Source organism: Zea mays, chromosome 1 (assembly GCF_902167145.1).
Source record: "Zea mays cultivar B73 chromosome 1, Zm-B73-REFERENCE-NAM-5.0, whole genome shotgun sequence".
In the NCBI taxonomy this organism is placed as follows: Eukaryota; Viridiplantae; Streptophyta; class Magnoliopsida; order Poales; family Poaceae; genus Zea; species Zea mays.
In genome coordinates, this window is record NC_050096.1 from 14,532,152 (window position 1) to 14,602,313 (window position 70,162).

The following is a 70,162-nucleotide window of genomic DNA, read 5'->3' on the forward strand; positions in this document are numbered from 1 at the left end:
TCAAAAGGTATACCGGTCGATGATAGGTTCATTGCTTTATTTATGTGCATCTCGACCGGACATTATGCTTTCTGTTTGCATGTGTGCAAGATTCCAAGCCGACCCTAAGGAATCACACCTTACGGCCGTAAAACGAATCTTGAGATATTTAGCTTATACTCCTAAGTTTGGGCTTTGGTACCCTCGGGGATCCACATTTGATTTGATTGGTTATTCGGATGCCGATTGGGCGGGGTGTAAAATTAATAGGAAGAGCACATCGGGGACTTGCCAGTTCTTGGGAAGATCCTTGGTGTCATGGGCTTCAAAGAAGCAAAATTCGGTCGCTCTTTCTACCGCCGAAGCCGAGTACATTGCCGCAGGCCATTGTTGCGCGCAATTGCTTTGGATGAGGCAAACCCTGCGGGACTACGGTTACAAATTAACCAAAGTCCCTTTGCTATGTGATAATGAGAGTGCAATCAAGATGGCCGACAATCCCGTCGAGCACAGCCGCACTAAACACATAGCCATTCGGTATCATTTTCTTCGGGATCACCAACAAAAGGGGGATATCGAGATTTCATACATTAACACTAAAGATCAATTAGCCGATATCTTTACCAAGCCACTCGATGAACAATCTTTTACCAGACTTAGGCATGAGCTTAATATTCTTGATTCTAGAAATTTCTTTTGCTAAACTTGCATATATTGCTCATAAATGTACCTTTGATCATATCTCTTTTATATGCTATGACTAATGTGTTTTCAAGAGTATTTCAAACCAAGTCATAGGTATATTGAAAGGGAATTGGAGTCTTCGGCGAAGACCAAGGCTTCCACTCCGTAACTCATACTTCGCCATCACTCCAAGCAACTCTCTATTCCTTGGGGAGAAATGAGCATCAAAGAAAAGGACTTCGTCTTTGGGAGAAAGTAAGAGCCCAAAGCTAAAGGACCGGACTTCGCCTTTGGTATAATCTTAACTCATTTATTTATGACCAAAGGGGAAGATAGCACTTCGAGGGCTCTAATGATTCCGTTTTTGGCGATTCATGCCAAAAAGGGGGAGAACTAAGCCCAAAGCAAAAGGACCGCACCACCACCAATTTCAAAAACTTAGTGTTGAATATTTTCAATTGGTTTTCCTATTGTGTTCAAAAGGGGGAGAAAGTAGTATTTTAAAATGATATATCAAAACCCTCTTGAACACTAAGAGGAGGATCTCATTTAGGGGGAGTTTTGTTTAGTCAAAGGAGAAGCATTTGAAACAGGGGAGAAAATTTCAAAACTTGAAAATGCTTTGCAAAATCGTATTCATTACCTTTGACTATTTGCAAAAGAACTTTGAAAAGAATTTACAAAAGAATTTTGCAAAAACAAAACATGTGGTGCAAACGTGGTCCAAAATGCTATATAAGAAAGAAACAATCCATGCATATCTTGTAAGTATTTATATTGGCTCAATTCCAAGCAACCTTTGCACTTACATTGTACAAACTAGTTCAATTATGCATCTCTATACTTGCTTTGGTTTGTGTTGGCATCAATCACCAAAAAGGGGGAGATTGAAAGGGAATTAGGCTTACACCTAGTTCCTATATAATTTTGGTGGTTGAATTGCCCAACACAAATAATTGGACTAACTAGTTTGCTCAAGTGTATAGATTATACAGGTGTAAAAGGTTCACACTCAGCCAATAAAAAGACCAAGTTTTGGATTCAACAAAGGAGCATAGGGGCAACCGAAGGCACCCCTGAACTGGCGCACCGGACTGTCCGGTGCGCCACCGGACATGTCCGGTGCACCAGGGGAACTCAGACTCAAACTCTCCACCTTCGGGAATTCCCAGAGGTGACTCGGCTATAATTCACCGGACTGTCCGGTGTACACCGGACAGTGTCCGGTGCGCCAAGGGAGGTCGGCCTCAGGAACTCGCCAGCTTCGGGAAACTCCAACGGCTAGTCCACTATAATTCACCGGACTGTCCGGTGTGCACCGGACTGTCCGGTGCGACTCCGGGGCAACGGCTATCTCCGCGCCAACGGCTCTCTGCAGAGCAATAAATGCGCGCGCAGCGCGCACAGGAGTCAGAATCGCCCATGCTGGCACACCGGACAGCAAACAGTACATGTCCGGTGTGCACCGGACACCCTGGAGGGCCCACAAGTCAGAAGCTCCAACGGTCAGAATCCAACAGCAGTGATGACGTGGCAGGGGGCACCGGACTGTCCGGTGTGCACCGGACTGTCCGGTGCGCCATCGAACAGACAGCCTTCCAACGGCCACTTTTGGTGGTTGGGGCTATAAATACCCCAACCACCCCACCATTCATTGCATCCAAGTTTTCCACTTCCCAACTACTACAAGAGCTCTAGCATTCAATTCAAGACACACCAAAGAGATCAAATCCTCTCCAAACTCCACACAACGCCATAGTGATTAGAGAGAGTGATTTGCTTGTGTTCTTTCGAGCTCTTGCGCTTGGATTGCTTTCTTCTTTCTTGATCCTTTCTTTGCAATCAAACTCACTTGTAATTGAGGCAAGAGACACCAATCTTGTGGTGGTCCTTGCGGGAACTTTGTGGTCCAAGTGATTGAGAAGAGAAAGCTCACTCGATCCGTGGATCGTTTGAGAGAGGGAAGGGTTGAAAGAGACCCGGCCTTTGTGGCCTCCTCAACGGGGAGTAGGTTTGCAAGAACCGAACCTCGGTAAAACAAATCTCCGTGTCTTACTTGCTTATTCGCTTGGGATTTGTTTTGCGCCCTCTCTCGCGGATCTGTTTATATTTCTAACGCTAACCCGGCTTGTAGTTGTGTTTATATTTGTAAATTTCAGTTTCGCCCTATTCACCCCCCCCTCTAGGCGACTATCAGTTACCATTTTTGTTTGCCTGAACCAATTTTCAGTTATTCACCCCATTGCCTTCTTTCTGACAGGGGTAGTTTAGGCGCCTGTATCTCCTAAATCTTCATAACACCAGGCCAAAGTTCCTTATTAAACTCGCTCATGAATACAAGACTTCCTTAGATATCATTATGTCGCCCATTTCACTGGATACAGACATAGATACAGGCATAAATGGATAGATTGTCTTTAATTTTTCAGATTAGGTGCACTATGCAGGATTTTTGTGCAGGTGATATTTCAGGGATGCACCAATCTGAATACCCCTGCCAGCACTTCATCCCAATCTTCATTCGATCCCAGGTTGGTCATGGCAAGGAGAGTAAATATCAAGGGTAGATATTTCAGCCTTTTCTGAATCTTCAACAGATAATTGCTCCCCCTTTCTTCAGTCAGCCCTTTCTCCATAGTTTGATTAAGAACTGGACAATCACCAGTAACAGAGCTTGTCATTAGTCCAAGGTCTATCAAGTCTCTATAGAATTCATAGACCCAAACCTCCTAGATTAGAGTTTATGACATCCAAAAGTTGACTGCAAAAGCTGGTTACCATTTCTGTTTGCCTGAACCAATTTTCAGTTATTCACCCCATTGCCTTCTTTCTGACAGGGGTAGTAGACTGAATCCGACGCTCCAAAATGTTTGGAGGATCAGACACTCCAAAATGAATCATAGACTGAATCCGACACTCCAAAATGTTTGGAGGTATTAACATGCAATACCTGGGAACTCATATTATAAGACATTGGTGCATACTTCTGTTCTCAGGCTCTGTATACGCTTTAGAGTCAGTGTGCTTGCAGCTTTCTCATAGGTTCTATTGCCGCTCTTGCTGCCTTCTTTCTCTTAGAGACATAGCTGCATTACCTTCCCTTCCATATGATCCTGTTGTGGTCATGTGTCACTTCCTTAGATATCATTATGTCGCACATCCGTTTCTTGGAACTATACTTTTTTGGGGAGAAACAGAGTTATCTAGGCTATCCCCAAGCCTAGGATTTGGTTCATCACAGAAAATATGGCTTAACCAACATGTTAGAATACAAATTAACTTGACTTCTCAAATATGTCTTTCTCAACTGTATCACCAATGTCGTGAACAAATGATGGACCATAGACTGAATCCGACACTCCAAAATGTTTGGAGGATCAGAGTGACTAACATGCATTACCTATGATATCTTCCCTTCCAGTGCCCAACGTTCTGCGTTTTCGCAAAGTTGGCACTAATATTGTGCGCTCTTTTGGTTGAATATAGCCTTTATTTAAGGCAATCTGTCTCTTTCCCTTTCGCATAAACAACCAGGCATTCATTATGTCTTTGAACAGCTACTATCGAACCCATGAACACACTTGATCAGCCATCCGCTTCAGCGCCGGCACATGTGTCGCGTTATGCGATTTCGTTGTCCTCTCAGCAGGTTCGTCAAAAGCGGCCAGGTTAGTGGCTGTCACTTTTGCATGTATGCCATGGGACCAAACTTTTCATAGGGCTCGGACATCACCTTCCAACAAGGTTGCCAAGAAACTTTTTAGAGATGAAGACACAGGAGATGACGATGTTGCTGGTTCTGGAGACGTTGATGCTGAGTAGCGGTATGTCCAATTCTGCCCTACAACTTCATAACATATATGCTTCCAGGTGTTCCAATTGCATGTAATATAAGGCAGTTGGTACTACGCAAATCAAAAGCCCAATGATCAGTAATAACTACTTTTAGCTAACTAAAACACTGTGATGCATAGGAACGACATTCAAAGCAAGCTGACAGGTCATCATATATCTCAAACAAGCATTCTAAAGCTAACAACAGGTCCATATGCGGTTGATTGAACTAATATATAAATAAAAGAGAAAATGGTGTAACCTTCTACCGATATAGGTGAAAATAGAAATTAGCAAGTTTTCGAAAAAGAGGTCAATAGGCTAAAACATCAGCAAGTCAAAAAAACGATAGTCAAGTGGTTTCGAATGGATTACCTTCATAGACCTCTTCAGTCGAGATCTACGAGAAAAAAGTAGACATTATATTTGAGATTGCAATGTTTGCCAAAACTTGTTAATTGATTGATACCCTTTTTTAGTTGCAGTGCTTTTGGACATGAGCGCCACCAGCTATGGAGACCCGCTTTTGGGAACTGAAGATCGCTTTTGGGAACTAGCCCAGTTCAGCTAGGTTACTCTTAGAAATTGCCCCCCTGTTGTGCAGGGAGTATGGTTTTATGCTTGTAAGATATGAGCAGCGCTATGCTGTGTGCTTGACTGTAAGTTATGTCTTTTGGTGCTTCTAGGGTAGTAGCTGGTCGTAGCTATGATATGTGTGCAATCTTGCGAGGACCATACTCGCGATATGTAAAGCATGCCTATATAGTCTAGGCCTAAACAAGACATCGCTTCCCTTGGTACTTCTACTATTTCTCTTTGTCGTTCTGTGCTACTACCAGCCATCTATTTGTCGTTCTACTCCCTTTAACATGTAACTATTAGGTGGTAACCAATCAGACGCGTCCATTTCAAGGTTTTCCTTAGTTTCCATTGAAATTTATCTATTACCCCGGTTATCTGCTAACCAAACAATGAAGTTCTGCATATAATGGTCAGAGGCTATGGTATTTATCTTATAGTACAGGAAATACACAGCGAAGCGGCTCCTATGTTCCATTGAAGAAAGGAGGCAATTCAATTCTGAATGATAAGAAAAATACCAAGGTATGTCGTGTAACCCATCCTTGAATTTCAGATTGCCTTTATTTGTCATGAATATTATTTTCCTTGTTTTCATGTTTGAGCCAGATTCAGCAATGCCGTAGCATAGGTAGGTGTGACTCTTCTGTTGAGGTGGAACTTTGATCGAGATGTGGCATGGTCTCGCTCTTATCTTGTCTGCCCAGTTTATGAATTGACAGACATGGATACGTTTGTTTGCCATGCCATGTCGTTCCTCTTCCACTTCCACATTCTACATGTTTCTTTAGCTAATTAGGTCAGCTTAGGAGATGTTCATTACCGAACCTCCTTCAACCCACATTGCTTGGCTCACACTTTCTGTGGGTACCATATGGTAGTAGGGTAGTGCAGTTTCCATTTTGCCACCTTGTTTATGCATCTGTCTATTCAAGCTTTGGTAAAAGTTGTGTTCATTGCCTTTTTGCCTTTTCTTCGGGGATTTACCGGGAGATATGCCTGTATGATTGTCCACATGATTAGACTGTGGTGCCCCTGGCCTGATCAATCGATTTGCCTCTTGATGTTGTGCATCTCAGGGCAGCACACAGCAACGACTGTATCCATTGTGCTCGGGGGAGTCGTAGGCCTGAGATTCGTGGTCATCTGCTTGTTTTTCGCCAGGAGCCTGGTCAAGAAAAAGGATGGTGGTGGGTTAGTGGAAACACGAGCACGAGCAGCACCATGGCTCTCTTCTTTGGGCTGCCACCATTCTGCAGCTCCCACTGCTGTTTGTTCCACCAGCTGTGGACAAAGACATTGTGGGGGCATGGTATGGCATTTTGATGGTATGGTTGTGTATTTTGTTTCTTCAAGGTGGTGAGTGGAATACAGAGGGGGTGTTTTTGGCTCTTCTTCCTCTGGCCATGTGAGGGTGCCATCCCCCCCATGATGGCAGAGAGAGAAAAAGAGGTGGCAAGCTGCTGTTCAGGAAAGAAGCTGTCCACTTCTGGGGCTATTTTGATTCTCAGCTGAAATTGGTAGACGAGCTCGGGGCTGTCTTCTTAGCCTCTCCTGCTTAGGGTTCTAGGAGTACATTGATTCTCTTGTATTTTTTTGACCCCCGCCAAATGAAAAATACTTGTTCGGTCTAGGTTGAACGTACTTAGTCTCTTGTTTAAGGTTGCAGGAGCGGGTTGGGTGTCTATTTGGTTGGTCTGTTATGCAAAACGAACCACCAGATGCTCTGGAACCAGATTTTAACTCTAGGGTTTGGTAGTAGCTGGTGCTACCACCACTGGTTAACTGGTCGCTAGCCTTTCTGTATGGACATTGCTGACCTGGTAACCGCACAGCTGTGCTGTGCAGCTATTCTCTTCGTTTGACCTGTTGTGGCTATTCGTCGTACGTTCCTGAATGCTTGCCTGAAAACTGTCTGCTCTAGCGACCAGCGGGAACGTGTCAAACTTTTGTGATGGCTACGACATGCTGCATTGTCGGATACACCTCTTCTGACAGGGCAGGTTTGTCTATAAATTGCCTTAACTTGGTTGTCTATAATTGTCAGTTCAGCATGTCAAAATCAAAGGAACATTGTCTGCTGGATATGTTCGTTGGAATTTCTGTGTTCAATGCCTTTGTGTTGCTTACACTATCAATTTCTGTGTCAGAGCATTGGCTGAGGTTAAAATCAGGTACAATTTCTCGGATCACTCATTTACAGTATCATATTCTGCACTGGAATATTCTCCGCTCGATATTCTCACTAATTCTTGTGTTGCTTTGGTGCTGGAACAGACTGTACACCCAGTTAGATAGACTGAGCAGGGTCTTGGTCCTGGAGCACTGCACGAGGATCACATCAGCACGGTTAGTGAAATCCACATCTCCTAAATGATTCCAGTTTACGCTTATTATTATTAAAGGTTCAATTTGGCGTGCAACTGTCTTTGATTTGGTGCTCTGATTTCTTCTACGTTGTATGAAAATGTTTGTGTTGCCATAAGCTTTCTTTTATACGAGTCATGTACCATTGATTCAGATTATCTATAACTGTTCCAAAAATTCAGTTATTAAGAGACAGACTAGGAAAAGGTAAAAATATTTGTACTTTAGGGTGATAGAATGCAATTACTGATTGTAGTTTGACTGCTCATGAACTGTGTTGTTTTACCAAACAAATTGAAAGATAAACCAAATCTTATATTGCAAGCCATGTCCTACAAAAAGATGAAAACAATGGTACATAATTTACTAGAGTATATTTTCTTGGTCCTTCCTCCTTTTGTCGGTTCATATGGAGTACACCCAGAAATAAGTATACATAGTCTTTTTGATACATCAATGTTAGTCTTTTTAAATTCTTAAATTATGAAACTACTAAATACTGAACGCTTTAAGTTTTCCAAAAGTTTGAACAGGATATACATATAGTGTTATCGGTGAGAACCACCAAATCTTTGATCTAGAAGGTGACAGTGGAAGGCTCATTATTCTGACTGACCAAGACAGCGAGAAGCAGTTCTGACAGTGGTTCTGACGAGGATGAACCAGAAGATGTAATTTATTTGTGGATTCATATGTTGCACTTGTTTCTTGATTCATGCACCTTTGATAGCTGTTCTTTCTCAAACATAATTTGTTCGTAAAAATAGGAAGAATCCAGTGGCAGTTCTGATTCTGAGTCCGAGGATGAGGTAGCCACCTTAGTACCTTACTACAATCAAACTCCATTGCTTCCCCCGATCATTGCTTTGTTGCTCTGCTGTTTTGTGAGAGATTGAATCCTTGAAGCACTAATTATGCTGAATGATTTATCAAATCCTCTACTGAATTTTAATATGGCATGACCAAATATTCATCCCTTTTTACCTCACGGATAGGGCGCCCGAAGGGGCGCCATCTGTTCTAGTAATATTTAAATGTTATTGACATGCAGGCTTAGGGCTCAATAGCCATTGCCAAACCCAGTGGTATGTTATTATAAGGCACCCAACTTTCCTCAAGGTGTAAATAGATGTCTATTTTTTCCTTAAAGCGGGCACAAACAAGTATGTAGAAAGGACATACAAGATCAGTGAGCTTGGAGAGAGTTGCAACCTTCCACGTGCATATCAATCTAGTTCCAAGGCGAGGTGTACCCTCACCATTTCAAAGCAGTTTTCATTTTGACATTATCAAATTAGAGTTTGGAAGAGGAAGCAATGTTACGCCTACACTTGATGAGATAACCTTTAGCTATACACAAATAAGCTTTTTTCATCATATTGGTCGTCGCGCCATGAAACTTCAGTGAGTAAGGCCGAGGATAAAATGTTAGTGCCCAACAATTATATAAAAACGAACAACATAGACATTCTCGTCGATGTCAATATGTCACAAATTTACCTTGCATTGCAGGTTCATTTATTTTGCTATTATTCTCATGTTTGTAGCATGAAACTATTTGTAATATGACGAAATATAACAAATTTCCATTTTGTAAAAGAAAGAGAAGCAAATTAATGGCATACAGTTTCAAGTAACTACGTTAAGGAACTAAAACATTATGTTGGGTTTATTCGTGGATCAAAAGAGTGAAATGCAGATATATGAACATACCATTCCCAGCACATAAATTACATATAAGTGCTATAACAATAACTGATGAGGTTCTCCATAATAGAGACATGACAAAAGTTATAGTAGCAGCATAATATAGTGGGCCCTCAAGAAGTTTCATGTATTCAAAAGAAAATTCAGTTACTAGAGTGTCATGACCCGAAGCATGGAAATAAGAACATGAAAGTTGAGCATAGGTAATATCAAATGACAAATAATGGTATATGTAAGTGAATCTGTAATCTCCGGAGCGTCTCATTGGTTTAACCATAGCCTCATTTTTCATAAGTCTCAACCTCATTAGAAGCATCCGTATAATGTTTACCCCTGGTGCTAGCACAACAAGGAAAGGAGCCTATTATCTAGAGCTTAAAAGCAGTTAGCTTTAGGTAGCCGAGTGTTTTTAGTATTGAACATTGTCAGATTGGCATGACACAGACTTCAGAAATAGCTACCATTTGGTAGTTTCAGACATAAAAACAACGCACCATTCGAATGTCTGCCAACAAAATCCCACCATAATAGCACCATTTGGAAGAGGAAAGTTTTTTTTTCTATAGAACAAATCAGAATCTAACTTACAAAGAACTCGCATATGTAGATTAAATATCCAATCATTTTCATTTACTTTTAGCTATATGAACAAACTCACGTGCCGAATTTTTTGCATTTTGACCCTTCCTCGGAAAAAAAATCACGTTTAGACCCTAGAAAATTTTAATGTCATTTTTGGACCCTTTGCTCGGCGCCATAGACTATGGCGCTGAGGTAACATAGCTCGGCGCCATAGGCTATGGCGCCGAGGTACGTGTTGCGCTGGCACAACTCGGACGTCGTGGCGCCGACGTGGTACCAAGCTCGGCGCCATAGACCTTGGCGCCGAGCTCAATTATAACCAAAAAACTCATTTAGCTCAGTTGGTAGAGAGCAAGGCTCATAAACTTGTGGTTGTGGGTTCGAGCCCCACGTTGGATGTGGTAATACTTTTTGTCTTTATTTTGTCTAGATTTTTTTCTTTTTCAGATTTTTTTATTATGACTTATTTATTTGTCCAGATATTTTTTGTTTATCCGGTGAGCACAACCTCTTCCTCTGTCTACCTTCATTATACTATTATCAAAAATTGATTTATTTACCCTCCTGGCGCGTCAAACAGAGGCTTGCGTATTGGGATCATACCAATACCATACACATATAGGACAGGTCCAGCCTCCAACGAAATGGCAGCCAGCTAACAGCATCCACTGTGTGCCAAATCTTTTTGACTTGAATTCATAACAGAGGTAGGTATGTGTAATAAAGGAGTAAAGGATGCTTCAGAGCCAGCCGTTCATCCATATGCATCATGTTCTTCTATCTCTTTTTTATATATTATTTATGTTATAAAAATTATTCTTATTTTTGTTTTCTATCTTTAGTTAAAGAAAATTTTAATAGAATATATATATATATATCATTAATCAATGTAAAAAACCATTGAAGAAAACTTTGCTACAAAGAATACAGAGAGTTTGCTCTGATATGTGGCCAACGTTAGACGCTTCAAAAGTGTGCATACGCAACGGCTAGCTAGCTGCTCCATGCGTTCTGCTGTTTTGTGCCGGCGTCGACTGCGCTGATTTGTCGATGTACAGGCTAGCAAAGCATGCATGTACGTGTACGTACGTATGTGTCTCGACAAAGCAGTGATATACCCAAAAAAAATCATTTGCGATCTTGGATTCTAGCGAGCATGCAACTGCACTGAGTTACATTCTTCTTGGACGGAGAGAATAATACAATAATTTTATTTAGTTTTTTTATGTATATTATTTTTATATTAATTATAATTTAAAATAAAGAGGGTGAATATTATTTAGGACTTCTTTGAATGCACTATAGCAACATAAACGAAAAAAATCTAGACAACAAAAAAAAAATCAGTGACAAAAAAAAGTATTGAACATCCACTGTGAGACTTGAACCCACAACCATAAGATTTAGAGCGTTGCACTCTACCAACTGAGCTAGAAAGACTTTGTGGATTTACAACTGAGCTCGGCGCCATAGATCTTGGCGCCGAGCTCGGTGCCACGTCGGCGCCACGGTGTCCGGGTTGTGCCAGCGCAGCACGTACCTCGGCGCCATAGCCTATGGCGCCGAGCTGTGTTACCTCGGCGCCATAGCCTATGGCGCCGAGCAAAGGGTCCAAAGATGACATTAAATTTTTTTAGGGTCTAAACGTGATTTTCTTTCCGAGAAAGGGTCAAAATGCAAAAAATTCGGACTCACGTGGCAGTTGTTTCTACGCTGAACATGTTTTTTTCCCAAAAAGGGGTCACAAACACAAAATTGTTTGGTCGAATGGAATTGGCAGACATGGAGTTGTAGTAGTTAGAGTTAGCGTATTCATCGCTACCCTCTTCGCCTGTTGTCACATGTCTAACAATGAAGTTGCTTCCGTTTGGTGATTCATATTCACCTAACAAGATCTACATTATAAAATAACCATGAATTCTTTGATTACTCTATAATGTTACTTGTTTTTTCCTAACGTTAATGTGTCATGAGTGCTCGGCAAATACCAACCATAGAGCCAAAAAATAAAGAAATATAATTGTACAACAGATTTCTAATAAGCATATCCCTGGTGAATTGTAGTAAATGACTACTACATCTGGCATGCATCGGTTAGATAAATTTGCATCTATGTTTTCTTCATCTTAAGACTATCTCTAGCAGTTTACGTTTACACATATCGATATTCAAATTTCATTCTGTGAACAGTGCAGTCTACAGTATATAACAATGTTGTTGATTACTTGTTCTCAAGTGATGTGAATAAAGAATAAAGCAACACAATTGTTAAAGATTAAGGACATTCGCCATTAGAAACATTATTTCCTTTCGGATATAATAATTTTTAGACGAATGTCATGAAGGACGCACATTCATTATTCGCAAGAATAATAATTCATATATCTATTCATATATTTATTTCGTGATAAACATATGAGTATTAATGGGATTTAAATTACATTGATACCTTCATCTTGTTCGAAGGCGTTGACGCGAGAGCGATTATAATTTCGCGTCAACAGTACGAGGTGTTGTTCACCTATTTATAGGCACGGGATGTAGCCCGGGTAAAATTATATTTATAACCTCAATATATACACATAATCATAACATAAACTATCAGGGATTAACTAATCTTTTCCTCTTTGGCTCGGCATCATGCTTTGACCTTCGTCGCCACCTTAAGCCGAAGTTATCGTCCTTCGGCGGTAGCTTAGGCATTCGTCGTTATAACTCTCAGATAATATCTTCGTCTCGAGGACCTTCGGCGGAGGATCCTCAACATCATTTTGCCAGTGATACCTTTGTCTTGAGGACCTTCGGCGGAGAAGAAGACCACCCACAAGTGCAAAATAGTGCTTATGGATAAACTTTAAATGAACTGCTGGAGTTGGCCTAACAGTACGATAAATCCAAGGTTTTCTAGTGCTGGATGATGATGATCAAGTACAACAAATTATTTATACTTAAATCCAACATATTTACCTTGCATCTATGTTTCCTTCATCTCAACAATACGATAAATCCAAGTTTTTTAGTGTTGGACGATGATGATCAAGTACAACGAATTCTTTATACTTAAATCCAATATATTTACCTTTTCCCAATCCTTGTCCTGATTGTGTGCCATCCATAACAAATTCTAAAATGTTTTGTTCGTGGTGCGTGATCTATCTTCACCTCGATCACCCAATTCTATGAGTTATAAATAACAAGTGTATCATCGATCAGCTCCTAAGCCATAGCATCTATAAGTCATCAGTGTTTTGAACCAACGAACATACACGCAAATCTGATCTGAGTACATACAGCTTGGACAAGGTTACCTCACGGTCATCGGTGACCTTGAGCACAGCTTCCCCTTACAGTGCCAATACTTCATCATGTAGCGGGTTTACAGAGACATGCGCACAAACAAGTTAGGTAGGGTCAAACACACTGAATGAAATATGAAGGAATTTGGAGAGAAAGAGAGGGGATTGGGCGGCGGTGGCATATAGTGTTGGGGTCGGCGCAGAAGAGCTACACGGACTGCTCCACGAACTCCATCGCACGCACAGCTCCTGCTCGAACCGCCTCTGGAAGGCGATGTTCCCGAAGAGCGGTCCGGCGAACACTTTAAGGCTATCTCCAACCAGACCCGCTAAATCAACATATACGCTAAATTTAGAGGACATGGTGCTCCTTTATGCCTCCAGCAAGGAACGCGACGCTATAGAGTGCGCTAAAATTTAGAGTCTGTGTTGGAGCCGCTACATCTAGAGAATCACTATTCATCCGCTATTGGCGTGTTGCTACACATCCGACGAATACGACACCGGCCATGGCCGCATCACGGCAACCTCCAAACGAGCCTGCTTGCACGGAGCTCGCGCCGCGGAGAAGATAGCAGCAACGCTGGGGAAGATGACCAGCACGTCGCGGTAGCCACCCTCGAGCTAGCGGCGGCCGCCATGGGGCCTCGGCTGTGACGGCTTGGAGAAGCTGGGCTGCATGGAGGAGCTCCGCCGTAGAGTATGATCCTGCTGCGGTGCGTGGAGTCGCTTGAGAGCGTTGGCGGCGAGAAGTCCGCCAACGGCACTGTGGATCTCGGCCACGGAAGAGAAAAAGAAAAGGCAAAAATTGCATTGTCGAATACGTGAACAGGAAAATCCAATTTTCGTATCATGACCTCTGTATATGTATCCATATATATAAAAAAAATTCTAATATATAAACAGACTCAATATTTTGTAAAAAATGCCATTTTAAATTTGTATTAATATATGTTGGAAAATGTAAAGAATGAGATATAGAGAACGAAATTTAGAGAAGGTTGCTGAAGATATAAAAGATTAAATCTTTTAGAGTGTGCTATAAAGGATAGAGAATATTTGTTTAATGGATGAAATTTAGAGAACGTTATTGGAGATAGGCTAAAAAATATACTGCATTGCAAAATTCAGCCTTCCCTTCACTCACCCATCTCTGGAACTGCCTGCCTGCCTCGAACGTAGGAGATCAAGTGGAACGACCGGCGCCTCAAGTCCCTCCTCACCGTCGGCGCGACGCTCTGGGTCATCTCCGGCGTCACCGTCTTCGTCTTCCCGAGCCAGATGCACAACACCCTCTCGCCATGGTCATCGGCGCTGCCAACGCGCTCGTCATGGTAAAACGCGGGCGCCTAGCTAGCACGCCACGCTGCACGTCCAAATCCTACCGGTTTCGCGTGCTCTGGCTTTACATTACATGGGCAGGTCTCACGACGGTTGGGCTGGAGAGCCGGCTGGTAGGGGAGGACCTCAACGGCTGCGCCTTCGTCTACTGCTCCCTCAGCTTCCTGGACAAGATCTTCTGCGGGATCGCCCTGTTTGCCCTGGAATCGTACGAAGGTAAGTGACGCCGAGATCGGCAGAGATGCTTGAAAATTTGTGTTTTTCCTTCTGCTGCGAAGGCCGGCAACTGATCGGGCGGGCGCAACACCGTCGTCTTCCGCTGCAGATACGATGAGCTGCGGCGAGACGGGGGGCCTCAACACGGTGAGCAGGTACGGAACGGGCCTGATCCCCCCTCCTGCTTCGCCGTCCTTACTCCGAGAGCCACTGCACTGGAAGCCCCGCTGCTTGTCTGACGGACTGAAGAAACCGGTGGATGTCGATCGGGTTGGGAGAAGAAATGCGCATCCTCTTCAATTAGATTTGATTTGAAGAGGAACATGTCACTCGCTTTTTTTTTCAATTAGAATCCTCTTCGATTAGGTTTGAAGAGGGGGGAAATGCCACTAGTTTTTTTTCCAATTAGATTTGAAAGCAGGCCACTTTGTAATAATATTCGCCATGCCGTCGTGTTGGCACATCACATATGCATAGTTTTGGTGTGCTAATAGATGACATTAAGTTGTTGTACGTATAACTCGAATTTCTGCGAAGTTTGTGTGCATGTCATCAGATTATTGTACTAAGAGCAGGAACAGCATATGGTCGAGGCTGAAACAGAAGACTAGTATACAGATCCGTGTAGGAAAGAAAAAAAAAACTAGCTTTGAACACGCTGAAAACGACCTGGACACTGAATGCAAACATCACCCGCCGCGGCGGGCTCTCCTCACAGCTCGTCCTCCGACTCCGACCGGTACTTGTCCACGTCCGCCCTCCGGTGCTTCCCCTTGCCGTCGACGGCGGCGACGTCGGGCCCAGCGACCCTCTCCTTCACCTCCTCCAGCCTCTCCTTGGCCGTGTCCGCCGTCTCCCGCGCCTTCTCCTTCACCCTCTCATACCCTTCGCCGGCCTTCTCCTTGGCCGCCTCCACCGTCTCCCACGCCGCGTCCTTGGCGGACGCCGCCTTCTCCGTTGCCTTCCCCTTGGCCGCCTCCTTGGACTCCTGCGCCTTCTTGCCGGCCTTGTCCGCCTTCTCCCACGCCGCGTCCTTGGCCGTCCCGGCCTTCTCCGCCGCCGCGTCCGCGGTCTGGCTCAGCGTCTCCTGCGCCTTGCCGGCCGCGTCCTTGGCGCTCTCGTACCCCTGCCCGGCTTTCTCTCGGGCCTTCTCCTCGACCATGGCCTTGCCCTTCTTCGACCGCTCGTGCGCCTCGGCACCACTCTCGCTCGCCGCCTCGGCGGCCTCCTTGGTCTTCTGCTTGCCGTACTCCGCCTTGTTGGACGCTTCGCCGGCCGCGTCCTTCACCGTGTCCTTAGCCTGGTCCTTGGCTTGCCCGGCCTTGTTCGACGCGCCGGCCGCGGCATCTCCCGCCGTCTCCTTGGCGTACCCCGCCTTCTTCCCTATCTCTGTAGCATGGACTTGGCCGGCGTCAGCACGATCATAGCACGAACGAGAAGAACGAATGAATGAATGGTGGGGCACCGTGGAGTTCTTACCGGAGGCGGTGTGCTGGGCGGACTCGCGCGCGGACTTGACGGTGTGGCCAGCCTTGCGCGCGGTCTCCTCCTCGTCGACGTCGGCATGGTGCTTGAGCCCCAACCCCTCGGAGATCTTGTCCTTGGCCCAGCCCGTCCATGACTCCTCGTCCTTGTTGCTCTCCTCCGCGACGTCGTGGACGTCCGTCTTGGCCGCCACGCCCACCGCGGCCGCCGAGGCCACCGACAAGAGCAGCAGCACCAGCAGCGCCGAGGGGACAGCGTGGCTCCTCGACCGCGAGAGAAACGCCATTGCTGATCTTTCTGAGCTCGAGCTTTGCAGCCGCGAATACGAGCTGTCTGTGTGCTTTTGTCAGGGATACGCGCTGATCGTCGTGATAGATCGTGCTGGGTTTTGTGGGGAGCGGAGGGTTTTATGGGCGAGACGGGTTTGGAGTTTGGACGCGTGTTCGAGCGAGGCGGGTGGCGCGGCGACGGGTGTCCGGCTGAGGTGGCGCGTTGCCGCACACGTCGTCTCGCTGGTCGCCGTGATCGCTTTGGCCTTGGGGGGTAACAGGCTTCTGGTCGCTTCGCTTCGGTGGTTTGGAAATGGTGCAGTGCAACACACGTACGTGAAGGATTCACTCGGGTCGCCAAGGTGGCAGCACATGGGACGATTGGCGGAGAGCCGGGGCGGAGAGCCGTGTCATGGTCGTGGTACGGAAGGAAAAATGTTTACTCGCTAGTACATCTCAAAATAAAAGGTGTTTTGTTGGGTTTTTAAAGCTGTTTTTTTTTTCACTGAGAAAATCAAAACTCTACTAAGAGGTAAAAATCAGGAGATGTTTTTTTCGGAATAATGGCTTTGAGAAGTACAATTTTGAAAGCACGTATTTGTTTATAGATTATAGCTTTTTGCTTTTTGAAATGGTGACAGCTTACTGAGGAGTACCTTTGCCTGAACCGCAGCTAGTGGAGAAGTTCGAGATTAGTGACCTTTCTATCATGGGTCAGGAGTTGATCTCCTATACATGGATTTTTGAGCGTGTCTGATGCTGACACGTGATGTTACAAACACTAAAAAGCCTATTTAACTTTGTAGAGCAGTAAGTTGGCCGTAAATTCTCGGAAGTTAACGAAACCGTATCACATCAGAAGTTAAGCTTTCGAAAAATTATGGTTCGAAGTTAGTTTAACTTTTTAGAGCCCTCTAGAAAGTTACCTAGAGCCAACTATGCCTCTCGGAAGTTAACTCGTTCATGTCGTCTAGGAGTCGAGCGCTGTCAACCCACTAACTTACTACCGCTTATGTAGTCTCTTAGTAAGTTAGCCACGTAACTTCCTACAATTTATTATGGCCTATAGAAAGTTAATCAGCTAACTTCCTATTATTTATTGTAGCCTCTAGAAAGTTAGTCAGCTAATTTCCTACCACTTACTTTACAGCAGCCTCTAGAAAATTAGCTGATTAACTTTCTATAACTTCAGTAGCTTATAAGAAGTTAACTTGACCAATATTACAAATGTTGTTTCATTTTCATTTTACACCACATATCACAACATAACAAATATATTAATAGCCATATCACACCATATTTTCACATAAAACATCTCACAGACAATCACATAGGAATAATGACAACCATAATCTCAGCATTTTCATCACAATATCATTTCACATCACAATCACAACCATAATCTCAACAATTTCATCACAATAACTTTCCATCCATAGTTATAAGACACGGAAGTCTCAAGTCTCACTAAACACATAAAATGCAAGCTCACTGTCGTCGATCACCATCGGGGAACTACGACGAGCGATGGTCGCTACCTCGACTTGCGAAGAGCGCATCGACAAAGTCAAACCCGTCATCTCGTTGCTACATCGTCAAGGTAGTTGGAGAGGTCTGATACACCTAAATGATATTCGCCAAGTTACATTATAATATAACAATAAGTAAATGATGACGAATTTGTATACATGATGTTACGTAGGTGGATGTGGAGATGAGCTTTTAAGGACTGGCCGGTTTGAGTTTTCTTTAGCTCTGCAGTCTGCACTGCACATCTCAGATGATCTGATCCCATGGAGGCTCTGTTTCCTGCAGGCGTCCATCGATGAGTACCTGCAGAACAGCCCCATGGTCGTGGGAGCGGTGTTTCTGGACCAGCGCAAAAGAAGAAAGATCAACGACGTGAGTCGCCTGCCCCATCGTTTCTTCACCGATTTCGTGCCTCGAGTTCTGTACCGGTGGTGCCCAGGACGTGTTTGCACTGAAAAGGTTCCCAGTGCCTTCCGTTTAATCTCGTTTGGCTCTGAAGCCTGAATCTCCGGCGATATTCAGTTACGGTTTCCTTGCCGGCGACCGTTGGCTTCAGCGTTACGAAACGGGAGAAGCAAGCGCTGCTAGTGCTTGGGCGATCTACTACGACGCAAGAGGCAAGACAGCGGGTGAACGACACATGCACGCAACGCTAACGGACTGAACCACTGGCTGCCGTCTTTCAGGAGGAATGGAGCGTGCAGCTCCTGCCCATCCAGTTCCTCTTCCTGTCGGCGTCGCCGGTGATCGTCATGCGCTTCGTCAGCAAGTCCGGCGGGAAGGAGTCCCCGTGCACGCCACCAGCCTCCTCCTCATGGAAGTGGTAACTGACAGCAGTCCCTGTCCCTCCCTCACTCCCCGGTCAAGAACTCAGCTTATTTCACGTTGGTCTCAACGTAATGTACTCTGACGCGCTCTGCTGCTACTGCGGTACAAGCAGACAGATTACAAGCTGAATGGTCTGGACAGCAACGCCATGCCGTCGCACCTGGCGTTCACCGTCCGAGGCCTCATGTACCCGCAGCGGCAGCGGGAAGGGAGGAAGAGCCTCAAGGGCCACGTCGAGATGACCGTCGGCTTCGACCTCCCGCCGGTGCTCGCGTTGGTCCCGGAGAGCATCATCAGGGGCGTCGCCGAGACGGTCGGACCATGTCTCCTCTTCTCTCCTCGCCTGGTCTTGCAGAGAAAACCATCGGTGTTCTTCCTCACCGGAATGACTGGCAGGCGTTTCGTCTGTGACGAACAACGCGCAGGTGCTGAGGCAGGTGGCGGAGCAGATGAAGCAGGACTTGGACGCAGGCCTGGCAGCAGATTTCAGGAAGTACAGGAAGGAGAAGCTGACCGAAAGGCGCACATCGCCCTGAATTTTGAGAAACATGTTCACAGCCCTGTATGGCTGTATCAGTGTATCACCGCCGACAGTAGCCATGACTAGGAATTCTTTGGACTCGCCGTGTCGACAGCATGGCTGTCAACCTCTTGCACTATTCACAAGTTCCATGACACCGATTAATGGTAATAATAACCTGATGGATCACATTCTATTCATTGTAGTATCCAGTTTCAAGTAAATCTCTGGTCTCGGCCTATGTTGTCTGCTTTTGCTGTCGGACTCGGCCTGGTTCCGTTCCAGCTAGACTTCGTTGTGCACAAGACCTACAGGCCATGCTTCCAACAACAAAGATGAATACAATTAACAGTTCTATACGGTGTAAACTGTAAACGGATAGCTCTGGTCTTCCAGAAGACAATAATAGATAACACCAGCAATTTTGCTTGCAATTTTCCCTATATGAGTTTGTCTCGTCATGAAATTACACAGAGTTACCAAAATAAAATTGACATGTGCCAAATTATCGTGCATATTTACCATAATAGGTCGTTTAGATCTATTTATTTTAGAGAAATTGAAATTTACTTCATATAATAGTGTTTTTTGTCTGATATTCGATCACTTTTCAAAGTTCAAATATAAATCTATCTCAAAATTTATGGGGGTGAAGAATAAAAAAATATTTTTATGTATTAGTGGAATATGTTTATACTCTGCAACTTATAAGACGCTTTTCGGCTCACTCCTCTATATAAAAAGTTAGCACATAAATATCTCCCACATGTCGCTAATAATAATATATAAATATATTTAGCATAAAATTATATTAGCTTAATTAGTCTTTACCTAAATTATAATTATTAGAGGATCCAAACAAAACGTAAGAGGATTTAAAAAAAGAAAAAACAGCCGGTAACATTTTGAAGTATGTGCAGAAGAGCTCATCTAATCAAATGCCCACAGCTATTTGACCATTGGATTCAGTATCTAGTTACTACACGAAGCTTATGCATATCAATTAGTAATGGCCCACATCAGATTTGTCCAATTGATTAAGTAGCACGAAAGGTAAAGTTGAATTTTTCGCTAAGGTTGTCTTCAACGTATCGTGCATATAGTTATGTAAAACAATGTTTCGCACTATAGACCGTAATTTACAGAGTAAAATTTGAAATGAGAGATGTGATGCGAGATAAGATGTGTAAGTTGTTTAAGACAACTTAGGGCTCATCTCTATGTGCACGGGGATCTGTCTCTGTTCGAATTGTCAAGTAGCACAATGGGTCTGTTTGGTTTGGATTTTTCTAACGAGTTTTTCTGAGAAGCTGGTTGTGTGGAGAATCTGAGTATCATGGGGATTACGTGTCGAGGAAAATGAAGCGACCCATAGTGTTTAGGATCTAGGAAGTGACATATTTCACCTATCGTGACGGCTCGGCTAATTCTGTTTACGTTAATTTGGACGATTTTCACCAAAACGATTATCATGGAAGCGGACTGAAAAGTTAGGCGTTTGACAGTCCGCAACAACTTCTGGCGGGCAGAAGGTGGATTTAAGCTGAAACAAACACCCACATGATCTGCCCAAGCTAGGTTAATGCATCGATAAACTAGATCAATAATGGTGAGGCTTTTAATAAGATCCAAGAAGTGTCACCGTTGTAGACGTTGGCGAGGAATCGAACGACTCCATGAGGTGCCGCTGCATGCCGTAAGCACGGACGGAGACACGGCGCAGGAACTTGCCCAACGTCCTAGGGATTCCATAGTCCATGCCCATTGCCCTTCCCCTTCGTCAGCGGCGGGAGGGACTACGAGTAAGCTGCCATTGTTATGCTCCAATAAAGCGTGCCCCGCATGGTGTGACCACACCTCCCACTCTGTCTATGTTGGTGCAACAACGTAGCCTTTGAGCTGACGGCCATATCTGGAGGCATCATGCTCAACCCATGCATCCGTTTTTTGCGATCATCATTGGCTCCATCGTGGTGTTTGTGTCCCTAGGGTTTGGTGCCTGCTAGAGATAGCCAGGGGCGGAACCAGGCCTATGGCCACTAGGGCCTGAGCCCTACTCTTGGGTCGAATAGCTGTAGAGGCCTCAGGTCTATCGAAAGGGAATTAGGTTTACACCTATATTCCTAAATTGATTTTGGTGGTTGAATTGCCCAACACAAATAATTGGACTAACTAGCTTGCCCAAGTTTATAAGTTCTACAGGTACTAAAGGTTCACAATAAGCCAATAAAAAGACCAAGAAAAAGGGTTCAAACAAATGAGCAAAGGGACAACCGAAGGCACCCTGGTCGGGCGCACCGGACTGTCCGGTGCACCACCGGACAGTGTCCGGTGCACCAGGGGACTCCAAGCTGAACTTCGCACCTCGAGAAATCTCAGAGTCGCCGCGCTATAATTCATCGGACTGTCCGGTGTCCGGTGTACACCGGACAGTGTCCGGTGCTCCAAGGAGAAGCGACTCTGAACTCGCCAGCTTCGGGAATCCACAACGGCTAGTCAGCTATAATTCACCGGACATGTCCGGTGTACACCGGACTGTCTGGTGTGACAGCGGAGCAACGACTACTTCGGCGCCAACGGTCACCTGCAGCGCATTAAATGCGCGCCAGAGCGCGCATAAGTCAGGCACGCGCGAGTTGGCGCACCGGACACTCTACAGTACATGTTCGGTGCGCCACCGGACATCCAGGCGGGCCCAGCAGTCAGAGCTCCAACGGTCGGAACCCTAACGGCCTGGTGACGTGGCTGGCGCACCGGACATGTCCGGTGTGCACCGACTGTCCGGTGCACCATGCGACAGACAGCCTCCACCAAACGGCTAGTTTGGTGGTTGGGGCTATAAATACCCCCAACCACCCCACATTTAAGTCATCCAAGTTTTCAACCTTCCAACCACTTACAAGAGCTAGGCATTCAATTCTAGACACACTCAAGTGATCAAATCCTCTCCAATTCCACACAAAGCTCAAGTGACTAGTGAGAGAGATTTGCCGTGTTCTTTTGAGCTCTTGCGCTTGGATTGCTTCTTTTCTTTCTCACTTGCTTTTGTGATCAAATCTCAATTGTAATCGAGGCAAGAGACACCAATTGTGTGGTGGTCCTTGCGGGGAAGTTTTGTTCCTGGTTTGATTTGAGAAGAGAAGCTCACTCGGTCCGAGGGACCGTTTGAGAGAGGGAAAGGGTTGAGATAGACCCGGCCTTTGTGGCCTCCTCAACGGGGAGTAGGTTTGAGAGAACCGAACCTCGGTAAAACAAATCCACGTGTCTCACTCCTTATTTGCCCGCGATTTGTTTTGCGCCCTCTCTCTCGGACTCATTATTATTTCTAACACTAACTCGGCTTGTAGTTGTGTTTAAATTGTTAAATTTCAGTTTCGCCCTATTCACCCCCCTCTAGGCGACTTTCAATTGGTATCAGAGCCCGGTGCTTCATTAGAGCCTAACCGCTCGAAGTGATGTCGGGAGATCACGCCAAGAAGGAGATGGAAACCGGCGACAAGCCCACTACAAGCCACGGGTCGACTTCATCGGAAGAGTCCCGCAACAAGAGGAAGGAGAAGAAAAACTCCTCCAACAAAGGGAAGGGGAAGGAGAAGAAATCATCTTCCCACAAGTCGCATCGGAGAGGCGACAAGCACAAGAGGATGAGGAAAGTGGTCTACTACGAGACCGACTCTTCATCACCATCAACCTCCGACTCCGATGCGCCGTCCGTAACTTCTAAACGCCAAGAGCGCAAGAAGTATAGTAAGATCCCCCTACGCTACCCCCACATTTCAAAGCGTACTCCTTTACTCTCCGTTCCATTAGGCAAACCACCGGTTTTTGACGGTGAAGATTATAATATGTGGAGTGACAAAATGAGGCACCATCTAACCTCACTCCACACAAGCATATGGAATGTTGTTGAGTTTGGTGTACAGGTACCATCCGTAGGGGATGAAGACTACGACTCGGACGAGGTGGCCCAAATTCACCACTTTAACTCCCAAGCCACCACTATACTCCTCGCCTCTCTAAGTCGAGAGGAGTATAATAAGGTGCGAGGGTTAAAAAGTGCGAAGGAGATTTGGGACGTACTCAAGACCGCGCACGAAGGAGACGAGGTGACAAAGATCACCAAGCGGGAGACGATCGAGGGGGAGCTCGGTCGCTTCATGCTTCACCAAGGGGACGATCCACAAGCTATGTACAACCGCTTGAAGACCTTGGTGAACCAAGTGCGCAACCTCGGGAGCGAAAAATGGGATGACCATGAGATGGTCAAGGTTATTCTTAGATCCCTCGTATTTCTTAACCCTACACAAGTTCAATTAATTCGAGGTGATCCTAGATATAAGCTAATGTCTCCCGAGGAAGTAATAGGAAAATTTGTGAGCTTTGAGCTAATGATTAAAGGCTCAAAGAAAATCATCGAGCAAGGCACCTCCTCCACGCCCGAAGCACAACCGGTCGCATTCAAGGCTACGGAGGAGAAGAAGGAGGAGTCTACATCAAGTAGACAACCCATCGACGCCTCCAAGCTCGACAACGAGGAAATGGCACTCATCATCAAGAGTTTCCGCCAAATCCTCAAGCAAAGGAGGGGGAAGGATTACAAGCCCCGCTCCAAGAAGGTTTGCTACAAGTGTGGTAAGTCCGGTCACTTTATTGCCAAATGTCCTATTTCCAGTGACAGTGACAGGGGCGACGATAAGAAGGGGAGAAGAAAGGAGAAAAAAAGATATCACAAGAAGAAGGGCGGCGATGCCCATGTGTGTCGCGAGTGGGACTCCGACGAGAGCTCCACCGACTCCTCCTCCGACGAGGACGCCGCCAACATCGCCGTCACCAAGGGACTTCTCTTCCCCAATGTCGGCCACAAGTGCCTCATGGCCAAGGAAGGCAAAAAGAAGAAGGTAAAATCAAGATCCTCCACTAAATATGAAACCTCTAGTGATGAGGATGATGCTAGCAATGAGGAGGATAACTTGCGCATTCTTTTTGCCAACCTAAACATGCAACAAAAAGAAAAGTTAAATGAATTGATTAGTGCTATTCATGAGAAGGATGATCTCTTGGACTCTCAAGAGGACTTTCTTATTAAAGAAAATAAGAAGCATGTTAAGGTTAAAAATGCTTACGCTCTAGAAGTAGAAAAATGTGAAAAACTATCTAGTGAGCTAAGCACATGCCATAAGACTATTGACAACCTTAGAAATGAGAATGCTAATTTGTTAGCTAAGGTTGATTCTAATGTTTCAATTCCCAATTTAGAGATGATAATGTTGATTTACATGCTAAGATTAAAGAATTGAATGATTCTCTTGCTAGCCTTAGAAATGAGAATGAGAAATTGATTGCTAAGGCTAAAGATTTTGATGTTTGCAATGTTACAATCTTCGATCTTAGAGATAAAAATAACATATTACATGCTAAGATTGTTGAACTTAATTCTTGCAAACCCTCTACATCTACCATTGAGCATGTCACTATTTGCACTAGATGTAGAGATATTGATGTTGATGCTATTCATAATCACATGGCTTTAATTAAACAACAAAATGATCATATAGCAATATTAGATGCTAAAATTGCCGAGCATAACTTAGAAAATGAAAAGTTTAAATTTGCTAGAAGTATGCTCTATAATGGGAGACGCCCTGACATCAAGGATGGCATTGGCTTCCAAAGGGGAGACAATGTCAAACTTAATGCCCCTCCTAAGAAATTGTCTAACTTTGTTAAGGGCAAGGCTCCCATGCCTCAGGATAACGAGGGTTACATTTTGTACCCTGCCGGTTATCCCGAGCACAAAATTAGGAGAATTCATTCTAGGAAGTCTCACTCTGGCCCTAATTATGCTTTTATGTATAAGGGTGAGACATCTAGCTCTAGGCAGCCAACCCGTGCTAAGTTGCCTAAGAAGAAAACTCCTAGTGCATCAAATGATCATGACATTTCATTTAAAACTTTTGATGCATCCTATGTTTTAACTAACAAATCCGGCAAGGTAGTTGCCAAGTTTGTCGGGGGCAAACACAAGGGCTCCAAGACTTGTGTTTGGGTATCCAAAGTTCTTGTGTCTAATGCCAAAGGACCCAAAACCGTTTGGGTACCTAAAGTCAAGAACTAAACTTGTTTTGTAGGTTTATGCATCTGGGGGCACAAGTTGGATCATCGATAGCGGGTGCACGAACCACATGACGGGGGAGAAGAAGATGTTCTCCTCCTACGAGAAAAGCCAAGATCCCCAACGAGCTATCACATTCGGGAATGGAAACCAAGGTTTGGTCAAAGGTTTGGGTAAAATAGCTATATCTCCTGACCATTCCATTTCCAATGTTTTTCTTGTTGATTCATTAGATTACAATTTGCTTTCTGTATCTCAATTATGTCAAATGGGCTACAACTGTCTATTTACTGATGTAGGTGTCACTGTCTTTAGAAGAAGTGATGATTCAATAGCATTTAAGGGAGTGTTAGAGGGTCAGCTATACTTGGTAGATTTTGATAGAGCTGAACTCGACACTTGCTTAATTGCTAAGACTAACATGGGTTGGCTCTGGCACCGCCGACTAGCCCATGTTGGGATGAAGAATCTTCATAAGCTTCTAAAGGGAGAACACATTTTAGGATTAACAAATGTTCATTTTGAGAAAGACAGGATTTGTAGCGCATGCCAAGCCGGGAAGCAAGTTGGTGTTCATCATCCACACAAGAACATCATGACGAGTGACAGGCCATTGGAGCTCCTACACATGGATTTATTCGGCCCGATTGCTTACATAAGCATCGGCGGGAGTAAGTACTGTCTAGTTATTGTGGATGATTATTCTCGCTTCACTTGGGTGTTCTTTTTGCAGGAAAAATCTAAAACCCAAGAAATCTTAAAGGGATTCTTGAGACGGGCTCAAAATGAGTTCGGATTAAGGATCAAGAAAATAAGAAGCGACAATGGGACGGAGTTCAAGAACTCTCAAATTGAAGGCTTCCTTGAGGAGGAGGGCATCAAGCATGAGTTCTCTTCTCCCTACACCCCACAACAAAATGGTGTAGTGGAGAGGAAGAATCGAACTCTATTGGACATGGCAAGAACCATGCTTGATGAGTACAAGACGCCGGATCGGTTTTGGGCCGAGGCGGTTAACACCGCTTGCTACGCCATCAACCGGTTATATCTACACCGAATCCTCAAGAAGACATCATATGAACTCCTTACCGGTAAAAAGCCTAACATTTCATATTTTAGAGTTTTTGGTAGCAAATGCTTTATTCTTATTAAAAGAGGTAGAAAATCTAAATTTGCTCCTAAGACCGTAGAAGGCTTTTTACTAGGATATGATTCAAACACAAGGGCATATAGAGTCTTTAACAAGTCCTCAGGACTAGTTGAAGTTTCTTGTGACATTGTGTTTGATGAGACTAACGGCTCTCAAGTAGAGCAAGTTGATCTTGATGAGATAAGTGAGGAAGAGGCTCCATGCATCGCGCTAAGGAACATGTCCATTGGAGATGTGTGTCCTAAGGAATCCGAAGAGCCTACAAATGCACAAGATAAATCCTCCTCCTCCACGCAAGCATCCCCACCAACTCAAAATGAGGACGAGGCTCAAGTTGATGAAGGAGAAGATCAAAGAGATGAGCCACCTCAAGATGACGACAATGATCAAGGGGGAGATGCAAATAATCAAGACAAGGAGGATGAAGAACCAAGGCCGCCACACCCAAGAGTCCACCAAGCAATCCAACGAGATCACCTGTCGACACCATCCTCGGCGACATTCATAAGGGTTCGGACACAAAATTGGACCCGCGGGTCTCACCCGTACCTGACCCGTGATAAAATCGGGTCGGATACGGGTTTTACCTCTCGCCCACGGGTATCCGGCGAATATCCGAATTTAGTTTTTATTCTAAAAAGGCCAGCACCAGAAGTCAGCCCATATAAAGGCCCATCATGACATCAGCACTAACCCTAGTTCCGTTCACATGCCACTCCACAGTCCCTAGCCGCCATCGCTTTGCGACAAACCTGCACTCCGGCGCCCGCCGCCTGGCGCCTGCACAGCACCTACGTACATGTGGCGATTACACGTAGGAGCAGGCGAAGGCGCTAAGCACTGGCAATGGATTCCTCCGATCTGTAGGACACCAGCCATCACGGGACGCAGTCGCTGGTGTTCGACAAGGTCTGGTTCGTGGTCCAGATCCGGCAATCCCTAGGGGAGGACGACCGAGGCTAGAGTCCCGTCCAGTGCCCCACGGGTGGCAGAGCTCTATAAAATTCACACCCCAGGCCACTATAAAATTTGAAGGTCTCTTTAAAAAGCCCTCCAATATATTGTACGACTAAATATACCGCTAAACATAATATACCACAACCATAGAATAACATAGTATTTATCTCAATTCGGCATCTAAAATACAACAAACTTGGTAAAAAGTACCTAATTAAAGACAATTTGGTCCTTCCTCACCTCTAATAACTTCATCAACATTAGCACATGAATTTGAACCTACACATTACAAGTTAAACATTTGCATAAAGTGAGAGGTACAATATAACAATATAACTAAGAATGCAAAGACCGAGATCAGCGATAACTTGATCAACATTATTGCTATCTCTTAAACCCACCGATTCATTTGCATTGCTAGTTTCTGTCTCTAATGGTGTCTGTCCCTCCTCAACACCTAATAATGTTTCTGGTTCTATTACTGGTTCTCCTAGTGAAGGTTGGCTTGGTGTTCATGAATTAGTCCGTATTAAAGGTGTAGGAGCCGAACAATAAAATAATCTCAATGTTTTTGCCCATTTCATTCTCTAGTTTCGATGTCAATCTACAATTACTGATTTACAATACAACATTTAGCAATCTAGTATTCTAGTTCACTGGTAAAAAAAGAGGAACAGAGAAGAACTTACAAAGTCGACTGGATACTGGTGGGCTGGGCCGCTGGGGCGCGTCAATGCGTCCTACGTGCGTGCGGCGTGCAGCTGTGTTGTGCTGGACTGCTGGTGTAGTGGCGCGCTGCGGACCTGTGGGGAAGGGGGCAGCCGGGGCTAGGGATGGCAATGGGTCGGATTCGGATCGGATATTGGAAATATCCGCCCGTAGACATATCCACGGTCATAAATAATATTCGCCCGTGACTATATCCGCGGGTAGAAATTCGTATCCATATCCATGTCTATCGGGTTTCGGATATCCATCGGATATGATAAAGAACCATTTTCAGCAATCTCTACTACTAATTATGTTAGCAGTGTAGGCGTCCACACAGAACGTTCTGCCGCCCGCATCCGCGCCGCAACCCGCAGCCGCCCTGCAGGCAACCGCCCGCATCCGCGGCAGCGCCGCGGCTGCTTCCATCCATGGCGCCGCGGCTTCCATCAATCGCCAGCGCGTCCTCCGTACTCCTGTCATCCGAGGAAAGCCTTCCATCCATGGCGCCGTTGCTGCAATTCCCCCCGCGATCCACGCTACCTCCATTGCCCACACGATCCGCGCTCCCTCCATTGCTACCGCGATGCCCCTTCCCAGGAACCCTTCCATCCATGGCGTCGTTGCTGCAGGTGCCCCGCAATCAACTCCATTGCCGCCACGATCCCCTTCCACCGACGACACTCACCTTCCATCGACAAAACTGATCTTCCTCCATTCCACCGACGGCACTCACCTCTCAGATCCCGTGCTCATCACCATCGTGCCCCTCGCTCGCCGCCCCCACCTCACCAAGAGCCTTAGCCGTCCCTAGAGAAGACACGGAGGTGCAGTGCCAGTGCTTTCCTCAAGTGCACCTCGGATTTTCGGTACCGGCCAGATTGGGACGAATTCAACATTCATCGGCTCCACCAAAAGTACGTCATCTCTCCTTCCTCGCTCCCTCTCCTCCCGCGCTGGTATGAGTGCTTTGAAATCGGATTATGAGTGCTTTGAATGGCAGTAGCATACTATTTTGTACTGTCGAACCTGCTGAGAGGTGTACTCAGTTCAGACGGAACTGAAGCAACGGAATTGCAGGTAGAAAAATCTAAGCCCGCTTCAGTCCAGAGGTGTACTCACCTGTGGTCTTCAGTACCTGTGGTCTCAGTTCAGATCTCAAGCTGCAGAGAGGTGTACTCTCAAGGCAAACTAAATAAATAGAAGAGCGAACCTGCTATGAGGTGAAGCAATTGTAGTCTCGATCGGCCAGCTTTTCATTTTATTTTTATTGTTTTCTGACCAAATCCCTCCCCCGCTCTGCAGAAATTAGCAAACTGTAGAAATCAGCAAACTGTAGAAATACATGCAAAATTCCAAACTGTAGAAATTAGCAAACTGAATCCAAACTGTAGAGTGCGAACTGTAGGTATAGATGTCACCTAGCAATTAGCAAGTCATCAACATAAGTAGAGGTTTGGCCATACTAAGCATTTCCCCTCAAGGTTACCGAGTGGCCATGGTTAGAAATACCATCCCTTAGAAATAACTCGTCAATATTAAGAACCGATCTGCTAGAATTTTTCAGAAACAGACATTCTTGCAAGTTCTAACTGAAATTATAAGTAGCCGAAGAATTGTCACCACCAAGATATTTATGATTTGCTAATTAACAGACCATTCTTTCCTCCAGGCAGACCCATTTTCTTAGCCAAAACTTGGAAGTAGTAAGGAAAAAAAGAAGTTAGCGAACATAATGCCCTGTTTCCATACAACTATCCTGTCCTGATTAGCATTGGGCCAACACATGTGAGAACACCAGTTTCAGTTTTTCAGTTGTACTGTTCCTAGGAGGCTGTTTGCAGCCTGATGAGTTACTTCCAACTGGCTAATTGATAAGTATTCAGAGATTGTAAAAATAGTAGAATGTGAATAACATGTATAAGTTTTAGCAATATTCACCTTTAGAGCTGCCTTTGTCGGCATTAGCAAACTGTTGAGGATCTAGAAATACATGCAAAATTCCAAACTGTAGAAATTAGCAAACTGAATCCAAACTGTAGAGTGCGAACTGTAGAGTGCGAACTGTAGGTATAGATGTCACCTAGCAATTAGCAAGTCATCAACATAAGTAGAGATTTGGCCATACTAAGCTCTGCCCCTCATGTGCAGACTGCAGAGGCTTCAACTTTCATCCCTTCGTGCAGACCTATATAATTCAGTGTTGAAGACTGCATTGTATGAACATAGTATGTAAAATCACTTTGACTGCATTGTACCAAATAACTGTGTGTTAGGGTCAAGAAATTCTTTCTGTAATTCTCTAACCTCCTAACAAACCTGCTACTTCTCTCATCCAAAATCTTGTAAATAGTAATTTTATAAAGAATACCTCATTAGAATACTGAAGGCATTTCAATGTCGTTTTTGGATGTAGTAAGTGAAACAGAAGAATACAACAGAGAAACTCGGCCAGTTTCTGGAACTAATAGCCTCATTGGTAATTTAGTTAGTTGAAATCTTGCACATCAGCTATCCACTTTGCTCCAAAAGTTATTTGACTTCAGTGATAAATCAATAGTTGACTTCAGTGATAAATCAATTTAGTGGTGATAAATCAATATTTGACAACGCAATAAGCTGGAGTTAATGACAAAGCTCTGTACTCGTCTGTGCCTACCTAACCACATGTAGTAAAAGGGAATCACATGAACAACAGACATCAAGGGGCCATTTGTGCTTCTTCATATTATTACACAATTTAAGCGACTTTCCATGATCTGAGATATTTGTGAGTGTATATGCATTTGATTAATATCTGTTACATTTGGTATCTGATAAGGCGTTAATATTTGTTTCCAAGCAAACATGGTCGACTGTACGTCATACACAACAAATAAGGAAATGTACATACAAGGGAAAATTGCCTAACTGTAATAAGTTGAACATTTTTTTGTCCTTTCTTAATGAGCTACACCTCCTTATGCTTTTTCTAATCACAAGGGAATATGCAAAGGAAAAATTGGTAACCAGATTGAGATGGTCTTTTGATGAATTGTCGGGCACAAAATGATCAGTGCCATACACAAACATGCAGCACAAACTCTGGAGGGCCTGCTGGTCTAGAGTCAAACAAGGGTAGGAAAGGGGGAGCTAGAGTGAGCCACGTATAGAATTTTAGGAAGTGTTGTATTATCTACCTGGTACAGTATATTAACTTTGTGTTTGAACACATCCTCAGATAAAGAATGTCTTGGCTAATTTATTATTGTGTGAAGCAGATGGTGGTAGCTTATAGGTAAGAAAGTTAGAGGCATACCATCTTTAGATTTTTGCCACCAAAGAAAACAGTAGATTGGCAGACAGCGAGAAGCAAGCCTCCTATGGAGATAGGAAAAATAGGAACTGAGTTATACTATTCCAAACAATGAAAGGCACATAGTAAAAATCTGGAGCGATTATTTCCTATCTGGAATCATATGGTATAAACTCTGGTCCTCATAAATCTTGTGATTTCTTATCTTGCTGAAGGTCAGCAGAGACAAATCCTTACTGCTAGAAGCACATAGGCAGGAATAGGCTGCAAGTTTTTTTTGGGAACATACTGCTTTTGCTTGCAGCTCATGGGCGGTAAAGAAATGCATGTCCTCATAAATTTTGAATGATGATTTCTTGTCTTGCTAGAGATCAGCAGAGCCAGTTCTTTACTGTTGCAAGCATATAAACAAGAATAGGCTGCATTTTTTTGGAAAATACTGCTCCTTGCAGCTCATGAGCAGTAAAGCAATGCATGTTCTTTCAAGAAACCTATTTCTATTCTTTGCAAAAAAAGTATGTAGTCTCATTACTCCCAATTTCTTGCTTTTTCATGACTATGAATAGCACTGCCACTATGATGTGTATGCTTGCGTCAGGACAGGAGACCCAAAAGTACTTCATAGATGAATGTGACATTTTCCACAAGAACGAGGTAATTATTGGATTAAATGCAAGATTACCAACATAGCTTTGTTTCAATATGCGCTATAGTTGACAACAAATCGCTGATGTTCATGTTCATGTTGCATGATGACCTGAAAACCACATAATGCCATTGTAGTAGAGGCTTATTTATGGTGAAGCACTTCGTCTAAACTTTATTATGCCAATATGCCATATATAACACCTTGGTCATGCACTATATAAAATATAAGTTTGTTCATGTTATTTTTGCAGTTGTAGATCTAATTTGATTCTTCCTTTCCTCCTGTGGTGGGATCAATCAGATACGAAATGGCCAAGGACTGCTGACGATGATGACGACATGGCCACCATCGCTGCCCTCAGGTAGGCCATCCTCCAAGAGCTCAACCTCCACGCCTCTGTTCTAAAGGTCCTTTCCTCCCCACCTATATGTTTTCTATTGAATCCACAATGACTAGATTAGGCAAAGCTTCACCGATGAGCTTAGCATCCTACTATTAAATGATGAATGTACACACAGATCAGTTTAGGAAACTACTGAAACTTATCTGTTCTATTTTCAATAAAGATAAATCAACTTCCCCACATCACTCATGTTCTTCTTGCAGCTTTGCTGCTTGTATTGTCTTAGATTAATTAAGCCATATTTGAGCAGACCACTATGCTTTTCCTGTTGCATTACTTGATCCTTACAAGTTACAATCCTTTTCTGCATTGATATTATGTTTTTTGTGGAATTTTCATGTGCTCAATCAGAAGCCAAAACATAACTTTATGGTTGTAACTGCAACAGACTTAATTATATAGAATTAGTAAAATCGGTCCTATACATTGTGCAGAACACATTCTTTTGTCTGTCTGTGAAATGTATCCTGGAATCAGACGAATCAACATATGTCATTTTTTTAAGTAGACTAGCATTTTTATTGGCCACCATTGCTTGCCCACTTGACCAGGGGAACATCAAGTCTGCTTCATCAGCAGATTCCCAGAGAGGGCAACCAAGACAATAAGTTTTGAGCACATCTATTTTAGTTTTTTTTCTAAAAACCAACACATCTACTGTTTGTTCTAAGATAAATTTGTCAAACCATGAAAGTTGAAGCTGGCAATCTAGAAGGTTTACCACTCATTAGCTAAGCTTGTCACTGGTGAAGATTTCTCGTATCTTTGAATGGATCAGGTTGGTGTTACCATTGGTCAGTATGTTGAAGGGGCACGACATTCTTGTATTAGGGCTACTTAGCTTGTATTATGAGCACTTTTGGCTGTCCTGGGTAACTTCTGCGGACCTGGTAGTTGTTTCTCCACATGGTTCTACTGTCCTGGGTAGCAAAAAACATTGCTTCTGGTCTTGTTCTTGTTGTAAAGTCCAGTAGCAATGATGCTTCGAGGTATAACTTAGCTGCGTTTAATCTGAATTTTTTAGCTCCTGCATAACATTACTCAAAAAAAACCTTGAACTAACAAACCACTATTGTTATAGGCTGACATTCTGGCTCTCCAACACAGTTGTCCTCAGGGAGATAATTGTACAAACTTTTGGCATCTCACATCAATTTACTCCATCCATGATGAATCTGAGCATGAATGGTGGTGCCAAAAAACTTGATGGGAAATCTATGACAATGCTGTGGAGAAACAGCTACAATGGCATGCAAGCCAAGTTTGCTGCAAGGCAGATGCCAGATGATTGGCAGGAAACAAGTACACTTTTGGCTACATTAGAGAAGATTGAGTCTTGGATATTTTCTCGCATTGTTGAGACAATATGGTGGCAGGTAAATGTCTGTCTTAGGTAAATGTCTGTCTCCGGCACTAGATCTGTCTTACCGTCTTATGGCTACTTGTTGTCTGAATATGTTCTGATTCTTCATGTTGTCAGTTTTCTTAAGGATGTTTCTCTTCCAGGCACTAACTCCTCACATGCAAAAACGAGTAGAAGGATCATCAACTCCAAAGGCTGGTAGAGTGCTATGTCCTACTTTGGGTGATCAGCAGTAGGGCACCTTTTCTGTTAACCTGTGGAAGGCTGCGTTTCACGACGCATTCAACAGAATGTGCCCCCTCAGTGCTGGCGGACATGAGTGTGGCTGTTTACCAATATTAGCAAAACTGGTATTTTTTTTAACATCCTTAGTTTCAAAGAATAAGCAGTTCTTTTTGTTACTACAAATATATTTCTGAACTTTGCGAGTTCTTCATTATTAGGTGATGGAGCAGTGTGTAGCCCGTTTGAATGTTGCCATGTTTAATGCCATCCTTCGTGAATCATCAAGTGAGATACCAACAGACTCTATATCTGACCCAATTGTTGACCCAAAAGTCCTACCAATTCCAGTTGGTGATCTAAGCTTTGGGTCAGGCGCGCAGCTGAAGAACTCTGTACGTGCCTAATTTACTCATTTTTATGCATCACTACATGTTCCTTTTCCTATTGTAATTGTTATGTAGCTGTTTGTTAGGATGTAGCTTGCTAAGGAACAAAATTAGATACAAATACAGTTGGATCTTTCTATTACAGCTCACCCCAAACAACAAATTTATATGAAATAAAATGACTGCAGATTGGAAACGGGTCTAGATGGCTGACAGATAATCTTGGCATAGATCATGATGACTTTGAGGACATAGGAGATGTTGAAGACGAAAGAAGAGTTGCAGCTGAAACGAAATCGTTTCAACTTCTCAATGAGCTAAGTGATCATCTATTTTTTAGTTTTTCATAATTTTCCTTTCATGGCCTCCTTACATGTTTGATTTCCTATGATCCATGAGCTGCCAATCATGATAACGCGGTTTCACTATGCAGGAGATGAACAAGGATGCAGTCACAACTGATGCTATCGGCAGTATCAGAACTTGATGGTGCTTGTAGACTGTTCATGGTGCTTGTAGGGATGATGTATGTCTATGGCTTACTGAGCTCCAACCAACTATGGCAGGAGCGTTAGCTAGGACAGCAGTCAGTCTAACAATTGTGGACAAAGTTCAGTCTACCATACACTGAAGCGCACCCTTGTTGCTAAAGGTAATGCTCAATGAGAGCAATTTTCACGTACTAAAATTTCTTTCCAATTTCCATGTATTGTTACCTTTTGAGAACTATATTTTTTCTATATTAATTCAGTGCTTGATGATTAGTAAAGGTGTTTTGGGGCTATATGGAGGACTTGCCAGCAAACTTGTATTTTTGTATATTAGACTATACCAGTCTTCTACACACAGTTGAGGTATATAAAGCATTCTTTCGATAGCTGCAGGTGTGAACAACTTTGCTCAGCAGAATGGAGGATCATTGTCACTAGCAGCAAGACCTCGAGCCCAGGCAGGTATTTCTAGCTTTAGAATTAACTATGAAGTGTGTGACATATCGAACCAAATACTATCGCCTCTACATTTTTTCTAATAGTTCTTCATCACAGTTAACCATCAGTTTCTTTCCTTCTTTCTTTGGGCCGAGAGAGCAAAGAAGGATGATGCACTTTCCAACCTGTGTAGCACGTTGGGACAACTCAAGAAATGGCAGTGGATATGGACATAGAAATTGACAGGTAAAACTATCATAGTGACTTCTCTGTAGGTATCACAACACACCATTATAAGAAAATTAGCGCATAAGGCTCTCCTCTGTTCTATCTAATATTTATACAGTTTGATGGAGGTATTTTATCTCGCTTCTAGGCAAAACAAAGCGCTGGTTCCTTTCAGCGACGACATCACTGAACTGAATTTTAGACTGAAAGGCGTGAATCAGTGTGGACACCAGTTGCTGGGCAAGTGATATGGAGCCAGAATTCGGGCAGTTCGGAGACTATCGCCTTGATTGCAGAATTTAAGAACATTGTTGTTTTACATGTTTTTTTGCAGTGAATCAGGCCACACATGTTGTATTAGTGAGAGAATGATGATTTATTTTATATTATTATGGATTTCATAGATTATTTTAGTTTTCCCTGAACTGCAATTGTTTCAATAACATAGGAGGGGACTACCTTCAATGACATTTAGGTGAATTTTTAAGGTATGTCCATTATTCCATTATAGAGCACAAAGCCTACTTCTTACAACTCACTGTATGTTTTATAATTGTATCAAAAGCACTGAACAAACATAGTTAGCTATCACGTTCACTGTTGTCTAAATAGATTGAAATAATGTGGTGAAGCCGTCATGGACTCTTAAGTAGCTTAGCCACTGCAAAGGATACAATTAATTATAAAACACCAATGAATCAATAAAAAAAGTTTCCTCTATTGACACAAGTAGTTATAAAACATTCTATCACGTGGCTACGTTTATTCACTACAATCAAACATCAAGTAAGCTCTATATCTATATTTTATATTAATTTTTAAATTCCGTGGCAACGCACGGGCATGTACCTAGTTGAATAACATAATTAATCAAATTTCCTCCCAATTCAACATCATACACAACTTAAAATTTAATAAAAATTTAAACAAATATACATGTCCTTCAACAAGCAACATTCTCAACATGACAAAAATACATGTCTACATGTCTCAACATGAAAACAAATACATGTCAATCAATATTGATCCGATCCGAGTGTAGTGTTGAGCACTTGAGGTAGCACTATAGTAGCTGTGTTTGAATTTTTTAGTCAATGATAGTAGAATCATGTTCATCCTGGCAATAATGGACTAATGGTTAATTTCGGATATCCAACGGATTACCCGCGGGTGAGATTTAATATCCAAATCCATGCCCACTTTATCTCGGATCGGATACGGGTCTAACCCGTGGGTCAAAAAACATATCCATATCCTTATCCGTCGGGTCGAATATCCGATGGATATCCAAATCCATGGATTAAATTGCCATCCCTAGCCGGGGCAGGGGCAGTCCGAGCGGAGCGCCGGAGCGGTGGCGGCCGGGTGGTCGGTAGAGGTAGGAGCAGGAGCATTGGAGAGACCGACCGGACAGGGGCGAACCAGCGGGCGACGGAGTCTAGAGCCTACGAGCGGCGATGGCCCGTCAGTCCGCCATAGGAGCGTAGCTGGGGCGGTGGCGGAGTGCAGGTTTGTCGCAAAGCGATGGCAGCTTGGGACTATGGAGTGGCATGTGGATGGGACTAGGGTTAGTGCTGATGTCGTGATGGTCCTTTATATGAGCGTACTTCTGGTGCTAGTTTTTTAGACTGAAAACTAAATTCGGATATTCGCCGGATACCTGCGGGGAGTCGGTGGAGACTTAGGGGCTAGGGTAGACCTGCTCGGAGAAGAGTTGCCTACTCCCCTAGCTCCTTCGAAGTGGACGTACTCGATGGTGAAGTCGTCGTACGTAAGAGTCATATGTCGTCGTCCACCGCCTTGTCCCATGCCCACCCTCGCCCTTCGTCGAACACTACGTCACGCATCGTGCGTATACGCTGTGTTCCTGGGTCAAGGATGCAGTAGGCCTTCGAGCCCTCTGCATAGCCAACGAACACCCCCGGGGTAGCTCCCTCGAAGTGGACATACTCGATGATGAAGTCGTCGTACGTAGGAGTCATGCCGTCGTCCACCGCCTTGTCCCATGCCCATCTGTCGGCGTTTCGAGACAGGGGGGTCCCAAAGCCGACGAGTGAGTGTGCTGCGTGCCCCAGCCCAGATGGGTCGAGCGCGTGGGCGAGCGCGAAGGGGGGAGAGGCGAGGTGGCCGGAGTCGAGCGTGAGAGAGGTGGAAGTCCCGCGGCCTTCGTGTTCGTCCCGCGCCCAGGTCGGGTGCGCTTGCAGTAGGGGGGTTACAAGCGTCCACGCGGGTGAGGGAAGCGAGCGGCCCCAAGAGAGCGCCTGTCCCGTCCTCGGTCCCGCGCGGCCAACCTTCTCTAAGAAGGCCCTGGTCCTCCCTTTTATAGTCGTAAGGAGAGGATCCAGGTGTACAATGGGGGGTGTAGCAGAGTGCTACGTGTCTAGCGGAGAGATAGCTAGCGCCCTAGGTACATGCCAATGTGGCAGCCGGAGAGGTCTTGGCACCTTGCTGGCGTGATGTCGTGGCTGTCGGAGGTGCGACGGAGCCTGGCGGAGGGACAGCTGTTGGAGCGGTCGAGTCCTTGCTGACGTCGCCCTGCTTCCGTAAGAGAGCTGGGGGCCGCCATCGTCACAGAGCTTGTGGAGCGCCATCATTGCCCATCTGGCGGAGCTGGCCGGATGGGACGCTGGTCTTGTTCTCCGTGACCCGAGTCGATTCGGGGTAGGATAATGATGGCGCCTCCTGTTGACGTGGCGGGTCTGTGCCCTAGGCGGGGTGACGTGGGGGCTCCTCCGAAGCCGAGGTTGAGTCTGTCTTCTGTTGCCGAGGCCGAGTCCGAGCCATGGGGTCGGGCGAGGCGGAGGTCGTTTGGCCGAGGCCAGGGCGGAGTCCGAGCCCTGGGGTCGGGCGAGGCGGAGTTTCGTCGTCTTCCGGGTCTTAGCCCGAGTCCGAGCCCTGGGGTCGGGCGGAGCGGAGTTCGCCGTCTTCCGGGTCTTAGCCCGAGTCCGAGCCCTGGGGTCGGGCGAGGCGGAGGTCGTTTGGCCGAGGCCAGGGCGGAGTCCGAGCCCTGGGGTCGGGCGAGGCGGAGTTTCGTCGTCTTCCGGGTCTTAGCCCGAGTCTGAGCCCTGGGGTCGGGCGGAGCGGAGTTCGCCGTCTTCCGGGTCTTAGCCCGAGTCCGAGCCCTGGGGTCGGGCGGAGCGGAGTTCGCCGTCTTCCGGGTCTTAGCCCGAGTCCGAGCCCTGGGGTCGGGCGGAGCGGAGTTCGCCGTCTTCCGGGTCTTAGCCCGAGTCCGAGCCCTGGGGTCGGGCGGGGCGGAGGTCGTTTGGCCGAGGCCAGGGCGGAGTCCGAGCCCTGGGGTCGGGCGAGGCGGAGTTTCGTCGTCTTCCGGGTCTTAGCCCGAGTCCGAGCCCTGGGGTCGGGCGGAGCGGAGTTCGCCATCTTCCGGGTCTTAGCCCGAGTCCGAGCCCTGGGGTCGGGCGGAGCGGAGTTCGCCGTCTTCCGGGTCTTAGCCCGAGTCCGAGCCCTGGGGTCGGGCGGAGCGGAGTTCGCCGTCTTCCGGGTCTTAGCCCGAGTCCGAGCCCTGGGGTCGGGCGGAGCGGAGTTCGCCGTCTTCCGGGTCTTAGCCCTAGTCCGAGCCCTGGGGTCGGGCGGAGCGGAGTTCGCCGTCTTCCGGGTCTTAGCCCGAGTCCGAGCCCTGGGGTCGGGCGGAGCGGAGTTCGCCATGGTGCCTTTGGCAAGGCCTGACTGTCTGTCTGACTCACCCTTTGCGTTAAATGCTCCTGCAACTCGGTCAGTCGGTGTGGCGATTTAGTCAGGGTTGCTTCTGAGCGAAGCCAAGGCCTCGGGCGAGCCGGTGATGTGTCCGCCGTAAAAAGGGGGGCCTCGGGCGAGACGGAAGTCTCTCGAGGTCGGCTGCCCTTGGCCGAGGCTAGGCTCGGGTGAAGCGTGATCGAGTCACTCGTGTGGACTGATCCCTGACTTAATCGTACCCATCAGGCCTTTGCAGCTTTATGCTGATGGGGGTTACCAGCTGAGAATTAGGCGTCTTGAGGGTACCCCTAATTATGGTCCCCGACAGTAGCCCCCGAGCCTCGAAGGGAGTGTTAGCACTCGCTTGGAGGCTTTCGTCGCACTTTTTTGCAAGGGGACCAGCCTTTCTCGGTTGCATTTTGTTCCGGTGGGTGCGCGCGAGCGCACCCGCCGGGTGTAGCCCCCGAGGCCTCGGAGGAGTGGTTACACTCCTTCGAGGTCTTAATACCTTGCGTAATGCTTCGGCTGGTCTGGTCGTTCCCTCATGCGAACTAACCGTAGCCCGGGTGCACGGTCGGGGCCCAAGCTCTCGGGCTGGTATGTTGACGCTGTCAACGGTTTGGCCGGAGCCGGTTTTTGCGAGAGCAGCCCCCGAGCCTCTGCACAGGGCGAGAGGACGATCAGGGACAGACTCGACTTTTTACATACGCCCCTACGTCGCCTTTCCGCAAGGAGGAGGGGGGGAGTGCGCCATGTTACCCTTGATGGGCACCGAACATGGTGTCTCCGGTGAGCTGCAAGCGGGTAATCCGAGTGGGCGTCCGTGCCCCGTTCGTTGGGGGTCGGCTAGGGGCCCAGAGGCACGCCCAAAAGTACCTGCGGGTGATTTGCCGGACCCGGTCCCCTGGCGACGGGGTCCGAGGGCTCGATGCCTCCCTCCGATGGGATTCCGTTACAAGATCGTTCTCGCTGGTCTCGGAAATGTCCTAGGGTACCTCGGGAGCGCAGCCCGAGCCTTGGTTATGTATCGAACGTACCCCTGGTCATCCCTCGCTCGGTGTCTGAGGCGACTGTGAACCCTTCGGGGGCCAGCCTTCGAACCCCTGATCAGTAATGGGCGCGGAGCCCGAGTAGCCTGAGGCGGCCATGGAGCCCTTCGGGGGGCTGGCCTTCGAACCCCTGACCAGTAGTGGGTGTCGGGCCCACGCGATCTAAGGCGACTGTTGAACCCTTCGGAGGGCCAGTCTTCGAACCCCTGATCAGTAGGGGGGGCTCGGAGCCCGGTTCCTTCGCGGAAAAGGATCCTTTTCGGGGTATCCCCCTTTCCCGGTCCCTGTTGCAAGAGATAGAGAAAGAGGAAAAAGGAAAAGGAAACGAAATCGAACGACGTGGCGTACCTCTTTTTGACGCAGTTATTACGGCGAAGGTGAAGCGTCGCGTGCTTCTCCCGCCAGAGGCGCCGCGCGTCCCGCCGCGGAGTTAATGCGACGGGGCGAGTGGTTGGCCGGAGCCTTGCCGTGTTGTCCGTCAGCGGAGCCGACGCCAAAGTCGATCAGCCGAGGCCTTGGGTCGGGCTGGCGCCCTTGGAGGCCGGTTGGCCGAGGCTCCAGGGGTACCCGGCCGAGCCGCCTGCTCGGGCCGGATTCCCGGAGGATTCCTCGGACCGCGTCACCGTCCGAGGCTGGGTCGGATTTTGCTGAAGACGTTGTCGATGCCGAGGGTGCTACGGCTCCCTTCAGCGTGAAGACCCGAGCCTGCAGGATCGGATCGTCTTGTAGCGTGTGCCTTCTGCGGCCGCCGAGGCCAGAAAACACACTCTCGCCGTGCTCGCGAAGCTGCGTCTTTTTTCCTCTTGTTTCGAGCATCTGGACTCTGTCGGTAACAGGGATGTTTGTGTGAGCGAGAGTTGCTTCTCGCGGAAGGGACGAGTGAGGTATCCGTATCCCAGAGGCGTGGGAATCCCTCGGCTCGGTCGGCCTTGCCGCTTACGCGTACTTTCACCCGTCCATGAGGCCCTGTCCCCCACTCAGTCGAGAAAGCTTGAAGGACTGTTTCGGCAGGAGAGCTTCCGAGCGTGAAGACTTGTTCGGTCCACGGAGCCGCTTTATCCGAGCTTGAGTTACTTATCGCAGAAGGTGATGAGTGAGGTATCCGTATCCCGGAGGCGTAGGAGTCCCTCGGCTCGGTCAGCCTTGGCTGCTTACGTGTACTCCGTCGTTTCCAGGATCCGCTTTCCGAAGTAGTCAAGAAGCACGAGAGTAATCCTGCTAGAAGGAGATCCTTTTTCGAGGAAAAATTCGACGCAGAGGGGGTCTCCCCCCTTTTAGCCCCCGAGGGAGGGTCGGGCTTTGCCGAGGCTAGGCCGACCCTTCCTTGATGACTAAACTTTGCGCAGGTGCGAGGTATATGAACAACTTGGAGACATCTTAAGGGTAGAAGCGACGTAGCTGTTTGATGTTCCAGGCGTTGCCGTAGATCTCGCCTTGATTGTTGGCCAGCTTGTATGTTCCGGGCTTCAGAACTTTGGCGATGACGAATGGCCCTTCCCAAGGGGGTGTGAGCTTGTGCCTCCCTCGGGCGTCTTGCCGCAGCCGAAGCACCAGATCGCCCACCTGGAGGTCTCGGGACCGGACCCCTCGGGCGTGGTAGCGTCGCAGGGACTGCTGATACCGCGCCGAGTGTAGTAAGGCCCTGTCCCGAGCCTCCTCCAGCTGGTCCAGCGATTCTTCTCGGCTAGCTTGGTTGCTTTGATCGGTGTAGGCCCTCGTCCTCGGGGAGCCGTATTCCAGGTCAGTGGGCAAGATAGCTTCAGCCCCGTAGACCAGGAAAAACGGCGTGAAGCCCGTGGCGCGACTCGGCGTCGTCCTTAGGCTCCAGACCACCGAGGGGAGTTCCTTCATCCACCGCTTGCCGAACTTGTTGAGGTCGTTGTAGATCCGAGGCTTGAGCCCTTGTAGAATCATGCCGTTGGCACGCTCTACTTGCCCATTCGACATGGGATGAGCCACGGCGGCCCAGTCCACCCGGATATGGTGATCCTCGCAAAAATCCAAGAATTTTTTGCCGGTGAACTGGGTGCCGTTGTCGGTGATGATGGAGTTCAGGACCCCGAAGCGATGGATGATGTTGGTGAAGAACGCCACCGCTTGCTCGGACCTGATGCTGTTCAGAGGTCGGACCTCGATCCACTTGGAGAATTTGTCGATTGCGACCAGCAGGTGCGTGTAGCCCCCGGGCGCCTTCTGCAAGGGACCGACGAGGTCCAGACCCCATACGGCGAAGGGCCAGGTGATGGGTATCGTCTGCAGAGCCTGAGCGGGCAGGTGGGTCTGCTTCGCATAGAATTGGCACCCTTCGCAGGTGCGGACGATTCTAGTGGCGTCAGCCACCGCCGTTGGCCAGTAGAAGCCTTGCCGGAAAGCATTCCCGACAAGGGCTCGGGGCGCCGCGTGGTGGCCACAAGCCCCCGAGTGTATTTCTTGCAGCAGTTCCCGACCTTCGGTGATGGAGATGCACCGCTGGAGGATGCCCGAGGGGCTGCGATGGTAGAGCTCCTCTTCATCGCCCAGCAAGACGAACGACTTGGCGCGTCGTGCTACCCGCCGAGCCTCAACTTGGTCGGGGGGTAGCTCTCCTCGACGGAGATATTGCACGTACGGGGCCTGCCAATCTCGATCAGGCGTGGCCCCGCTCTGCTCTTCCTCGACGTCCAGTGCCTCGCCCTCGGGGGCCGAGGGTACCTCGGGCTGAGCCGAGGGTGCCTCGGCTTGAGCCGAGGGTGCCTCGGGCTCGGGCACGTCGTCGATCTTGACAGAGGGTCGATGCAGATCCCGGGAGAAGACGTCCAGGGGGACCGTCGTTCGCCCCGAGGCTATTTTAGCCAGCTCGTCTGCGGTTTCGTTGTAGCGCCGAGCGATGTGGTTGAGCTCGAGCCCGAAGAACTTGTCTTCCAGGCGCCGAACCTCGTCACAGTAGGCCTCCATCTTCGGGTCGCGGCAGTGGGAGTTCTTCATGACTTGGTCGATGACGAGCTGCGAATCACCACGGGCGTCGAGGCGTCTGACCCCTAGCTCGATGGCGATCCGCAACCCGTTGACCAGAGCTTCGTACTCGGCCACATTGTTGGACGCCGGGAAATGGAGGCGCAGCACGTAGCGCAGTTGCTTTCCAAGGGGCGAGATGAAGAGCAGGCCCGCGCCAGCTCCTGTCTTCATCAGCGACCCGTCGAAAAACATGGTCCAGAGCTCCGGTTGGATCGGAGCCGTCGGCAACTGGGTGTCAACCCATTCGGCCACGAAGTCCGCCAACACCTGGGACTTGATGGCCTTCCGAGGGGCGAACGAGATCGTTTCGCCCATGATTTCCACCGCCCACTTTGTGATCCTGCCCGAGGCCTCTCGGCACTGGATGATCTCCCCCAGGGGGAAGGATGACACCACAGTTACCGGATGAGGCTCGAAGTAGTGTCGCAGCTTCCGCCTTGTCAGGATCACAGCATATAGCAGCTTTTGAACTTGTGGGTAGCGGATCTTGGTCTCGGACAGCACTTCGCTGACGAAGTAGACCGGCCTCTGAACGGGCAATGCATGCCCTTCCTCTTGCCTCTCGACCACAATCGCGGCGCTAACCACCTGAGTGGTCGCGGCGACGTAGACCAAGAGGGCTTCTCCATCCGCCGGGGGCACCAAGACAGGCGCCTTCGTAAGGAGCGCCTTCAGGTTGCCGAGGGCTTCCTCGGCCTCAGGGGTCCAAGCGAAACACTCGGCCTTCCTTAAGAGGCGGTACAGAGGCAGACCTCTTTCGCCGAGGCGTGAGATGAAGCGGCTCAGGGCCGCGAGGCATCCCATGACCCTCTGTACACCTTTTAAGTCCTTGATGGGCCCCATGCTAGTGATGGCCGCGATCTTCTCCGGGTTGGCTTCAATGCCTCGCTCGAAGACGATGAACCCTAGGAGCATGCCTCGGGGCACCCCGAAGGCACACTTCTCAGGGTTGAGCTTGACTCCTTTCGCCTTGAGACATCGGAATGTCACTTCAAGGTCGGAGAGGAGGTCGGAAGCCTTCCTTGTCTTGACTACGATGTCATCGACGTAGGCCTCGACTGTGCGACCGATGTGTTCGCCGAACACATGGTTCATGCACCGCTGGTACGTCGCGCCCGCATTCCTCAAACCGAACGGCATGGTGACATAGCAGTACATGCCGAACGGCGTGATGAAAGAAGTCGCGAGCTGGTCGGACTCTTTCATCCGGATCTGGTGATACCCCGAGTAGGCATCGAGGAAGGACAGGGTTTCGCACCCAGCGGTGGAATCCACGATTTGATCGATGCGGGGCAGAGGGTAGGGAACCTTCGGACATGCTTTGTTGAGACCAGTGTAGTCTACACACATCCGCCATTTCCCCCCTTTCTTCCTCACAAGCACAGGGTTGGCGAGCCATTCGGGATGGAATACCTCTTTGATGAACCCTGCTGCCATTAGCTTGTGGATCTCTTCGCCAATCACTCTGCGCTTCTCCTCGTCGAATCGACGCAGAGACTGCCTGACGGGTCGGGCTCCGGCCCGAATATCCAGCGAGTGCTCGGCGACATCCCTCGGTATGCCGGGCATGTCCGAGGGACTCCACGCAAAGACGTCGGCGTTTGCGCGGAGAAAGTCGACGAGCACTGCTTCCTATTTGGGGTCGAGCCCGGAACCGATCCGGACCTGCTTGGTGGTGTCGCCACTGGGGTCAAGAGGGACGGCCTTAACCGTCTCTGCTGGCTCGAAGTTGCCGGCATGGCGCTTCACGTCTGGCACCTCCTTGGAGAGGTTCTCCAGGTCGGCGATGAGGGCCTCGGACTCGGCGAGGGCCTCGGCGTACTCCACGCACTCCACGTCGCATTCGAACGCGTGTTTGTACGTGGGGCCGACGGTGATGACCCCGTTGGGGCCCGACATCTTGAGCTTCAGGTAGGTGTAGTTGGGGACGGCCATGAACTTCGCGTAACATGGCCTCCCTAGTACGGCGTGGTAGGTTCCTCGGAACCCGACCACCTCGAACGTCAGGGTCTCCCTTCGGAAGTTGGAGGGCGTCCCGAAGCAGACGGGGAGGTCGAGTCGCCCGAGGGGCTGGACGCGTTTCCCAGGGATGATCCCGTGGAAAGGCGCTGCGCCTGCTCGGACGGAGGACAGATCAACGCGCAGGAGCTTGAGGGTCTCGGCGTAGATGATATTGAGGCAGCTGCCCCCATCCATCAGGACCTTGGTGAGCCTGACATTGCCGACAACGGGGTCGACGACGAGCGGGTATTTCCCCGGGCTCGGCACATGGTCGGGGTGGTCGGCCTGGTCGAAGGTGATGGGCTTGTCGGACCAGTCTAGGTAGACTGGCGCCGCCACCTTCACCGAGCAGACCTCCCGGCGCTCTTGCTTGCGATGCCGAGCCGAGGCATTCGCCGCATGTCCTCCATAGATCATGAAGCAGTCGCGGACCTCGGGGAACTCTCCTGCTTGGTGATCCTCGTTGTTGTCGTCGTCGCGGGCCCTGCTACCCTCGGCGGGTGGCCCGGCCCTGTGGAAGTGACGCCGAAGCATAATGCACTCCTCGAGGGTGTGCTTGACGGGCCCCTGATGGTAGGGGCACGGCTCCTTGAGCATCTTGTCGAAGAGGTTTGCACCTCCGGGGGGCTTCCGAGGGTTCTTGTGCTCGGCGGCGGCGACAAGGTCCGTGTCAGCAGCGTCGCGTTTCGATTGCGACTTCTTCTTGCCTTTCTTCTTGGCGCCGCGCGGAGTAGACGCCTCGGGAGCCTCTTCCGATGGGCGGCCCTGGGGCTGCTTGTCCTTTCGGAAGATAGCCTCGACCGCCTCCTGGCCAGAGGCAAACTTGGTGGTGATGTCCATCAGCTCGCTCGCCCTGGTGGGGGTCTTGCGACCCAGCTTGCTCACCAGGTCGCGGCAAGTGGTGCCGGCGAGGAACGCGCCGATGACATCCGAGTCGGTGATGTTGGGCAGCTCGGTGCGCTGCTTCGAGAATCACCGGATGTAGTCCCGGAGCGACTCCCCCGGCTGTTGCCGGCAGCTTCGAAGGTCCCAGGAATTCCCGGGGCGCACGTACGTGCCCTGGAAATTCCCAGCGAAGGCTTGGACCAAGTCGTCCCAGTTGGAGATCTGCCCCGGAGGCAGGTGCTCCAACCAGGCGCGAGCAGTGTCGGAGAGGAACAGGGGGAGGTTACGGATGATGAGGTTGTCGTCGTCCGTCCCACCCAGTTGGCAAGCAAGGCGGTAGTCCGCGAGCCACAGTTCCAGTCTCGTTTCCCCCGAGTACTTCGTGATAGTAGTCGGGGGTCGAAACCGGGTCGGGAATGGCGCCCGTCGGATGGCCCGACTGAAGGCCTGCGGACCGGGTGGTTCGGGCGAGGGACTCCGATCCTCCCCGCTGTCGTAGCGCCCCCCACGCCTAGGGTGGTAGCCTCGGCGCACCCTTTCGTCGAGGTGGGCCCGACGGTCGCGTCGATGGTGCTCGTTGCCGAGGTGGCCCGGGGCCGCAGGCGCGGTGTTGCGCGTGCGCCCGGTGTAGACCGAGGCTTCCCGTATGAATCGGGAAGTCGCGGCATGAGGTTCCGAGGGATATCCTTGCCTTCGGGAGGCAGTGCTCTCGGCCCGTCGGGCCGCAGCGCCTTCCAGGAGATTCTTGAGCTCTCCCTGGATTCGCCGACCCTCGGTGGTTGATGGCTCCGGCATCGCGCGGAGGAGCATCGCTGCGGCTGCCAGGTTCTGACCAACCCCGCTGGATGCGGGCGGCGGCCTGACCCTGACATCGTTGGCGACGCGGTGCTGGAGACCTTGGGGCAGGTGACGTATTTCTCCGACCAGGGGTTGGTCCGCCCATACCTGCCCGACGTCCCGACGGATCGGCTCAAGCGCTCCTGTTCCCTCGTTGAGCCTGGCCTGCGCCTCGCGGACTAGCTCGAGTTGTGGGTCGTAACCCCCCGCCGGAGCGGGGACCACAGCTAGCTCCCGTGGGATGTCGGCGCGAGGCACCGGCCTAGGAAGATCACCGTCCTCCGGCATGCCGAGACGGTTGCCTTCGGAGGGATCCCCTAGCTCAATGTGGAAACATTCGCGGCTTGGGCCGCAGCTCTCGTCGCCAAGGTTGCGGCTTCCGTCGGAACCGTCGGATAGGCAGTAGTCACATGCGGTCATGAAGTCCCGCATGGCACTGGGGTTGCCAAGTCCGGAGAAATCCCGACAGACGCTGGGGTCGTCATCTTCCTCGGACCCAGAGGGCCCGTAGGTTGAGACGTCCGTCAGCCGGTCCCAAGGCGACCGTATACGAAACCCCAGTGGGGTTGCACTCGCCTCAATGAGAGCACCCGCCAAAACGAGGTCGTTTGGCGGGTTGAGGCCGAGTCGAAATGACGCAAGATGGGAGTTAGCCGGTACCTTTTGGTCGACGAGGAGCGACGTAGTCACATCGGGGACTGGTTGCACCGTCATCTCAGGTACGAGGGCGACGTCCTGCAGGCTTTCCGCGAGCGCGCCGGCGTCGTCTTCTTGCTCGGAGTCAGCGTGTCGCGGGGGGACGGCGCTTGCCTTCGTCTTGCACGCGAGGTCGACGTCCGGCGTGCCTTCCGTCGGGGCGTCGGGGGCGTCGATTCGCTCGACGGCCAACGAAGCGCGGCCTCCCGCTTGGCCTTGATGGCCCCGCCTCCTCCTCCGTTGGCGGGGGAGAGAACGGAGCGAGCTCGAATGTTGTTCTTCCACCACGCGGGGAAGGTGTCGTCGATTCCGCCGCCGGCGAGCGGATTGTCGGCCGCCATTGTCGTTGTCGCGTGGCGGTGGAAGAAGTATCATGTCATAGCTGCCGTCGAAGGACATGAACTCAAGAGTCCTGAAATGAAGCACCGCCCCGGGCCGGAGAGGTCGCTGGAGATTGCCCATCTGGAGCTTGACGGGGAGCTGTTCGTCAGCATGCAGCGTGCCCCTACCTGGCGCGCCAACTGTCGGCGTTTCGAGACAGGGGGGTCCCAAAGCCGACGAGTGAGTGTGCTGCGTGCCCCAGCCCAGATGGGTTGGCCGCGCGGGACCGAGGACGGGACATGCGCTCTCTTGGGGCCGCTCGCTTCCCTCACCCGCGTGGACGCTTGTAACCCCCCTACTGCAAGCGCACCCGACCTGGGCGCGGGACGAACACGAAGGCCGCGGGACTTCCACCTCTCTCACGCTCGACTCCGGCCACCTCGCCTCTCCCCCCTTCGCGCTCGCCCACGCGCTCGACCCATCTGGGCTGGGGCACGCAGCACACTCACTCGTCGGCTTTGGGACCCCCCTGTCTTGAAACGCCGACAGCGCCTGTCCCGTCCTCGGTCCCGCGCGGCCAACCTTCTCTAAGAAGGCCCTGGTCCTCCCTTTTATAGTCGTAAGGAGAGGATCCAGGTGTACAATGGGGGTGTAGCAGAGTGCTACGTGTCTAGCGGAGAGATAGCTAGCGCCCTAGGTACATGCCAATGTGGCAGCCGGAGAGGTCTTGGCACCTTGCTGGCGTGATGTCGTGGCTGTCGGAGGTGCGACGAAGCCTGGCGGAGGGACAGCTGTTGGAGCGGTCGAGTCCTTGCTGACGTCGCCCTGCTTCCGTAAGAGAGCTGGGGGCCGCCGTCGTCACAGAGCTTGTGGAGCGCCATCATTGCCCATCTGGCGGAGCTGGCCGGATGGGACGCTGGTCTTGTTCTCCGTGACCCGAGTCGATTCGGGGTAGGATAATGATGGCGCCTCCTGTTGACGTGGCGGGTCTGTGCCCTAGGCGGGGTGACGTGGGGGCTCCTCCGAAGCCGAGGTTGAGTCTGTCTTCTGTTGCCGAGGCCGAGTCCGAGCCATGGGGTCGGGCGAGGCGGAGGTCGTTTGGCCGAGGCCAGGGCGGAGTCCGAGCCCTGGGGTCGGGCGAGGCGGAGTTTCGTCGTCTTCCGGGTCTTAGCCCGAGTCCGAGCCCTGGGGTCGGGCGGAGCGGAGTTCGCCGTCTTCCGGGTCTTAGCCCGAGTCCGAGCCCTAGGGTCGGGCGAGGCGGAGGTCGTTTGGCCGAGGCCAGGGCGGAGTCCGAGCCCTGGGGTCGGGCGAGGCGGAGTTTCGTCGTCTTCCGGGTCTTAGCCCGAGTCCGAGCCCTGGGGTCGGGCGGAGCGGAGTTTGCCGTCTTCCGGGTCTTAGCCCGAGTCCGAGCCCTGGGGTCGGGCGGAGCGGAGTTCGCCGTCTTCCGGGTCTTAGCCCGAGTCCGAGCCCTGGGGTCGGGCGGAGCGGAGTTCGCCGTCTTCCGGGTCTTAGCCCGAGTCCGAGCCCTGGGGTCGGGCGGGGCGGAGGTCGTTTGGCCGAGGCCAGGGCGGAGTCCGAGCCCTGGGGTCGGGCGAGGCGGAGTTTCGTCGTCTTCCGGGTCTTAGCCCGAGTCCGAGCCCTGGGGTCGGGCGGAGCGGAGTTCGCCGTCTTCCGGGTCTTAGCCCGAGTCCGAGCCCTGGGGTCGGGCGGAGCGGAGTTCGCCGTCTTCCGGGTCTTAGCCCGAGTCCGAGCCCTGGGGTCGGGCGGAGCGGAGTTCGCCGTCTTCCGGGTCTTAGCCCGAGTCCGAGCCCTGGGGTCGGGCGGAGCGGAGTTCGCCGTCTTCCGGGTCTTAGCCCGAGTCCGAGCCCTGGGGTCGGGCGGAGCGGAGTTCGCCGTCTTCCGGGTCTTAGCCCGAGTCCGAGCCCTGGGGTCGGGCGGAGCGGAGTTCGCCGTGGCGCCTTTGGCAAGGCCTGACTGTCTGTCTGACTCACCCTTTGCGTTAAATGCTCCTGCAACTCGGTCAGTCGGTGTGGCGATTTAGTCAGGGTTGCTTCTGAGCGAAGCCAAGGCCTCGGGCGAGCCGGTGATGTGTCCGCCGTAAAAAGGGGGGCCTCGGGCGAGACGGAAGTCTCTCGAGGTCGGCTGCCCTTGGCCGAGGCTAGGCTCGGGTGAAGCGTGATCGAGTCACTCGTGTGGACTGATCCCTGACTTAATCGTACCCATCAGACCTTTGCAGCTTTATGCTGATGGGGGTTACCAGCTGAGAATTAGGCGTCTTGAGGGTACCCCTAATTATGGTCCCCGACACCATCCTCGCCCTTCGTCGAACACTACATCGCGCGCCGTGCGCACACACTGTGTTCCTGGGTCAAGGATGCAGTAGATCTTTGAGCCCTCTGCATAGCCAACGAACACCCCTGGGGTGCTCCTGTTGTCGAGCTTGTCGATGTGGCCAAGCTCCTTGGTGAACGTGAGGCAGCCAAAGACCTGTAGGTGAGAGACCGTCGACTTAGGCCCATGCCAAGCCTCGTACGATGTTATCCCGTTGAATATCTTGGTGTGCGAGCGGTTGAGAATATAGACCGCTGTCACCACCGCCTCTTCCCAAATCAAGTGTAAACCGAATGGATCATTACCCATTCATCACTAGTGGTAGCACATACGGCGACCCAAATCCTCGGTCCTCGGATCTGGCTGGCTGCAGGCTGCTCGCCGTAGGTGGTAGTGGTAGCACCATAGTAGTTATCAGTGGTGTAGTTTGTAATTGTAAAGGTGAAATGTTATTCCAAGTGGACAATGATCTTTGTAATCATATTAAAGCTATAATACAAGTAATCAATCCTATTGCAGGTTGCTGAACAAGGTCACAAAGGATGGGATTGAGACCACTCGAGGTTCCGAGCTCCCGCAATCACCAGTGAGGTATGTCGGAGAACTTTTCTTATAAGTTATGCGGATACGACCCAAAGTGCTAGGGAGCAGCATCGTGTTCCTCGTGCCGCAATTTCTCGCTCGCCTCAGTTCCGCCTCCCTGACTCACCAGGACTGGGGATTCGCTGATCAGATGCGGTGTGTGGGGCCTTGCTCAGCGGCGGGGCTGGGAGGTCCGAGCGGAATAGATGTCGATGGCATGGCGGTTGCTCCGCACAATCCATTTCCGGCATCTGAGGTAAACGAGCGAGGGCTTTCATCTCACCACCTGTACTGCACTGATTTTTCTTTCGGTCTAACTGATTGATTCAATCAATTTCAGCCCAGGTGTCAGGCGAGCATCCAAGATTGTAGACCAAGGCTTTACCAATAATGCCCCAGAGCTGAGTACCAACAAAGGGAGTTTGCTGAGGTGTAGCAGCATCCGCTTCGGGGAGAAGCGGAACTCAATTTTTGCTTGCGCTCCAGACAATTTGGAGCAGAAATCTGGACAAACGTTCGAAGCTGATGCCCATTCTGCGCTAAAATTGTGCTCTGGTATCGGGAGTGTAGTTATAGCCAAGTGTTCTCACATATTTGAGAGAAATGGGGACACCTTTGATGGGAACTGCAGTTTGCAAGATATCCTCAAGCCTGGTTTATGGCTCTCACCGGAGACCCTCCGCCGGTTTTGGCGTGTCTCTGAGCTGAAGCCTAAGGATTTTCTTGACATTTTGAATGGTTTTGGACTCAGTGCCGTAAAAGTGAGAAATGCAAGATTTCTATGGAATTTGTACAGGTGGACATCGCGGCAGAGCAAAGAGTTCCAACATCTGCCAAGGTCAAATGAGACAATGGTATCCATACTTGCAGATGCTCATATGCTCAGTCAAGCAGAATCACTACTGCTTTCATTGATTGATCATATGACTCCAGCTGTTTCTAGTGAACTATTCAGTCAGATTATCCAGGTGTATTCAGAAGCAGGCAACCTTGGGAAATCAGTTGCACTTTATGATTATGCAAGGGGCAAGCATTTGATTCCTTCAGCTTCATGCTATCAAGTACTTCTTCATTTTCTAACCAGAAACAGAAAGGATGAATTGATTTTGAGAGTATATCTGGACATGCTTGAAGTTGGATTTGGTTCTTGCACCGAAGGAAATATTCTTGATTCTGTTGTCATGGCTTTAATCAGGAAAGGTAAACTTTTGGAAGCTCTTGGTATTCTTCGGCAATTAAAGAGTTTGGGTCTTAAATTAAGCAAGGGAGCCTTGTCAAATATAGTTGAAGAATTTAACAAGAAAAAGGATATTGGGGATCTGATGAATTTCTTGGAAGATTGGAGGTGTATACCTGAGTTGCGTCTTTGCAACAGAATCCTTGCGTCTTTGTGCACAAATCTTGGTACTTGTCAGGCATGGTTGGTCTTCCAAAGTTTGGAGGCCTTAGGGTTTGCTCCAGATGCTACGACTTTTGGAATTTTCATTTTTCACAGCTGTAGAGAAATGAAACTAAAATCTGCACTTGTATATTTATCAGAGTGCTTTGCTAGGCATGTTAAACCTGGAGTGTGTGCCTATAATGCTATTTTAGGTGGTGTTTTCAGGGAGGGGCTATATAGACATGCAAAGTATATATTTGAAGACATGATTGAAAGAGAAGTAACACCCAATCTTTCAACATATAAGATAATTCTTGCAGGGTATTGCAGGTATAGGCGGTTTGATGATATTGAACAAGTCTTGAGGCACATGAAAACCAATGGTGTAAATGTTCTTCTCTCTGGAAACTGTGTGCTCTCCAAGGCCTTATCATTCTTGGGGCTAGATCACCTAGGGGTGAAAATCAAGAGAGATAATGTCACTGGTTTCCCAAAAGCTGAGTTTTTTGATTCAGTTGGCAATGGATTGTATTTGGACACTGATTCCAAAATGTTTGAGGTTTCATTGTCACAAGTTTTGGATAGCGCACTTCTCCCAGATATTAACTCAGAGCTAATCAGGGCATCTCAGCAAGGCGATGTTGCAAGTGCTCTTCTTGTGAAAGACAAAGCTTTTCAATGGGGATATGACATTTCACCAGATAGCTGCTCTGAGCTATTCAAGGCCTTATGTGTGAGCCCTGCTTATGTTATAGATGTCATTGACCTTATGGAGGAGATGCCAGATATACTTTACAAACTTGATGCTCAAAATCTAGATTTGGTTGCCCAAACATTGAGTAGGAATGGAATGTCTGCTCATGCAAAACTGGTTTTAGAAAAAATGTTGAGAGAAGACTTGTCAATCAGTCACAATACATATACTTATTTAATGATAGGTTTATGCGAAGAAAGGAACATAGCAGGGTTTTGGGAATGTTGGAATCTTGCAACAAAGTGCAGATGGTCACCTGATAGCAAGGATATGATGGGCCTCATCAGTTACTTGTGCAAATGGGGAGTGATTGAGGAAGCCCTGAAACTTATGAACTCTTTATTTGACTGCTACCATGATCTGTTTTTTAGTGCATATTGTGCACTTCTCAAAGAGTTGTGCAGGACAGGTCATACCAGCATTGGATGCGCAATGTTGGAGGCTCTCAAAGAAAAGGGTGTGGCTGTGGATCGATCATTATTCTTTTATGTGATGGAGGGCTTCCTAAAGGAGCAAAGAACTGCTGAATCAATTGGAATGCATGACATGTGGCTTAGCAAAAGCAAAGAACTTGATGTTTTTACTTACCGATCTGTGTTGCCTTCATTACCATGGCTGGACACAGATCGAGCCAAGAACTTGGTAGAATCTATGCTGACCGTGAAACTTACTGAATTCTCATATCGCGGTTGCATTGTGAATGAATTAATGCAAACAAGGAATATAAAATGGGCCATTCCAGTCTTGCAAGAATCAGCTCCTGGGAAGCTCAGTGCCACTTTGTTAAATTCCTTACTTCAAGCCTATGGTTGGCTAAAAAATTGGAGAAAGTTAGATGCAGTTCTTTGCAAGATGCTAAAGATGCATGCCACCCTTTCTATATCTAGCTACCGCTTTCTTGTGTGCAGAATGTGTGAGCAAAGTCGTTTTTCTAGCGCTTCAAGCCTTAGAGCACTTTTCCAACATACTGACAAGTCAAGAGAACTGATTGCATGCAACATTCTAATATTTTATCTTTTTCAAAGAAGAAACAGCTCACAGATTCATGATTTATTGAAGGACATTGAAGGTAATGGTATTTCTCTTGACAAAACCACATATGATTTCCTTGTCTATGGATTTCACAAATCTGGGGATATCAATGATTCAGTTAATGCGCTTGATGCCTGCATTGCTCAGGGAATAAAACCAAGCAACCGCAGTCTCAGAATAGTGTTAAGTCATTACTGCAGGCTAGGAAACCATGAGAAATCACTAGCATTATTTCACTTGATTGAGCGCAATGGATGGAAGCATGGTTTAATCATTAAGACCACCCTAGCTTCATGTCTCCTTTCATTTGGGAGACAATTGGAAGCAAAATCATGTCTGAACAACCTGAGCAAAGGTGAGTTTATCGGATGTTCAAGCAATTTTGATGATCTCATCAAGGAATTCTGCATTCTAGGAGATTTGAAAATGACTCTTTATCTGCTAAATACAATGTTAAAGAAAGGCACACTGCCTAATGAAGCCAGTTACAGTTCTGTTATATATAAACTTTGTACATTGAAGGAGTTCGATCAGGCACTTGATTTTCTTGCTGAAATGCAGCTGGCAAGTCTAAAATCAAGTGAAATCTCCTGTGATGCACTTGTACATGGCCTTTGTGCCATGGGAAGACCTTCTGATGCTAGAAAGGTTTTGGAAATGCTAACCACCTTGGGATCTGCACCATCCTATGGCATGTTTAGAGTTGTTTTTGATAACTATTGCAGAAGTAGCAATCTACAGAAAGCTGCGGCACTTCTGCATGACATGCAACAAGCAGGACAAGTGCCCAACTTTGAGATGCATTGGTCTGTTATAAGCAATTTAAGCAGTACCAATGAGAAAACTGAAGGACATGGAGAGTGCATTTTGCCAAACCTTTTTCTTTCTGCAAATTCCCCTTAAAGGTCATAAGGCGATATATGGCTTCCAGAAAATGGTGAACTGATGATTGTTCTCAAGTTGAACCCTAGTGGAACTGATAAAACTCGTGAAACCAAGGTTATGCAACTCTGGAACTCAAACGTTCTACTCGAGGATTGATGGTTCACATAAATGTGGGAACACGTAGGAAAAACTATGCATCTTCGATTTAGGTTGCAAAAGAGGGAGCTTGAACTCATTACCTGAGCCATCACAACTTTCTTCTCTGCAACTTGGTTACAGGTTATGCCCTTGCTAAAGGGATAATGCAAAGGTAATATCATCATCTCTCATAAGAACGAAAACAGTAATATTGAAAAGTTATCTTTTCACTACTGGCATTGTGGACTACCGTTTTTGTGTTAAGAGGCAACATTGATATTGTCACCCCAGCAAGGTTTTTGCTCTTTCTGTTTTTTGTTCCTTCAATAAAAGTATGCATAGTCAGTTGCAGCTAAGGTTTCTTTCCCTGTGGCATTGTGGACAACAGGTTAGCAGCTGTGAGTGAGAGACGACCATACCACCTCTTCATTACAATTGTCATTTCTGGGGTACTATTTCCCCTTTATAGCAAACTATTGGTGGTATCAAACGCAAGGATTGAATTTTGTTTAACAACTCTGCTAGTTTTAGTACCAGTATAACTTTTCTGGATTAACATCACCATACAAGATTATGATCTGTCTCGTTGTTGAAACCTGCATTGTTTGTAGTATATGTGTGTGCTCTTTTTTTTGGTTTACTATGTCTTCTGATGTTGTGTTTTTTCCTAATATCGTGTAAGGCCTCTCTATTTTCTTTTTACCAATTATTTTCTCCACTAAGTTACAAAATTAGACATGTAATTATATGAATGTATGCCTTTATCTGGGATGTATTGCCTTGCTGGGAAAGCAGGACTCAAAAGTTGAGAGTTAGTTCGTGCAGTGGGTATTATAGAGTATAGACTCATGGTGTGCTCAGATGAGGTGGATTGCTTTGAAAATGGCTCTAATTAAAACTGAAACTGAATCATAAGAATTTGAATCCTAGACCGTCCCTGTTCTAAGTGGCTGTTACAGTAGTAATTGGCATGTTAAACTGTTTATGGTACATAAAAGTTCTCCTGTGGACCGAAGCATTTAATAAACTGCTAAGCACTGCTAGGATTCCTTTGGTTCAGGTAGCACAGTAGCAGTAGCGTTGCCATAGATCATGCACTTATACGCTGAGATATGCACAAAAATTCTATGGTCAGTTGAATCAGCACATCCGTTCCTTTACGATTTCTGTTGCCGATCAGAAATGGTATAGCTTGTATCACTTCAACAATCTGTAGATCATTTTTATAGAATCATTTCAGGGATCTCAATATTAGCAGCCATAGTTTTTAGCTGCAGATAAATGCCATTTGTTTGTAACCCAATGAAGTATTTCAGGCAAATTTTGACTGATTTAAATGTTCAGTCTGGACAGTGACCTCAGACAGTATAGGTACCAGTGTCAGTCCATTACAAGGTTTTGCATTGTACTGCATTTTCTGCAAAAGTAGCAGTTACCAAGTGCCCTCGTTCTGCATCATCACTTTACTCGTTTAGAAGTACTGAAGTAGTAATGAACACCCCTTTCTATAATGATTAGACGCACCAAACTATACAACACATGACACCAGTTTGTAAAAATACCTGCATCGTAAGGTTATTCTGCTCTACTCTGCTGCTAAATTCAACATCCAAATTACTTGGTAGAGGTAGCAAGGCCTTGATCCTAGCAGGAAATGAGAAAAAAGGTTATGGTTTAATGTTGGACACCTCATCAGGGAAGTTCAGACATCAGAATCATAATTTTTATGGTTCAGGTCAATTTTTATGGCTCAAGTTCATTTATTTTGGACTAGGATAATCTTTATTTATTTTGGACTTGCAGCTGACGTCACCTTCTTGTATGAATTGTAACTTTAGGATCATTTAGGCCAGTTCCTTATTTCAGTTTTGTTACATGTAGATCCCTACAACACCAATTAGAATTGGGGAAGACGAACCTCCTCCTCAGTCTCCTAGCTTGTTCGTTGCTCTCACCTGGGATCTGCCCTGGGATCACCTTTGCAACATCAGTTGAACTAAAGATTTGGACTGGACATGGTTCAGTTGTTTTTGAACGGTGATCTGTGATATGTAAACTTTGTGTTGTTTAAAACATATATCAGTTGTTTTTGAACTGCGACCTGAGCTATACAATAAGCCTGACTTTTTTACAGAGTACGCAAATGCCAGGTTTTTCCTGTTTGGGCACAAATGGAAACAAAAAAGTTGGACTCAGCCTATCGTGAAGCTACGAAGGAAGAGCACTGTCCCATTATTCTGTTTTTTCGGTAATTAAAGCATCATCTCCATTCTTGGTTGTTCCCATTTTTCTGTTATTTACTAAGTAGTTTTTCTGGCTAATGTTAAAAACTGGAAGAAGACCATGTTTCTAGCATGAACATGCCAACATGGTGCCATCAACAACTTCCCTGTTAGCTCACGGTACACCATGCTCCAGTCTGCCCCCCTGGTTATCACTAATTCAATCATCTGTGGTGCCGATTGTGTTCCCAAGATGCACTGAAATAGAGCAGATCAAATGAGGATGAAGTTACTGTGTAGAGATTTTTGTTCACCCTTTGTAGCAGCATCCATGGATTTTTATTTGCACAGAATTACTCTCTTTTACCCGTAACTTGTGATTGCTGATATGATGCATAGAAGTCTGAAATCTGAATTGATGCCACTGTATTTTTTCCATGTTTACATTATGTTGATTTTCTTTCTGCTATTTACTTTCAATGTTTTGGAGCAGTACCTGAGCAACTGAGGCAACCCTTTCGATCTTATGAGACCAAGATGTTTTCTGGTCCCAAACCCATGATGGTATGCCTTAGTTTGCTTGCAGACAAATGCTTTTTTTTGACAACTTCACTCATCCCTTGTTTTGAATAGATGACATAATTGGAGACTCTGGCCATTTATCTGTGTTGTTTCCATTAATGTGTCTTCTCATAGGTACTCTGTTATGGTCGCTAGATCGGTGAGGGATTGGAGAGGGATATTGATGGGCAGGAACGTCGGTCGGGGGCCTCTGCCCACGGCCGAGCAAGAGGAGGGTTTCTCTCTTCTAATTCTTACCTACTTTATTTCTCATCCATTGATTACATAAATAGACCAGCTGGCTGTCCTTATCTAGCTAGAGATCCTTATCTCCTAAAAACTCTCCTAAAACTACTAACTGATAACCTTCCTAGATAATCTCAACCAATCTCCTAAATAATCTTAACTAATCTTCTAATATTACTAGCTGAATGCCCGTGCGTTGCAACGGGAATATATAATACCAGTATACTACGATAACTTATATACAAAATATGTGTTATACCATTATGAGAAAATGTTTCATAATCAATTTGTGATTCTGGCCATACATAAATTTTGTTATTTATAATCTATCTGTTTCACCACTGCATTACAACCATCAGTATCATGCAGACTTCGATATATGTCACGATTTGTATGGTCTCATTATTGGAGAGCATGTTTCACACATACCAGAAGAAATTCCCTCGTACATCGTTAGTCATCGGACACGTACCACCATACGCTTTTGCTTAAACAAAAAGGTAAGTGTGTGTTTGCAAGACTAATGGTCAAACACCGTATAACCATAAAGTTAGAATACTATATTAATATATTAAATAAATTAATCCAATAGACATAGATTAACCCAATTAACACAGGATAAATAAATATCTAATTATAAAAGTATGAAACATGGTATAATCAATGTTGTTACTGCGTAGTAAATATTCATACGAGACTAACACAACTGGAACGGTTCAATTTAGAATTAAAATGGGGAAGTTACGAATTTCCAAAGTTTCTATGTATTTGATATAGGATTAATTAGGAAATCAATTTTATTGTTGTTTTCATGACAAAACAGAGGTATTATGTGATAAAAAATAATATTATAGAATTATAGAAATTGGAATGAATTCATTTAGATTTAATATGAAATTTCCATGAATTAAATGGGCTTTTGCAATTATTTTTAAACTAAAAATCAATTTCCAAACTCTTTTCCCTATTTTCTTTATTTCCTGGACTGCGTCCCAAATTCCAGAAACATCAGGGGCCAAGCTATAAATGTTTTTCTAGACTCAGTGAGCATACAGAGTGGACGGCGGGTTAAACACAAATAAAGCCAACATGGGTCATGTTGGCTAGAGGGTGGAAGGCTAGACATTCTACTCAATAGATCCAAGGTTTAATCCTTGAGCAACCACGGTTTAATTTTTTTTCCTGCGCGCGGAACGGGGGAGGGCAGAACGGCAGAACACGGGGAGGGCAGAACGACAGAACACGGGGAGGGCAGAACGGCAGACTACTCTTACCTTCTTAATAAGTAGTATGAATCTCTAACTATCCTTATCTAATCCTCTTGGAGGGCCCATGGCTGCTGCTACCGCAGCCCCTCCGTGGGCCTCCTTAGGCCATGACATACTCAGATCAGGATGAAATGTGTTCTCATACCTTTGTGATTAGAGATATTGTGTCCTTTATTAATCTGATCTGTTTTTAGCTCCATTAGCTTGTCCGCAAACTTTAGTTAGAGAAGGTGTTATGTCTTTTGTCAAGATTATAACATTTCTGAACAATTGTGCTACACAGGACGTGGTACCATCCTCATCATGTAGCCTAGGATGAGTTATCACTGTTAAATATTTCAAGTGGTTAAATCATGCATCTGCAGAATATATTATTGTTGCACTCTCAAATGGTGGGTTGCTAACTTGCTATGTCATGGGAGTTTGGGTGAAGGCCAGAAGGATGTGATAGACGTCGATTCGATGCAGGTCCATGTCTTCTCCTAATATTATTCCTACTACATTTGAATTTGAGACACATATCATGAACTGTTCCTATGTCATAGTGTCAAATAGGGGTAGAACCGTAGAGATCTACACGCCCAAAGTGCAGTTGTGGAAAATAAGATCAAGAGATTAATCCAATCGTTGTGACTTCATTTTTTATTTTGAAACTTGGTTAAAGTAAGCTATAATTTGGAATAGGGGTAGAAATCTACACGCCCAAAGTGCAGTTGTGAAAAATAAGATCAAGAGATTACTCCAATCGTTGTGAGTTCATTTTTTATTTTGAAACCTGTAGCATATAGTAGAGTAGTCGATGATAACATTAACATAGTATGTTATCTAACAAGTGCAGTGTGATTCTTGCTTATTGTTCACATTGGTTCTCACTTGGAGCAGGTCCATGGGATGCTCTGTACAGGGGTGGGAATATCCTAGCGTTCGCCTTGGTTTCGGTCTTCTCTGGCAGCAAGTGTGCTCCCAGTTTTCAAGCTGTCAAAGCTGTCCAACTCAGTTCCTTGGGGAAGGCCTCGATTCGCTCATCTCCTCGGACCCGGAGGACTACAACAATATGAAGCAGTATGAGAAGCTGACCGTCGCGTCAATTTACTTTCTTGTGATGAGTGTTGAGCATCATCATATGATTCATACAATTGATATGCAACTAGAACCCAGATTTTAATGTGTACGGTTATGATTTATCTTTTCTCGTTAAATAATGTGAGATATTGAGGTGTATGATAAATTATATGTTCATCTCTATGTAATCATTATACACTAACATTTTAATAACGAGAGCATAGAACGATAAATAGTGCTTCTGTATCTCAATGTATGTTATCAATACATGTTGACTCCGTAGCAAAGCACGGACATACACCTAGTGTTATAGAAATTCATATCCATTTTATGTTTAGTGGCCCTCAAATTGTTAAGCACAGAGCCATTATAAGCGCACATGGACCATAATCTTTTGAATACTTAGTTTCCATGCACATACATGAAAACTATTGAACTGGGTAGTCTGCAGCATTACTGATTTAGTCATTGCTGGGTTCAATCGGGCCATCATCTCTGTCCATGTTCAGTGAAGCATCACTTACATTTGAGATATCAGTATTTCAGTAGGTGGGTCAAAGCTCTTAAGATTTCCCCAATCCCTTTTCTGCTGCTTGACTCTCAGTCTGAACCCCATGCCTTTTTAGATCATCTTTGAACTTATGAATCTGAAATAGTATGGACTTCTTAGTTTAAAATAGCTTAACTGTGTGTATTACAGATGGTGTTAGACCATCCAATACTTACAGTTGAACTAGTCGGTTGCCCGTGCGTTGCGACGGCTTACAACAATACCCATGTAAACTATCCACCAAATATATACACATGGTGTTAGACCATCCAATACTTACAGTTGAACTAGTCGGTTGCCCGTGCGTTGCGACGGCTTACAACAATACCCATGTAAACTATCCACCAAAAAAATTCAAGATTCTTTATTGATTGTCTCCGCTCTTCGTATAATATTTTTTTGATTTGACTAATTGATGTTATTATTTACTTCATCCAATATGTCTTGGTACAACATGACCAATGCAGTGACCGATTAGAAGAGAGTTCACAACGACTGACTGAACGAACATAGATTATAAAATGACATAATTCCACCATACAGAGACCAAATAAGAGAAAGTTTGTGAGTTCAAGTTTCTAAAATAAGTCACATGAACTCAAACTTATAAAAAAGATAGATCAAAATATAGAGTGATTACTAAAGTCAGGCATCAATAAAAACTGGATGCTCTTCATATAAATTATGCTACTTCGTAGCAATTACTAACGTTTAAAAACAACAAATAACCTTTCATTTTACTGTTAGTGTGACAAATCATTGTTGCTCCATCCAATTCAGCAACCTCAAACACCATAGAGTCTATTGCGCCAATGTGGTCTCAAAAACGACCTAATGCTTACAAGAGTCAATAACGTCATGCCATGTTTGGGCTGTAGTCTCGACCCGTAGTGCTGGCCTGATCCGCCACGATTATATTTTTTTATTTTACAAAAAACGTATATACATATATACAATTTATATTCAATATTAAAAACATCTAAGCATGATGTTCTATTGGTTAAACAGCTTTAACCAGTGTCTCCCACCCTTCTTTCATTAGGGCATGGGTTTGAACCCAACTCCTGCACCATTTTTTAACATTGGCCCGCGGGCGTCTGGCCCGTGCCGGGCCACCATTTGGCCATCTATAGCCGTGCATCGGGTCAATTTAAAATAGCTGTGAGGGGTTATTTGTAAAACAATAACGCGGGATGACCGTTGAAACTGGTGATACGACCTTCAGCACCTCTGTAAAAGTGGAACAATGGCAACACGCAGAAATTGAGCCTCTTACAGATATGTCTGTTCATTATAGTTGACCATAAGAAATTGCAGTCCTGGATGCATCTCAGCAAACTGATGCACATTTTTGTAAATTTGACAAAAAAGTATCATATCAATATTTTCTATAGGACACATTTGTTTCTTCTAATACCTGTAAAATTGTTGAATCTACATCTGTCGTCTTCTTTTACCTTAGAGTGTAGGGCCTTGCAAGCTCCACAGCTGGGAGAAAAGAAGTGCACAACTGTGAATTTATCTCTGGCCAATAGAAGCTGTTCATCAAAATCTTCCTTTGATTTGATATTTATCATGTTGTCCTTCATGTCCATCTCCCACCACTTCATTGTCATACAGAGGTGAATGGCCTAATACCATGGTTAAGGAGGTATTTGGTTTCTAGGACTAAATTTTAGTTCCTCCATTTTATTATATTTTAGTTACTAAATTATCAAATATGGAAACTAAAAATTATTAATCCAACACTTTAGGGACTAAAATGAAATAAAATGGAGGGACTAAAAATTAGTCACTAGAAACCAAACACCCCATAAGTATCACTGCCATCTTTGTCATGCTTCAGAATGTGTTGTAATGAATGTTTGGGTTCTATCATTATTAATCCAACATTTTTGTAGAATTTACTTTTCATTGTGATTTACATTTTTGTCTCTCCCTGAATGGACAATGATTATTTTGTGAATGCTGTGTCAAGGAGCAAAGAATAGTGTTGTTGTAATGGTACCCGGCCAATCAGACTGCTGGATGAACTGGCCAGTAGCACATAATGCCAAAATAAAGAGGCGACATGATTTTCTCAAACTTTAGATCATTTATCCTCTATTTGGAATTGCATTACCTGATAGATTGAATTGGACTGCATTATTCTAGTAGGATAGCCTTTATTGGCACATTTCTGTTTTCGTGATTCAATTATCTCCAACTCCAAGCATTGAAGTTAACATTTTTTTCCCTATTTTTAAAGGTAATATAAGGGCATAGGATCGTGTATATAACAATTAGTTCATTAGCGATAAGGAAATTACCTTATTGGGATCTTTTGCTGCAGCTCGGGCGATCTGCCAGCCAGTTGAAGCAACCTTTTCTCTGGGCAAGAGCTGCTTTCCCTTGATCACATTGTGATTCCAAGTTAGTAATCACCTTGAAGCAATCATCAGATGATTCAGATCTGTTGCTCGTGTACTCACGATGGGATGAACCGCCAACAACCCAATGGTTTGTCAAAACTGAAGCCATCGACATCATTGAACTAAAACAGAAAGGAACATTTAACAAGGCAGCGCCTTAATGGACAATGCTACAGAAAAGGGCACATTGGAAAAGCAGAACATGCCTCAAACTAACTGGACAGGCTCTACAAGATCTGGAATTGTTGTGATGGTGAAATGGGGATGGCCCATGCCAAGGCATTTATAAAAAGGACAAACCCGATGCCGGCGGCTATGAATGGAGTATGGGGAAAGAATAACCGAGAAGCCTTATTCCTGCAATTTTTTTTTCAGAGAAACTGCGTCGAACCTAAGATCTTTGGCTCAGTGAAAAGGTTTATCACTACTTTGCCAGCCCTGTCCTTCCGCTGAGGTTTTTATAGCTGAAGAAAATCTTCTTACAGAATGACAGTGGGGCATGCAAATTTTGTATCTGCTCTGTTTGGCGGTGGAGCATGCGAATTTTGTATCTGCTCTGTTTGGCGGAAAGGGCATGACGGTGGGGCATGCAAGATTTCTGGCGTTTCTGTAGCAATTGGTGATCGTAGGATTGTAAATCTAATGGTACCGTTGGATAAAATAAAACTGGTTCTTTTATAGTATAGATAGATAGATCCTGATATATCTCACATTGGCATTCAACCGCATTTACGTCGGTTAAAAAAAACCACATGCCCCCCCCCCCCCCCCCCCCCTCTCCGTGTTTCGCCCCAGCTTCCAATCCGGCGAGAAAGCGAGTTTTCCGGTAGGAATTCGTCGTTTACTCAGCTTATTTCATCTCTAACCTTTGGGTTGTCTCTCATTCTCTTATGTTTAGCTACGGTTTGTGCCTGTTTTAAATTTGTGTCAATTTTGAACGTGTTTACCATAAAAATATGGTTGTGTTAAGGCCGTTTGAAAATAAAGTACAATACCATGATTTATAGATGTATACGGCGTCCCGGGGCGTGTCACTGCGCGCGGCGCCGCGGATGAGGGTGTTGTACACGAACCGGTCGGGGCGCGGGATTTGGTCGAACACGAGGCGGGCGGGCGCGGTGCCGCCACGGACACGACAGAGGAGGCGAAGATGAGCTCGCGGAGCGCCGAGGGGTCCGAGAGTGTCTCCAAACTCCAAAGATCGCTTCGCTCTCACTGCTTGTGGGCTTGTCGTCATCCCGAGTGACGGCCCCGCCCCGATGCGAGCATATTTCCGAAGCCATTTTCGGTTCAGGGTTCAGATCCTTCCAAACCTTTTTTCTGCTGCAAAGACGCCAAGACTCTGAACCCAAAACTTCGCCGCAGAAGAAGCCTTTTTTTCACACGCCTGTCAGTAATGGTCTCCAAAAGGTCCCGGGAAGCATCCGGCGAAGAAAGAGGATAATATATATGATGAACTTGTATGCTGTCACTACACTTCCACTGAGGAGTAGAGTACAAAACACTAGTGATGTGGTGGTTCGCAAGACCCGACGGAGTTTTTAAGGCTTAAGCCAAGCCACCAATGAAACCCATCGCTTTCCCTTACATGCATGCATGCAAATTTGTAACACGAGCGTTATTTGTCGTGGATTAAGCGGGACGATATCCATATCCAAATCGCCATGACATCAGACGGCCCTAGAGACGCGGACCTTGAGGCCGTGCGCCATGGAGAGGATGGTCATCATGCGGTACTGCACCGGGTGCCCCTCCAGCAGCCGGAAGCTGTAGAAGCGGAAGAGGATGGCCAGCGCCATCTTCATCTGCAGGTACGCCGAGTCCTTGCCCAGGCAGATCCTCGGCCCCGCCTGGAACGCCGTGAACTTGAACGGCGACGCGTTGCGGAACGCGCCATCCTCGTTGATCCACCGCTCCGGCCGGAAGCTCGCCGCGTCGGGGCCCCAGTTGTACTCCATCCGCCCCATCGAGTAGGGCACGTACGTCACCATCCCGCCGGCCCTCACCTTCGTCCCGTCCGGCAGCACGTCGTCCTCCAGGATCCCCTTGGGGTCCTGCGCGCGCGCAAGTGCATGTGCATTGCATTCAGGTCCACTCACTGCATGCTGTGCTCTGCGGACAGCCACATATGCGTTGCATCGCGGACCGGAGGTCGTGACGTGACGGGCGCGCTCACCTGAGGGACGGCGGGGTACAGGCGGAGCGTCTCGGTGACGCAGGCGTGGAGGTAGACCAGCTTGCCGAGGCTGTCGTAGGTGAGGAGGCCCGCGAACTGCGCCACGCGGGCGGCGAACGCCTTGTCGTCGGCGTCAGCGCCGCCGCAGAGCACGAGCGTGACGCCCTCCTCGCGCGCGCGCTCCGCCTCGAACGCGCACAGCTCGCGGCGCAGCTTCTCGGCCACGTCCGGGTGGGACATGGCCATGTGCGTGAACCACGACAGCGTCGTCGCCGTCGTGTCCCGCCCGGCGATCACGAAGTTGAGCACCACGTCCCGGAGGCTCTTATCGTCCCCGAAGCCGCCGCCGTCGTCGCCGGCCTCGCCCAGCTCGATGAACCGTGACAGGATGTCGTGCTTCATCTGCCCATTTTAATTTGCCCTCACAAGTCACATGGATATATAATCAATCAGGATCAGGTCCATCCCGGCCAAGACGATGAACTGAAGAATCGAAACAGTCATGTGCACGTACCTTCTCCTGTTTGCCGCTGGCCCGGACCTCGACGATCTCGGCCTTCCTCCGGCGGATCACGCTGTAGGTGAACTCGTCCACGAGCTTGATGCTCTGCGCTAGGAGGGCCTCTGACCCGACGTGGAAGAACCTCTTGATGCGCCACAGCGGGTCGATGAACCGCAGCGTGATGATGATGTTGGCGGCATCGAACGCCTGCGCGAAGCTGTTCTCGGGGAGATCTGGCGACAGCGTGCCGATCTCGACCCCGAACCCAACCTTGCAGATGGAGTCCAGCGTCATCCTCATGTAAAGTTCCTGAATCGGCAAGGTAGCTCTCGTGTCTCAGGTTGAAATGCTCATGTTGGCAATGGCAAGGGACCAGTGATATCTCACCTGCATGTCCACAACTTTGCCTGCCTTGGATGCCTGGCTCAGTATACCCGACAGCTTCAGGGAGTACTCTCTGAACACAATGGCGCTGAAATCCCTCAGGTTCTTGGAGGCGAACTCGAAACTCGCCGTCTTCCTCTGCTTCCTCCACAGCTCGCCGTCGGCGTTGAAGATGCCGTCACCGAGGAGCACGTCCATGTAGGATCTGTACACGATTCCCTACACGGTGTTCAGGCACATTCGATTCAGCTTTCAGCTCTGATTTCCGAAGACTGAACATCAGTGAGTTCAGGTCATTTACCTTGGGGTAATTGGTGAAGTTAGTCTTGAGGACATGCTCGACATTCACCGGGTCAGCGATGTAGGTGTAGGAAGTGAACGGCATGTCGACGGTCACTGTCCTGTGCCGTGACAGGTACCCGACAAGCCAGTCGTGCATCCGGTGGTAGTTCCTCAGCTGCTCCACCGTTGCGCCGATGACTGGCCATGATCTCGGGCCTTTCTGCTTCCTCAGGCTCCACCTCTGGACCAGGATCCATGAGAGGACAACCAGAAGGAGCGCGATGTACTTGTGAGGCCCTGCTAGTGGGAAGAATGGCGATGGCGTCGCCGGCGTGAGGTGAGCTTCCTCCATGGTGCTCTTGATGAAGGGTCCAGTCTACAAGTGATGGATGCTATGTATGTATGTAGCATGGATTGGGTTTGTTAGGTGATATATTGGGTATTGCTACTACCAACCTTAGGGATCCCCCAACCTCGAGAGAGACAATCTTGGTGTGACCCCAAATTAAGATTTCTTTCATTCATATGGTGTCCCTGACCTAACTCCCGAACAAGTAGGAGGCTTAGCCTTTGTGTTCCTTTTTGTGATCTGCCAACCAAGAAAATGAGACATCTGATACTGTATTTTATTCTTTTATATTATCAATTAGGAGTTGCCAGTTTCTGTTATTAGACTTTGGAAACAAGTATTGTGATCCATCAGCTTGGTACAAAAAGTCTGAAACTCAACCAACCAGAAAGAGTTCTGAAATGAAATCTGTACATTGTTCCTTAAAAACTGAGCCATTCCTTGTTCCTATACATGAAGTTCAAGTGAAAAGTACATCCTGAAGAGGAATTTGTGAACCCAAAAGTGAATTTGTTTTCTTGTGAGTCAATTTGTGAAGCCAAAGTGAAAAGTCATGCAATTGCTAGTCTAGAAAAGAAAGGAAGCATAATGAAATTTAAGGAACCTCACTTCAAAAATTACATGGACCAAACTGAGAAAATTATTGTGAACACTGAAAGAATGATCTGAAACCAAAATCAAGAGAGCATGAAGATAAAGCTCTCATGGATGATATTTAATCCGTCTCACCCCACTTCTTATAAATGTCAAACAAACAAGAATATTTGCTGAATAATTACTAATCATTGATTAACATGAGCCTATTGGAAGTTGCCCAACCAAGGAATAAAGTAGGAGTGACAGTATCAAAATCTAAAGGTTGAATTTGTTGGCGGCATCCAGTGTAAGTCTGAAGAGATCTCTCATTGCGTGCCTCTTCACCAACTTGCCATAGGTTGCCCTCCCAATCCTCACCACCTTGTCCTCCACCTCTAGCCGATTGCCACAGCCATTGCCATCCCTGGAACCCCTCAGCGTTGCTCTCAGCACGCACTCATTTCCGCCGACCGCATCAGCAACACTCTCTGCTACAAGGGCCTCGCTTGGAATTCGTCTTCCCCATTTCTTCATCAGCTTATCAGAATCATACAATGCGGAGTATGCACTCCAGAATGACGCACGCAAGAACGCCTTTTGCCTCTCCTTCACCATGGACTTCCTCATCTTCTCCTCCAGCTGCATCACCACTGCTCCTATGTCTCCTCCACTGAGCAAATAGTTCTCTAACTTAAGGATTTCGTGCCCAAGAATGGAGTCCTCGGCTTCAAACCTGCACCGATCACACTTGCATTCGAACCCCCAAGCTCTCGATGCCTCCCTGCGCTTGCTCACCGGCACAAGCACATCAAAGTATGGAAATGTGATCTCCTCCCCGGCTTTGATGTCCCTGGACGCGTGGACGATGGCATGGTCCCCGATGTGAGTGCGCCGAGCATTAGGGTGGCAGGAATGGTTGATGAACGACGGCAAGACCCAGAGCCCCACGCCGCAATTGACGACGCCATTGTTACCAAGCACATCGGCGGCTGGCGCGTCCTCAGTCAAGCAGGTCACATCGAGCACCTTCAAGATCCTGTCCATTTGAACAGCCTCCTGTGTCCTCGTCGTCTTCCCCGCGGTAGTACCATCACTGAGACTGTCATCCTCTGTTTCTTTCCTGAACATTGCCATGTCAGGGACGGCAAGCTCGTCCTGCCTCTCCTGGCCGGTGGACAGAGTATAGATCAAAGCCGCCGTCTTCGGACATTTCTCAGCAGCTTCGAGCACCTTCCCGACAAAATCCTTCCATACGAACATCTTCTCGTCGCTGCCGGAGGCATCAGGAATCACTCCTCTCCCGATCGCCACCGCCTTGGCGATTATCAAAGTAGTCCCCGCCTCGACATTCTTCACCGCGAAAACCCCTCGGCCGCCATGCGGGGACCGGCGCACCTCCACGCACCCGACGTACTCCGCTAGATCCGGGAACTTCCCGGAGAACCCCGCGAGCACCCACTCGGACAGGTCCACCGCCCCGCTCCTCGCCTGCGCCTCCAGCCGCCTGCACTGCTCAGCGAGCTGCCGCGCCTCGGCTACGGCGGCGCCACCGCCTCCGGAGGCGAGCGCTGCCGCTCGGAAGCAGTCAGCCGCGGCGGCGTACCGGCCGAGGCCCCGCAGGAGCGCGCCCTTGGAGAGCAGCGCCCCGGGGTGGGCCGGCTCGACCGCAATCGCCGCGTCGCAGTCGGCGAGCCCAGCGGAGGCATCCCCGAGCCGCGCGCGGGCGTCGGCGCGGTGCGCTAGCGCGGAGCAGAGTACGCGGCGGTCGTCGACGGAGGCGGCGGCGTCGATGATGTGGGAACAGACGGCGACGTACTCCCTCCAGTCCTCCTTGAGCAGCAGCTGCGTGGCGCGGCTCCGCAGATGCTGCAGCGTGTCGTTGTCGAGGCCACCGTCCTGGATCCTGGCCATATCTCGGGATGGTGCCGGTGGGTGGAGCGGCGTGATTGGTAGGTGGGCGGAGCTGGGAGTGGCGCACTCTGCGTTGGCGTCTGGGCGCGGCGATATCGGAGTTCTGCGAAAAATTTGAATCCGATGGACTGGGTTACTGGAGCTGGAGTAACGGCTATCAGTTTGTCAGTGTAGTGTACGTACCACGGTACCAGGCAAGCTCAGTAACGGTGTTTTTTTTTCTATTTTGTGTTAATAATCATTACTCTCTCCGTTTTATTCCAAAACAATTGGTTATATCCATCAGTTATCAGAATTAGTTGTATTTATAAAAACTATTAGCAAAATTTACATCTCTAAATAAATTGTAATAAAAATAAATTTAAAAATATATCTAATTTAGTATGTACTATAAATACTACTACCTCCGTTCTCGAATATTTGTTGTTCACTATTTCATTTTTGAACTAAACTGTGACAAATAA

The 70,162-nt window shown here is 47.6% G+C and overlaps 4 protein-coding genes and 3 pseudogenes across 38 annotated transcripts; 3 read left to right on the forward strand and 4 right to left on the reverse strand.

The window, feature by feature from the left end:
- Positions 1-15,115: 15,115 nt before the first annotated feature.
- LOC100283639 (uncharacterized) lies at positions 15,116-16,453 on the reverse strand. Its single transcript, NM_001371960.1, has 2 exons — positions 16,065-16,453; positions 15,116-15,974 (listed from the first exon to the last, which is right to left on the reverse strand). The coding sequence occupies exons 1-2, from the start codon at positions 16,354-16,356 to the stop codon at positions 15,298-15,300; spliced, it is 969 nt and encodes a 322-aa protein (NP_001358889.1). The 5' UTR covers positions 16,357-16,453; the 3' UTR covers positions 15,116-15,297.
- A 1,413-nt stretch (positions 16,454-17,866) lies between these two features.
- LOC103644448 (uncharacterized) lies at positions 17,867-19,406 on the forward strand (annotated as a pseudogene).
- A 9,092-nt stretch (positions 19,407-28,498) lies between these two features.
- On the forward strand, positions 28,499-36,034 carry LOC100280355 (LOC100382159-like pseudogene; annotated as a pseudogene). The gene is made up of 10 exons (NR_158747.1): positions 28,499-29,061; positions 32,006-32,093; positions 32,389-32,449; positions 33,573-33,867; positions 33,998-34,204; positions 34,298-34,471; positions 34,654-35,117; positions 35,344-35,414; positions 35,588-35,640; positions 35,771-36,034. The product of NR_158747.1 is annotated as a protein-like pseudogene (transcript).
- Positions 36,035-50,530: 14,496 nt separating this feature from the next.
- Positions 50,531-60,790, forward strand: LOC103631768 (pentatricopeptide repeat-containing protein At5g15280, mitochondrial). Of its 34 annotated transcripts, none has more exons than XM_035962808.1 (9): positions 50,531-50,867; positions 50,946-51,017; positions 51,139-51,264; positions 51,349-55,370; positions 57,080-57,249; positions 57,333-57,446; positions 57,914-57,984; positions 59,861-59,963; positions 60,378-60,790. In XM_035962808.1, the coding sequence occupies exons 3-4, from the start codon at positions 51,215-51,217 to the stop codon at positions 55,076-55,078; spliced, it is 3,780 nt and encodes a 1,259-aa protein (XP_035818701.1). In that variant the 5' UTR covers positions 50,531-50,867; positions 50,946-51,017; positions 51,139-51,214; the 3' UTR covers positions 55,079-55,370; positions 57,080-57,249; positions 57,333-57,446; positions 57,914-57,984; positions 59,861-59,963; positions 60,378-60,790. The 34 variants fall into 34 exon arrangements, 31 of the variants coding, with proteins under 31 accessions (XP_035818701.1, XP_035818692.1, XP_035818696.1 ...); XM_035962799.1 differs by having other exon boundaries at positions 57,080-57,235; positions 59,779-59,963; XM_035962803.1 differs by having other exon boundaries at positions 57,080-57,235.
- Positions 60,791-62,229: 1,439 nt separating this feature from the next.
- On the reverse strand, positions 62,230-64,755 carry LOC103644449 (thioredoxin-like 1-1, chloroplastic; annotated as a pseudogene).
- Positions 64,756-64,948: 193 nt separating this feature from the next.
- On the reverse strand, positions 64,949-67,214 carry LOC100191749 (male sterile26). The gene is made up of 5 exons (NM_001137176.1): positions 66,882-67,214; positions 66,584-66,799; positions 66,209-66,505; positions 65,695-66,096; positions 64,949-65,572 (listed from the first exon to the last, which is right to left on the reverse strand). Exons 1-5 carry the CDS (start codon positions 67,212-67,214, stop codon positions 65,189-65,191), a joined length of 1,632 nt encoding a protein of 543 aa, NP_001130648.1. The 3' UTR covers positions 64,949-65,188.
- A 664-nt stretch (positions 67,215-67,878) lies between these two features.
- On the reverse strand, positions 67,879-69,755 carry LOC100191692 (uncharacterized). The gene has a single exon (NM_001137121.1). It carries the CDS (start codon positions 69,696-69,698, stop codon positions 68,064-68,066), a length of 1,635 nt encoding a protein of 544 aa, NP_001130593.1. The 5' UTR covers positions 69,699-69,755; the 3' UTR covers positions 67,879-68,063.
- Positions 69,756-70,162: the final 407 nt, after the last annotated feature.

What these genes read in the sequence shown, in the direction of transcription:
- LOC100283639 (NM_001371960.1), bottom strand. Translation starts at nt 16,356, where the DNA reads ATGGCGTTTCTCTCGCGGTCGAGGAGCCACGCTGTCCCCTCGGCGCTG. An exon ending in CGCCCAGCACACCGCCTCCG is followed by an intron (nt 15,975 to 16,064) that starts GTAAGAACTCCA and finishes TCCATGCTACAG; the next exon opens with AGATAGGGAAGAAGGCGGGG.
- LOC103631768 (XM_035962763.1), top strand. Translation starts at nt 51,215, where the DNA reads ATGTCGATGGCATGGCGGTTGCTCCGCACAATCCATTTCCGGCATCTG. An exon ending in ATCCATTTCCGGCATCTGAG is followed by an intron (nt 51,265 to 51,348) that starts GTAAACGAGCGA and finishes AATCAATTTCAG; the next exon opens with CCCAGGTGTCAGGCGAGCAT.
- LOC100191749 (NM_001137176.1), bottom strand. Translation starts at nt 67,214, where the DNA reads ATGGAGGAAGCTCACCTCACGCCGGCGACGCCATCGCCATTCTTCCCA. An exon ending in CCAGCGGCAAACAGGAGAAG is followed by an intron (nt 66,097 to 66,208) that starts GTACGTGCACAT and finishes TAAAATGGGCAG; the next exon opens with ATGAAGCACGACATCCTGTC. An exon ending in TGTACCCCGCCGTCCCTCAG is followed by an intron (nt 65,573 to 65,694) that starts GTGAGCGCGCCC and finishes GCGCGCGCGCAG; the next exon opens with GACCCCAAGGGGATCCTGGA.
- LOC100191692 (NM_001137121.1), bottom strand. Translation starts at nt 69,698, where the DNA reads ATGGCCAGGATCCAGGACGGTGGCCTCGACAACGACACGCTGCAGCAT.